The sequence below is a fragment of the Pongo abelii genome, chromosome 17, assembly GCF_028885655.2.
Source record: "Pongo abelii isolate AG06213 chromosome 17, NHGRI_mPonAbe1-v2.0_pri, whole genome shotgun sequence".
Lineage (NCBI taxonomy): Eukaryota > Metazoa > Chordata > Mammalia > Primates > Hominidae > Pongo > Pongo abelii.
Genome location: NC_072002.2, coordinates 10,418,043 through 10,490,131, shown reverse-complemented (window position 1 = coordinate 10,490,131; position 72,089 = coordinate 10,418,043). Strand labels below are relative to the sequence as shown.

Below are 72,089 nucleotides of genomic sequence, written 5' to 3'. Positions count from 1 at the left end.
CCGAGCCCCAGAAATCTCAGGGAAGATATAAGGGAATTTACGTGGAAGAGAAATTGTACAGACGTGCTCGGCATGATGACAGCCTCAATTGGACCTCACGTGATCATCATGAGTCCCAAGAACGTAAAGGGGAGGACCCTGATAGACACCACAACTGTGGGAAAAACTTGAGTATGAAATCAACAGTTGAACAACATCATGCGGCCCATGTTTTACCACAGCCTTTCACATGTAATAACTGTGGGGTGGCCTTTGCAGATGATACAGATCCTCGTGTCCATCACAGCACTCACCTAGGAGAAACATCTTATAAATGTGACCAGCATGGAAAGAACTTAAGTCAGAGCCAATATCTTATCGTTCATTGTAAAACCCACTCAGGAGAGACTCCCTATGAATTCTACGAATGGCCTACAGGCTGCTAACAGAGCTCAGACCTTCCCAGATGTCAGAAATTCCCCTCAGGAGACAATCCCTACAAATGTAAAGAATGTGGCAAGGGCTTCAGGTGCAACTGTTCCCTTCACAACCATCATCGAGTCCACACAGGGGAGACGCCCTACAAATGCGACGTATGTGGGAAAGCGTTTGGATTTATGTCACTTCTTTGTATTCATCAGGGAGTACACACAGGGAAAAAGCCCTACAAATGGTGAAGAGTGTGGGAAGGGCTTTGAACAGAGCTCCAACCTTCTTATCCATCAGAGAGTCCACACTGGAGAGAAGCCTTACAAATCCAGTGAGTGTGGCAAGTGCTTGAGTTCAAGCTCCGTTCTTCAACTCCAATGGAGGTTTCACACAGGGGAGAAACCTTATAGGTGTGGTGAGTATGGAAAGGGCTTCAGCCAAAGTACACAGCTTCACATTCACCAGAGAGTCCACACAGGGGAGAAACCATAGAAATGCAATGTGTGTGGAAAGGATTTTGCTTATAGCTCTGTTCTTCACACTGATCAGAGAGTTCACACTGGAGAAAAACCATATAAATGTGAAGTGTGTGGAAAGTGCTTTAGTTACAGTTCATATTTTCACTTCCATCAAAGTGACCACACCAGAGAGAAACCATATAAATGTGATGAGTGTGGTAAAGGCTTCAGCTGGAATTCAGATCTTCATGTTCATCTCAGAGTCCACACAGGACAGAGGCCCTATAAGTGTAAGGCATCTGGTAAGGGCTTCAGTCGTAATTCGCACCTCCTTGCCCAACAGAGAGTGCATATAGATGAGACACAGTACACATATTGTGAGCATGGCAAAGACCTTCTGACTCATCAAAGACTACATGAGCAGAGAGAAACATTATAAACATAGTAAGTCAGGGTTAAATTAGGAAAACAGAAGCCACACTGTATTCCAGATAATAGAAGCTTACTCAGCCTGTGGGAGGGCTGGGGGAGCAAAAGACAGGGACACTGCCATCGATAATGTCAGCCCACAGCACTGGAGTGTGCCAGGCAAGGCTTGTGGATTTCAAGAACTTCTGTATGCTACAATGGCAAAGTACGTTACTCCTGACAAATGGGTGGTTTGTGGTAGTGTTTGTAGTTAGAGGTCAAATTTCCATTAAAGGGTGTGTCCAGAAAGAAAATTCTAATTGGGATGATTATGGTAAGGTCTTCAGTTTAGCCAAAGTCCTTAGATTTTTTGTAGTCCCCAACAGAACAATACTCTCTGTATGAAGAACCTTCCAAAGTGTGCTCAGAAATGAAACCGGTGCTCTTACTATGAAAGAACATTAGTACTCAGGTTTTCCATGAGATTCTCTGCACAGGCGAGAAGCTCTACAGAAGTGGCATTTGAAGGGTGTGGCAAAGGCAGTGCTGTGTTTATCACACTGGTTCTATTTCCTTGCAAATAATAAGACTCTATTTCTCAGTAACTCTTGCAGTTAAGAGTGTGCCCATGTTTGAGTTCTAGCCAATGGAGTGTGAGCAAAAGTGATACAAACCACTTTCAGGTCTAGCCATTATAAACAAACTCAGGCTTCTCTATCCCTGCCAAGGTGACCTTGGAGGCTGCTTATTCCAGACTGGGTCAATAGAAGGTCGCTAACTGATCTGTGTCGGATTTCTTTTTAGAGTAAGAAATAAAAATTCATTGTGTCTCACCACTGAGATTTTTGGTGGTTTATTTGTTACTGCAGCATTGCCTAGGCCATCCTGACTAGCATGGAGGGATTTCATAGCAATATGTTTCATTGTCATACAGAATGTCAAACATATTGTTATAGCAATATGTTTCATTGTCCACATACAGAAGCAACATCGTAATTCAGAGTTCAAAGCTTTTAAGTCTTTAAGGCTTGATGTGGCAGTGCGACCATCTAAAATGGTATGGATGGGACTTCTCCAGTGATAACCTTCATTCTTTGGTGTGTACACCAAAGAGAATTGTTCAAGATGATATAACTGTGGTAAAACTTTACTGAAAAGTACAACCCGCAGATGTAAGAAATCTCATACAATAAAGAAACCCTGTAGTGTGGGAGCTGAATAAATTTGTCAGCTCACACCTTAAATGCGATTAAAAATTAACTAGAATAGGTGTTCTGTGGTTAGTCTTAATAAAATTAATTGAATAAAACTAACATTTACTAAAGTGAGCAATAACATGTAAAAAACCAACAGTGTTCATTGCAGACTGATGCAGTCTTCTTCTCAGCAGATTTGTATAATAATGGGTTTTTAAAGGATGCTCTTTCTGTCAACTTCCTCCGAAAATAGTCATTTAATGGGAGATAATAGATTAATTCGAGAGGAGATCTCTTTGCTTTTTTTTTTGGAAACTGGGTATTGCTCTGTCACCCAGGTGGCTGGAGTGCAGTGGCCTGATCATGGCTCGCTGCTATAGCCTTGAAATCCTGGGCTCCAGTGATCCTCGTGCCTCAGCCTCCTGAGTAGCTGGGACTACAGGCATATACCACAATCTTCAGCTAATGTTTTCTTTAAAAAATTTACTTGTAGAGATGGGGTCTTGCTTTGTTTCCCAGGTTAGTCTCATTCTGGTTTCAAGTGATCCTCCTACCTCAGCTTCCCAAAGTGCAGGGATTACAAGTGTGGGCCACTGCACTCAGCCCACAATGTCTTTTATTTTTTCTTCAAAAACAATGTCTTTTTTTGTTTTAATTGATTTATAGGTTTCTTCATTTGGATCATGGTTTATTCCTAGTTTTTCCTTCATTACATTTTTCTGCCAGTTATAGTTTGTAAATAGAATAGCCATTCAAGTGCAAATAAAACCATCCCTGAAGCATCATTTTCTTACTGATAAGGTGGATAAGAGTGAAGTATTTTAAAAATTCTGTGTCAGTAGAAATGAGGAAATGAGTGTTCTTACATAAGTTGGTGGGGAAAAAAAAACAGGTACAAAGATTCTGGAGAGGATCTTGTCTATATGTATCAGATGTACAATTAGCATTGTCTTTGAGCCAATGATCCTGCTTCTCAGAATGTATTTTTAGGATGTAATTACATAAGTGGAAAAATATGGTTTCAGAAAGAAATATATTCTAAGAATTTTGCAATGAGAAGACTGTAAACAACCTGAAGCTTCATGTATAAGAGATTAAGTAAATTAAGGCATCCCATATAATGGAATAACATGGCTCCATCAACAATGATCTAGATCTATAAATATGTCCACATATTATTGTCCATGTCCACCACATACTCCAGTCTTCCTACTTGCAAACAGTAGGTTAGAGAAAAAATCTGGGATACACATTTTCCCAGGAAGCTTTTGGGGTTTACAAGGGGTGCAACATTCCCTCATGACAGAATCAGCCCTCAGTCTTGGTGGAGGTGTCCCAGGCAATCCTCCAGTTTGGCCAGGAGCAGCCCTTGAATATCACATTAAGGTTTTTAAATAAATGATGCTAACAGGATTTTCTCCCTACTTCATAACATTGTTTGCTTTTCCTCTTGTAACAAAGTAGCATGGAAAAAGCAGAAATTAGTCTAGCTCCCAATCAGTGGGAGCCAAACTCATTTACAAATGTAGATGCAGAGATCCTAAATAAATATGAGCATGTCAAATCCAATGATTTGATAAAAGCATAACAGACTCTGCTCATGTATAATTTATCCTAAATATGCTTATCAGCTTCTGCCTCATAACACACACAAGAACTGAGTAGCTCTAAATACGAATTTATTTAGCTCATGATGTGTGAGCTGGCAAGTTCAGTTGGCCTTAGCTGGGCAGTTCTGGTGTGGGACATGCTAGATTATCTTAACTGGGCTTTGTACATGCATCTGCATTCAGCTGATGGCTCATCTGGGCCTGGCTGTTTTATGATGGTCATAGATGAGACAATGAAGTTCTCTCTGTCATCAAGGTTTCTCATCCTCCAGAAGACCAATCTAGTGTTGGTCCTATAGTGCCAGGGTTTCAAGAGGAAAAGCTGTTATCTCTTAAGGCCTTGTCAGAGAACAGGCTCAATGATAATTCCACCACATTCTAATGATTAAAGCAAGTCACAACACTGGCCCAGATTCATGCGGTGGGATTAAGACAAGATAAAAAATGTTGAGACGTTATCGTTGGAAGGAAAAAGAAGGTACTATTTTTATGTTAGAGAATAATGCTATTTACTTATAAAATTCAAATCTGCCTGTAAAATTTGACCAATTGAAGTCTGTTTTAAAATTATCAGGTCAAAAAATTGGTTTCACACAAAATTGGCACATGAAAATTCATAGCATTACTATATAAGAGTCTTTTATAAAATGTAGCCAAAATGTTTCATTCACAATAACAATTGTGTACAAAGACCAGAATTGTACAAAGGTAACTCTGGGAGTTCCCTTTGGGATGCCTAGATGAGGAGCTCTCTGGAGCCTCAGACTCCCACATTCTTCAGTGGGAAGGGCTTTACATGAGCTCAACTTCCCAGCGGCTTTCTCTTTCTGATGGGAGGTGTTAGAACCTGGCATTCTCATGCAACTTCTGTGAAGCTCTGACAACTAAAGCCAGATTGTCTGCTTTAGTCAATCTGTCAGATCAATTAGTCATTTGATCTGACAACTAAAGCCAGATTGTCTGCTTTAGTTAAGTATTCCAGATTACCTGCATAGTCGATTTGTTTCCTCACCAACATGGATGCCTTCACAATTGCTCTTTAAGAAGGATAAAAAGATAGGGGTGAGGTGTGGTCTATCTCCTGCTTCACCCAGGCCCTGGTGCTTCTTCAAGTGGTGTGAGAAATTGTGGTCCTGTGCGTTCTCTTCCAGACCCATAGCTTATATGTTTTCGCTATAAAACTTAGTCCTAATCCCAGCACTTTGGGAGGCCGAGGCGGGTGAATCATGAGATCAGGAGTTTGAGACCAGCCTGGCCAACATAGTGAAACCCCGTGTCTACTAAAAATACCAAAAATTAGCTGGGTATTGTGACAGGCACCTGTAATCACAGCTACTCAGGAGGCTGAGGCTTAAGCCCAGGAGGTAGAGGTTGCAATGAACCGAGATCGCAACACTGCACTCCAGCCCAGGTGGCTGTGAGAGACTCTGTCTCCAAAAAAAAAAAAAGAAGTCCCTTATGTGTGATGATAAAATTTGATGAAGAGCAACATTGGTGGACTTACACTACCAGAGATCAACATTTATTATAAATGTTCTATAATTAATACAGTGTAGTATTAGCTCAGGAGAGAAAAAATAGATCAATGGAAAAGAATAAGGAGTACAAAAACAGATCCACATGTATACAGTGAGTCAGTTTATCAGCCTTGAAATATGTTGGAGAAATAATAGTCATTTTAATAACTGATGCTGGGTTCACTGGCTACTTAACACTAGTTCTTCATACAATTGCAGGCAATAAATACAAATAGCATGCAGCTGGCAGACTGGGATCAGTGGCTATGCCTCCACTAGACTGCCCATAGAAGCACATAGTAACAGCTACCAAAGGTGTCTGATCTGTCTTGTCTTTTTTTTAACTCATTTTGTTCAGGTATAATTTACATAAAGTGCAGACTTTAACTACATTTGTTTTAACAAATGTACATATCCTTGTAAATAATGCCCATTTAACATGTTAAATATTTTCTTTGCCCCGAAATTTCCCTTTTGCCCCTTTCCCTTCATTTCTTTCCAAAAAAGGATATAATCACTGTTTTGCTTTCTATCACCATATGTTGGTTTTGCCTATTCTTGAACTTTATATAAATGAAATCATACTGTAATATACTGTTGTATTTGGCTTTTTTTTTCATTCAACATGGTTTTCTAAATTAGTAATTTATAATAAAGATTGTTGCATATTTTATTATTGTTTATAAATTGTGTTCTAAAAGCATTCTATGTTAGTAAAATTTATAGTAAACTTCTATAATGTACATACTTTTCTTTCTGGAGAGCCATTTATTAAACATTTATTAGCATACCACTCACAGAGGAGATGTAACACCAGAATTGGCGTTTTTCCTCTGAAGTCAACAGGCTTTGAATTAGAATGTAACATTAGTTATTATTCCTCACTCCCCACTCATTCTCTGTATCTACTTCCCCTATTTTTTTCTTTTATTTTTCTGCAGACACTATGGTTACTTAAGTGTCTACTTCTCTTTTTCTGCATGTCTTTCAGTGGAGACACTGGTCACCTTTGTTCCCCACTGTCTTTTCAAAGGTGCATGTTAGGGAACAAAAATATAGTGTCTCCCTCTAGAGCAGTAGATTTGTTTATGGCCCACTCTAGTGAAGGCAGTGTCTCCCTCTAGGGTGAAGGGCAGTGGTTTTTTTCCCACGGGCTATCATAAAAGATTCAGGTTTCCTAAGCTTAGGGTTCTATTCCACAGCCCGCTAGGCCTGTGGCACCTGGCCTTCCATGTCACTCTATGGGATTAGAATGCCAAAAACCATTACAAAGAATGACACTCTGGCTACTGCTGTGGTTGTGACTAATAAAGTCCTTTGTCTCAGAGCCAGGAGTCTCTTGTCTTGTGCCAGCATCTGTGAGACTCTCAGGCTAACTAGTGAGCTCATAAATTGGTTACTTTCAGATCCTTGGTTTTTGATGCAAATAAATGTCTCTTAATCTTAGATGCAAACTAGAGCTACCTGGAATGCTTTCAGCTATTTACAATTTTTTACTGGTGAAATATACATAACATGAAATTTACCATCTCAACCATTTGTAAGTGTATAGCTTAGTAGTGTTAAGTACATTTACATTGCTGCAAAACCAATCTCCAAAACTCATTTTATCTTGCAAAACTAAAACTCTATCCCATTCAAGAGCAACCCTCAATTTTCCCCTGCTCCCAGCCACTGGCAACCACTATACTTTGTGTCTTTATGCATTTGACTTCTCTGGGTCACATAAATGGAATCATACAGTACTTGACTTTTTTAATTTTTTTCTTGAGACGGAGTCTCCCTATGTCGCCCCGGCTGGAGTGCTGTGGTTCAATTTTGGCTCAGTGGAGACTCCTCCTCCAGGGTTCACGCAAGCCATCTTCCTGCCTCAGCCTCCTGAGTATCTGTGACTACAGGCACATTCCGCCATGCCCAGCTAATTTTTTGTATTTTTAGTAGAGACGGGGTTTCTCCATGTTAGCCAGGATGGTCTTGATCTCCTGACCTTGTGATCCGCCCACCTCGGCCCCGCAAAATGCTGGGATTGCAGTCGTGAGCCACCACGTCCTGTCCAGTATTTGCCTTTTTGTGACTGGCTTATTTAACTTACCATAATGTCCTTAAAGGTTTATTTGTGTTGTAGAATGTGTCAGAATTTTCTTCCTTTGTACACGGGTTTCTTCCACTTTTTGGCTACTGTGAATAATGCTGTTATGAACATAGGAGTACAAATATCTCTTCAAGACCTTGCTTTCAATTCTTTTGGACACATACCAGAAGTGGAATTGCTGGAACATATGGTAATTGTATTTTCAATTTTTTCAGGATCTGCCGTTCTGTTTTCTACAGAAGCTGCCAGCATTTAACATGTTTTTAAGTTCATTTATATTATTATGCTTGTCAGTCTTCTTTTTATGTTCAGAGTAATCAGGAAATTACCACAGTTTGCCCATTCTCATGTTGGTGAACATTTGTTTCCAGGTTTTGGAAATTTTGAATAAAGCTACTAAGAATATTCTTGTATTCGCGTTTTTGCAGACATATGCTTTGATTTCTCTTGGGTAAATACCTAGGAGTTGAATTGCTGTCATAAGCTAAGTGTATGTTATCTTTATGAGGAATTGCCTGTCCATGTCTATTAACATAAAGAATGAGGTAGTTTATTGTTCACTTAAAATCTTTGTGTGGGTGGGCTGTGTGGGGCGGCACATACCTGTAACATACCTGTAGTCCCAGCTACTGGGGAGGCAGAAGGATCACTTGAGGGCAGGAGTTTGATGCTATTGGGTGCTACAATCGTGCCTGTGAATAGCCACTGCACTCTAGTCTAGGCAACTTAGCTAAAAAAAATTTATGTGGTTAAAATTTCAATGTGTTTATGAAATTTTTGTATAATGATTTTTTAAAAGAAAACTTTCCCATACCCACAGGCACTAATTATTTTCAAAACATGAAGAATATGTTTTAAATGGTGTCAGGCCCAAATCTAATTTTAATTTTTTCCAATTGGATAGTCAAGGCTTTCAACATTTATTGATGAGTCCTTTTTTTATTTACTGATCTTAAAGGTCACATTTATACTACACTAGGTATATCCATTCCTAGAGTCTTTTATGTTTATTACTGAAATCTCTGACCATTTTTTTTTTTTGAGATAGAGTCTTGCTCTGTCACCAGGCTGGAATGCAGTAGCACGATCTTGGCTCACTGCAACTTCCACTTCCTTGGTTCAAGTGATTCTCCTGCCTCAGCCTCCTGAGTAGCTGGCATTACATGCGCCAGCCACCAGGCCCAGCTAATTTTTGTATTTTTAGTAGTAGAGAGGAGGTTTCATCATGTTGGTCAAGATGGTCTCCTGACCTCAGGATCCACCCACCTCGGCCTCCCAAAGTGCTGGGATTACAGGCATGAGACACCATACTCGGCCCATTTTTGTTTATTCTCAAACCACTATCTCACATCTTTAAGAATGATACTTTTGGTACAAGGCAAGTAACAGTGAATATGCTAAGTGTATGTTTCACTTTACCATTTCTAAAAACGAGTATACCACTTTATACTTCCATTAGCAGTCAATTCAAGATCACTTGTTCTACATGCTAACAAACATTTGGGATTTTTAGTCATTGGGATTATTTGTAGTGTTATCTCACTGTGGTTTAATTAGCATTTCCCTGATAAGTAATGATGTGGTTATCAGTCATTTTGTCATGTGCTGATTGGTCATTTTATATCTTCTTTGGAAAAGAACTTTTGAAAGTTTTGCTTGTTTTTTATTGGTTTGTTTCCTTATTGTTGAGTTGTAAGATTTCTTAATATAGCCTAGATACCAATCCTTTCTCAGATAAATACATTATGAATATTTTTTCCTAGTCTTGGCTTGCCTCTTCATTTTGTTGATGACTTTAAGAGAGTAAGTTAATTTGATGAAGTTCTGGTTTATCTTTTTAAATTAGATTTTGTTCTCTTTTTTGCCTACCTATGAAATCTTTTTTTGCCCACCTATGGAATCTTTTTTTGCCCATCCCAAGGTTTTGAAAATTTTCTCCTATATTTTCTTGTATAACATTTGTAGTTTTAGCTTTTCATTTAGGTCTGTCACCTCTTTTAAGTTCTTTTTGTGTATGATGTGAGGTAAGTGTTGAGGTTCATAATATTCGAATAGGTGTCCAGTTGTTCTAGTGCTATTTTTTGAAACAACTTTCCCCCATTGAATTATCTTTGTGGTTGCACCGAAAATAAACTGATCATATATACTTAGCTCTATTTTCTGGATTCACTTCTGTTCCACTGATTTATATAAATATTGTTAAGCTATCACTATGTTTTGACTACAGGAGCTTTAGAACAAGTTTTGAAATCTGATACTGTTATGCCTCTAATGATGTTCTTCCTTTTCAAAACAATTTTGACTATTCTAGTTTTTCTTAGTTGACAGTTTTTTGCATTTCAATGTAAATCTTAATATTAGTTTCTGCAAAAAGTCTGCTGTAAATTTGATAGATACTGTGTTGACTTTATAGATCAATTTGGAATTCTGGTTCTGGGTAAGATGGAGTAACCCAGTGGCTGGGAAATTCTGGCCTAATGGTTAAATATGGTGCATTGACTGTTTTTTTATGCCCCCATGAAGTAATAATGGCTTTTACATTTTTTATTGAGACAGGGTCTCACTCCATCGCCCAGGCTGGAGTGCAGTGGCATGATCTTGGCTCAATGCAGTGTCAACCTCCTGGAATCAAAAAATCCTCTTACCTTAACTTCTTGAGTAGCTGGGACTATAAGCATGCACCACCATGTCCAGCTAATTTTTTGTATTTTTGTAGAGATGGGGTTTTACCATGTTTCTCAGGCTGGTCTCAAACTCCTGAGCTCAAGCATTCTGTCCTACTTGGCCTGCCAAAGTCTTGGGATTACAGGTGTGAGCTACCACACTCAGCCTACATTTTTAGTCAAAAAAATCAAAAGAAGAATATTTTATGACATATGATAAGTATGTAAAATTCAATTTTCAGCATTCATAAATTTTGGTTGAAACACAGTCATGCTTATTTGTTTACATATTGTCTATGGCTATTTTCATGTTATATTGGTACAGTTGTGTACTTATGATAGGGACCATATATAATGCTCTCATCACTTCATACTGATACTCAGTGTATCATAAATCACAGTAACACAGTTATTACAAGTTAACAGATTTTTGAGTGCCATATGTATCACTCTACTATGATATTTTATTTATTTTGCATATCCGTTGTGTCAAAACAAGAAGAGAAAATCAAATTTTGAATGTCATGCTTTTAAGGTATAGTAAAGTGTAGATTATTTTGCTATAGAATCAGATGGCTGACTATTGTGTTTGTTATGCAGTGACAGCTGTACAAGAAGAAAAATTATAACATTAATACTGCCAGATTAAAAATGTATCCCAATATTTCCAAATCACAGATAATTATGGCCAAAAATAAAAAATTTAAAATGGAATGTCTTATCAAAGCAGAATTACTATTATAAAATAACAAATGAAAATGAGGCTGTAACCAAAGTAAGTTTTAGAGTGCCTAATCTGTTAGTCAAGCAAGAAAAGTTATTTACTGATAATGAGTTAGTTGAATCATATTTTGCAGCAGCTGAAGAAATGTATCATATAAATCTGTCTAAGACTATAAGCCTTTTGACAAGGATAGTTTCTTAAAAAGTTGAGAACATTGGGAGCAGCACTGATAGTAACTTTAAAAATAAGATCATAAAACATTCCCAATTATTGCTGCCAGTGATAGTGAAAATTTATCAGCCATAAGTGAACACAAAACAAAACAAAAATGAAAGACAAAATTAGAAGAAAATTAAAATGAGAAAAACAGAGGATCAACAAATTTCTATTGCCACTTTGTATTTACCTCTGGGAGCCAAGAAACAATGCAACTGGGCTAAAGACCATCACTGAGGTGTACTTTTCTGGTGACAAACTTTACCTGGATTTGTTACATGAATCTATTTGGCATCTCTGTGGGACCCCCAAAACTGTTAAAAAAATAATTTTCAAAAAATAGAATCATAACTCTTACACAGGAATGAAAAGACCAGCTAGGGAATTATAGATTATTTGAAAATCATGTATGTGTAAAAGTCTTGTATAGAGAACGTATACTCTCAAAACTCAATAGGAAAACAATCCAATTTTTTAAGCTAAAAGATTTAAACAAACATTTCACTGAAAAAGATATGTCTATGACAAAGGGGCACATGCAAAGATAATCAATGTCATTAGTCATTAGGGAAATATAAATCAAGACCACAATGAAATATCACTACACATATATTAGAACAGCTAAAATAAAAAATAGCAACAATGTCAAACTCTGGCAAGGATGTAAAGAGACTGGATGTCTCATAAATTTCTGTTGAGAATGTAAAGTAGTAGAACCACTCCAGAAAACAGTTTGGCAGTTCCTTAAAAAATTAAACATATCCTTAACATACAACCCCTTAACTTCAATCCTGGACATGTACTCCAGAGAAATGAAAACTTACATACACAAACAAATGCACACAAACCTGTACATGAATGTTCATAGTAGCTTTATTCATAATGGCCAAAAACTGGAAACAACCAAAATATTCCCTAACAGGTAAATGTTAAACAAATTGTGGTACATCCATAGTGTGGAATACTACTCAGCAATAAAAAGGAATGGACTATTGATACACACACAACTTACAGGGATCTTAAGATAATTATGCTAAGTGAAAAATGTGAATCTATTTTATGGTTCTAGTTTTATAACATTCTTGAAATGACCAAATTGTAGAGATGGAAAGCAGATTAGTTTTTTCTATATATCAGGAATGGTGGAAGGGAGGGGACTCGGTGTGACTATCAAGGTGTAGAAAGAAGGAAGGCTTTGCAGTGATGGAATAGTTATTTATCTTGATTGTGGTAGTAGCTGTATCAGTCTACAACTGATAACATACAACTACACATATTCATGGCATCAATATAATTCCCTGGTTTTGATGTTGTATTTTAATTAAGGACAGTATAATCATTGGGTGAAACTGGGTGAAGGGTATGTGGGACCTCTTTTTACTATCTTTTCAATTTCATATGAATCTGTGAATATTTTAAAATAAAAAGTTTAAAAAATAATTGGATGCTTAGGACCTCTATAGAGGATTTTATTTATTTCTGCCAGATTTACAAGCAATACGGGGTCAGGGATTGAGTTGACTTGGATTTGGGTTTGAATACCTCCCAGGTTGTGCCTACTTCCCATTCAGCTTTACACCTAGGATGCAGCCCTTTGGTTTTCCATACACAAAGACTAAGTGATATTTTTTTTTTTTTTGAGACGGAGTCTCCCTCTGTAGCCCAGTCTGGAGTGCAGTAGTATAATCTCGGCTCACTGAAAACTCTGCTTCCTTGGTTCAAGTGATTCTCCTGCCTCAGCCTCCTGAGTACCTGGGACTATAGGTGTGCACCAACACAACGGGCTAATTTTTGTATTTTTAGTAGAGACAGGGTTTCACCGTGTTAGCCAGCATGGTCTCAATCTTCTGACCTCGTGATCTGCTAACCTTGGCCTCCCAAAGGGCTGGGATTACAGGCGTGAGCCACTGTGACCCAAGTGATATTTTAAACCATGGTTATCCACCCCATCTTTGGCAGGTCCTAGACTCCAACTATCAGCTTCTCAGGTTTTTAACTTAAGGAATTGGCAAGTTCCACCTCAAACATTTTTTGAGATGAAAGTGGTCTCAAATACCTAGCTTACCTTAATGGATTTTTTGCAGAGACAAGGTCTCACAGCATTGCCCAGGCTGGTCTCAAATTCCTTGGCTCAAACAATCCTCCCACCTCAGCCTCCCAAATTGCTGGAGATTACAGGTATGAGCCATTGTACTCAGTCTAGAATCTGATTTGTTATGATGGTTTCCATAATTTAATCTCTCTTTTTGCATATTTTCTGTTATTTATTTTTGTCTTTCTCTTCAGAGGGAAACTTGTTGAGGATTTGCATTGACGTTAGTTGAAGAGAATATGGTTTTTGTTTCCCATATTTCCAGTCCCTTCTATGAAGTATTGCAAAAACCAATAACCTGTATTTAATCTAGACTTTACATCAAATTTCTACTTTATGGAACATTTAAAAGAGCAGAGGAGAAAATATGGGGATGCCTTTAGACAAATCCAGAATTTAGACACCTAATTTGACATTTTTATTTCCCCAACAGTTCAAGGAAATAAAAAATGGTGGTGGTGGTGCTGTGTGTGGGAGGGTCGGGGTGGGAGCATAGTTTAGGGTAAATGACTTCCTGGTGCGATAACAATCAAATACAATGGATCAAAATATTCGGATAATGACTGGAATAAACCAGCTGTAAAAGTATTTTTCCCCCAAAAAACAGGATTCAAATTGGGATGCATATTAGATAATACTAAGAAATATTAATTTTATTTCATAAGGTAACAATTTTGTGGTTATGTTAAAACATCATTATTTTTAAGTGATACAGATAGTATTGGGAAGGGATAAGGCCAGGGATCTGCTCTAAAATATTTCAGTAACAAAATTCAATAGTCATAGATATTGCCTGTATGGCAAAATGTTGGGAAGTTTTGGATTTAGGGTAGGCGCATTTGGTGTTTCAAGTTATCATTTTCTTTTTTTTTTCTTTTTTGTTTTTGAGATGGAGTCTCCTCTGTCGCCCAGGCTGGAGTGCAGTGGCGCAATCTCAGCTCACTGCAAGCTCCGCCTTTTTGTGTTAATATCGAAAGTTTCATTAAAAAATTTTTTTCCTGCCCAGAAGGAAAGTGGTAAGTACATACTTCCTGTAGTTTGACTAGTTATACATATCTGGAGTCCGTCTCCCATCTCAACCTACCCACCTCTTCCTGAATAACCATAAATTCACATAGATAAAACAGATTTGTAGAAAAGATAAGTTCATGTTAAATATATGAGGTCAAAGGGCAACAGAGGAATAGCCAATTCCAAGCCTGATTTGAACGCAAAAAATTTCAAGACAGGAGCCATTTTCCATATCATATTTTCTGAATTTCCTGCCAGTACAGCTTCCTTCATTTTTCAGATACAACTTGCCATTTCTGTGCTTGATTTCAAGACTGATTTGTCCTTGGAATTCCTTGTGGATTCTTGGCATCTTGAAATAAATTGTCCATGCCAGATAGCATAAGCAGAGGTCTAGATGACTACAGGCACTTATAAAGAGGCAACGGAATTAAACCACGTCTGAGATTCCATACTCATCACTTTTCGGCTAAAGTGTGTTTCTTTCCATACTAAAACCTTCGCTTTTATCCCCAAATAGTTATATTTTCTTTATATTTCCACATACTCGTTTTTTCTTGAGGAAAAAAATTACAAAAATAAAAAGCCCAAGCGCTAATTGCGCTACAGAAGTGACCTTCAGTTTCAACGCACTTAACCAACAGAATGAGCTGTAGGAAGGCAGAAGCACTAGCGTGCTGGGTATTCTGGGAACTGTAGTTGGAAGTATTTTTGCCCAGGCTGGTGGATTCCTCGTCGTCGTTCCACTTAAACATTCTGGGAAGTGTGGATCAGACGTTTCATATAGTCGACAACAATTCCTCTTCGGGAGTACAGGGTGTGGCCCTCTCGTGTGACTCCGGACTCTGGGAAGTGAGTCGCAGGAACTTCCGCTCCAGGGAAAGTTGCGGCCATCATGCTGCATGCGAGACTTGAGCCCCAGCGACGCTTCTGCACCTCCTCATCCTGGGTGAGGAACCAAAGATGGGCAAGGCCCTCTGTCTTGAGGAAGAAAAGTGGCAGCCGGCGGAAGATTACGATTAGAAGTGTTTGCGTTTCCCTTGACTCAGTAGAGCTTTCTAATGTTAGGAGAGGTTCCTGAGTCCCAGGTTGGGGAATGAGGCAGTGTCTTGCATCATTGGGTTTGATAGTTTCTTGGGTCCTGTACTCCCGTAGCCCTCTGTTGGACCCACCAATCAGCATTGCCTTTTCCTTGGGAAGTTTTTGAGGCGTTGGAAATATTCTGTAACTTGATTGTGTTGGTAGTTACCTGTCTGTACATATTTGTTAAAACTCATTGAACTATACACTTAACAATAGTAGACTTTATAATGTATGTACATTGCACGTCAATAAATGTGACTTTTTAAAAGTGTCTGGAACTTTATTTATTTTTTTTAAGTGGCAGGACCTCATTACAGGTAAGTTCAGAACTAAGTTAGGACTTACTATAATCCTACTAGCACCACCCTCATATAAACATTTTCATTTTGGTTTATTTTACACTTATGTAGATATTTGCTTTTTATTAAATAATGTGTAAATTTTAAATTAGTATTTCAGTTAGTAAAATACCATAAGTTAATTTTGCTCTTTCCCACATTCTTCATAAAGTTCATCTTTAATGATTGTGTTGTATTCTATTGAGTGAATGTGCACTTGTTAAACCTGGGCATCTGGGATGTGTTTAAAAATTATTCTCATAATTTTATGTATATATGAAATATTTTACAATTTAAGAGATGTATGCTGACTTCCATGCCTCTGGTCATCTTTTTTGTCTATCCTACTTGGGACACTCATTTCCATGGTCATACTATAGGCCTTAAATTAGCAATAGCTGCAATCCCTCCATAGTCTCCATTTAAGTCATTACACTCTGCCCTACATATTCTCTTCCTAGATCTTCCTATGGTTTACTGTGATATTGACTTCATCAATTTCTAAAATTCATTGATCTTATTGCATTTGCAATATCCCTTATTGATCTCATATCCTCAATACCAACCAAATCTTTTCTCTTCTTTCTAGTATAAACAGAAGACTTACACTTACATCTAATTGTTCAAAATATTGTCCCATGACAACCCTAGACTTAAGGAACATTAAGAAAGTATTTTGAATTTCCTCAATGATTTTATAGAAGAAACATGCAGGGTTAAAGGGATTATGAATGGATGCTCTGTGAGCCAGTCAATAGCCTATGTCCCAAAGGCTACAGATTAAATATATTACCTGGCCCAGCAGCTTTAAAATCATCTTTTGGTCTCCTACTGTACACAGCAAACTTCAGTTCAGGAACCAGTGATGCTATTATGTGAGGAATATTGACTTGCCTCTGTTTTTGTTTTTAAATAACATCAGATTTGGTACCAGTTATCACTTAAGAGTTATTTGTGAGACACTTTCTCAGTGTACGTGACTTGACTGGGAAGCATTCCTTTAGAGGTACAGAGATCAGAGATCAGATAACTTTGATAAGTCGGTATGTGCAATGGTAGTAGTAATTTAAACATGCTGTGAAAGGGGATATTTCAATTCATAGCACCTATTTTGGGGGAAAAGGCTCCCAAATACTATTGGCTCAGTCAATCAGATCACTTGTTTGGGGATAGGGTTGGTAATATGACTCTATGTACTATGCATACTCTTAGATTCAAGGGTCCCCATTCAAGGAATTTATATAACGGTAGTACTCATTTAAAGATCAAGAACAAATGGACATGGGTGTTCACTAAAGCGTACTTTTGTGAACCCAAAAGTATGTGAGACAGGTCTCAATCAATTTAGAACATTTAGTTTGCCAAGGTTAAGTATGCACCTGTGACAAAGCTTTAGGAGGTCCTGACGACATGTGCCCAAAGTGGTCAGGGCACAGCTTGATTTTCTACATTTTAGGAGAAATCAGGCATCAAACAGTATGTTTAAGTTATACATTGCTTAAATCAAGAAAGGCAGAACAATCTCGAATGGGAATGGGAGCTTCTAAATCATAGGTAGATAAGAGACAAACAGTGCATTATTTTGAGGCTCTGATTAGGCTTTTACTGAATACAAAACTCAGACGTGAGAGGTGGGTAGATGAATAGTGACTTAGGTCTTAATGTTGCTTAGTGAATATGAATTATTACAGAAACAATAAGGAAGAGGAAGCAATCAGATATTGTTCAGGTGAACAGAGGAATGACTTTGAGTTCTGAATGTCCTTTGTCCCACACCTATGAAGATAAGCTATCAATTTACATTACCAGGGTGAAATTCAACAGAAATGCTTTTGGATAAAGATGTTCAGGCCCACAGAGAATTTCCTTGTTGACAAATTGTGAAGGAGGTATGTAGCTTTTTCTTCTTTATAGCTATCTTATTAAGTAATAAAATGGGAGGTTTGCCTGACACAGTTCCCAGCTTGACTTTTCCCTCTGGCTTAGTGATTTGGGGGTCCCGAGATTTATTTTTGTTTCACACTTTGCAAGACTACGGAGGCTTAATAGAATGAGATTAGCAATTGAAAGAGAAAAAATTTTGATTCTTAACATCTTCACCCTTTCCCTCAAACTCTTTGAACCTTGTTATTCTTCTAATGGACATTTGTGTGCATGATTGAGGTGTAGTACCTTAGGTGCTGTAGGAAACAGTAATATTCAAGAATGTGCTGTGATCTGCAATAAGGAGGTGATGCTACTGAACCAGGCCAAAATAAACCTACCTATTGAGAAGTATTCTTGCCAAAAACGATGAACCTTAATCTCATCTGCTCTCTAAACCTAAATTGTAGTTTACCAGAGCCACAAAAGATATTCAAGAAAATGTTAGCTGGCAGCATAATGAAACATTTTTAAAAATCCAGAATGTGGGACATCTTACTTGACAACTGACCTGATGTCTTCTATAGGCCAAAAGCATGAATTTAAAGTGGATCAAAGTGAGGATACTCTTCCAGATTGAAAGAGACTCAAGAGAGAAAACAATCACATGTAAAGAATGGGTATTTTTGAGATGACTGGAAATTTTGAAGTTTCCTTTTGTAGGGTATAAAATAATATTAAGGAATTATTAACTTTCTTCAGTGTGATAGTTGTTTTTTTTATATTAGAAAATGGAATACTTTGAAGTATGCATGGGAGAGTTTAGGGGGAAAATAATGTAGTCTCATGATTTTGTTTTAAAATTACAATAACAAAAAGGGCAGAAAGACAATATTGATAGATAAAGGAAGTGTGGCACATGTTGAAAATTGCTGAATCTAGGTGATGAGGTGATGGAATACTTCATTCTTTACTTCTATCAATGTTTGAAATTTTTCGTAATATAAAGGTACGAAAACGTTTAGTTCTTGTCCAGAAGAAAAGTGGTAAAAAGAACCTTCATGTATTTTTATTTGTTGGATTTTCTGGATTTGCGTTCAACTGTCAATTGACTCACCTGAATGAAATACAGTTATTATTGTATTTATGATAATAAGAATAGGGTGGAAGTGGGTGATGTGATATTTGAACTTGAACAAAAAGAAATTTCAAATTTTTATATATTTATCTCTTTTCATATTATAATAATTCCTCCACATGAACACACCTCCTTTCATTCGCCTCACGAGCCACGTTTTACAATGAACAATTAAAGTAAAGGAACACCAAAAGCTGTTGCTGCTTCTGCTTTAAACTTTAATAAACTTTGCATGACATTCTTGTGGGTTCTTGTATCATGGAATGAATAGCTAATATCGGATAACACCGCCAAGAGTTCTAGATGCATCCAACACACATGGATTAAAGTAGAAAATCCAGTCAAAGCAGGTTTGAGATCTTGTGTTCCTTACATTCGTGCCCAGTTTCTAACTTCTGCACTTTTAGCTCACACATATCTTCCCCTTTATAATTTATGCCTCCTTTTCATTTCAAACTGTGTTCTCTACTAAAGGGAATTGGGTGGGGGACAGGGTGGGAGGGGCGTTCAAATACATTTGTTTTATCACATGTGAAAAAAAAAATGAGAATAAGGAAAAAAAACGCTGAGCTTGACCAGTGAGATAGAATGATTCGGACTGAACCTAGTTATCCAAAATAAAAAGGGAAACGCTGGTGAGAAGCGCTACCTGAAGAGGATTCTGGAAACTGGTCCAAAGGATTCACGGCGTCAAAAACACTTCTGTTTCAGGAAAGCTAGCTTTAATGATTGGGCTTCTGGGGGAAATATTAAGTATAAATTATAATCCTGTTTTTGGAGACATTTTGGTTCAAAAAGTACAGAGGTGACTTTGCATTCTGCTCTAGAACTGTGTAACATACCTTCCAAATTCAAAGGGTAGTAGCCAGCCTTCCACCAGAGAAAGGCAACGACATTGCCAATTCTTTGCGAGGATTCTGGGAGCAGTAACATTGGAGCTCTTTGTAGGCGGCCGGGCTTCCGCTACAGGAGGGCGTGGCTGTGACGATTATCTCATTGGAAATTTTGAGGTTATAACCCAGGAATTGTGGGTGACTACAGTCACTTCTGCTCCATGAAAGTGATGTCATCATTTCTTTCAGGAAGTTGAGTGAGGCCTGAGACAGCAATGTTTTGTTTAGCCTGGCGGTGGCCTTCCTTGTCTTCAAGAAGAGCATCTGCGGTTAGCAGTGGAAGATGGGGTTGGGCCCCAGGTGAGTGAGCCTTTGTCGAGTTGGCAGCATTTTGTCTTGGCAGGTTGAGGATCTCTTGTATTTGGTGCACTCTCTTCCTACTCCAGGACTGACCAGGAAGTTCTGCCATCTTCTAGGGATGTGAAATTGGGAAGTAATTCAAACTGTATGTGCCTAGCATTCCTTTTATATAACGTGAGCAGAATAGAAGTATCAAACTGATGCAGTTCAGTGGAGAATTAAATGAGATAGTCACAAGTAAAAGGTGGTAAGTGTGGTTCATTTTATTATTATTTTTTTAATTTCCCGAGAAGCCCCAGTTACCTGAAAGCTTCTGTGAGCCTGGGAAGGGATCAGATAGAGGTGACCACAGGACCTGGAAAGTGAGGGTAGAAATCCTAGGAAAAAGATGTCAAGCAATGAATTGCCCCTTATTCTACATTAAACTCTGCCCAAATTTCAGACTAACTGACACCCAGAATATATAAAGACTTGTACAATACAATATTAAAGAGCCCAACATCTCAATTATAATGGGCAAAATTTGAACAGTTACTTTACAAAGGAAGACATACAAATTGTTAATATAGCCCGTGAAGAAGTGTCACATTATTGGTCATCAGGAAAAAGCAAATGAAACTGCAGAGAGATACAACTACACAACCACCAGAATGGCAGATATTAAAAATACTGATAACAGGCCAGGCGCGGTGGCTCACAGTTGTAATCCCAGTATTTTGGGAGGCCGAGGTAGTCGGATCATCCAAGGTCAGGAGTTCGAGACCAATCTGGCCAACATGGAGAAACCCCATCTCTACTAAAAATACAAAAATTAGCCAGGCATGGTGTCAGGTGCCTGTAATCCCAGCTACTCAGGAGGCTGAGGTAGGAGGATCGTTTGAACCCAGCAGGCAGAGGTTGCAGTGAGTCAAGATCAAGCCACTGCCATCCAGCCTGCATGACAAGAGTGAAACTCCTTCTCAAAAAAGAAATACTAATAACAGCAAATGCTTATTAGGATTCAAAACAATCAGAAATTGCATATATTTTGGGAGACAGTGTAAAATCAATCTTTTGGGAGATGATCTGGTGTTTTCTTAAGCAGTTAAACACATCAAGCAATTCTAATCATAGATATTTATTCCAGAGAAAAGAAAGCATATGCCCACAAAAAGACTTTTATAAGTATGCTGCAGGATCTTTATTCATAAAAATATTTAGACAATTAAAATGTAAGCAAGTTTCCAAAGACATATATTCATGCAATAGAACATCACTCAGTAATAAAAAATATCAAATGACTGATATGTGCGTCAACATGGATGGATCAGAAAAACACTATATTCAAAGAATTGTAATGCAGAAGAGTTCTTACCATATGGTTCCATGTATTTCATATTCTAAAATTAGTAAAATTTATGGTGAAAAAGTGGAACAGTGGTTGCCACTGGGGGAAGGGGTTAGAGATTGACTGGTAATTGTCATGAGGGTATCTGTCGGGTAATGCTAATGTTCTGATGGATAAGTAATAAGTAAGATAGCTAGATGGATAACTAAGACATAAATGTTGCTAATTTTAGCATCTAAGCTGAGAATATATGGGTGACTACTGTATAATTCTTCCAACTGTTCTTTATGTCATAAAATTTCAGAGCTAGGTACAGTGGCTCCTGCCTATAATGCCAGCACTTTGGGAGGCCAAGGTGGGAGGATCACTTGAGGCCAGGAGTTTGAGACCAGCATAGGCAACATAGTGGGACCCCATCTTAGCAAAAAAAAAAAAAAAAAAAAATAGCCAGGTGTGGTTGGGCACACCTATAGTCCCAGCTACTTTGGAGGCTGAGGTGGGAAGATGGCTTGAGCCCTGTTGGTCAAGCCTGCAGTGAACTGTGGTCATGCCATTGCACTCTAGCCTAGGTGACAATGTAAGACCCTTTTTCAAAAAAATATTTTTTAGTAAAATATTGAGAAAAACATTGTTTTGAGTGACAAATTTTAACAGTTTTATAACACAAGATATACTTATGCATCCGAAATTCCACACATTTTGCCAAAAAGACATACCAACAACAGGCACACATTAAACAGATTGAGCTGGCTACTGATGCTACAGGAGAGAAAATGAGAGTGGGTAGTGGGGGACATAATGGAACAAATAAATAATGTTTATTTTTTTCTTTTTAATATGTATGCCTTTAAACATTCCCCTATTCAAATAAATATTTTTATGTTCATATTTTATTCAGTATTGCTATGTAAATAAACTAGGAACATGGTCTGTGGAAGCTTTATCTGTGTTGTTGCCAAAGGCCTGTAATATGTCTTGAAGAATATTTTCCAGAAAGAATTTAGAAGTGATTCGCAACTGAATCTTGTATGCCAAGAATAGTGCACATGAACAAAACATTCTCTGACCATAGAAATATCAAACTTTTCATCTCAAAATCCCATAGATTATTTTTATATTTTATTACTACTTTTAATGTTGCAGACAATAATTAAAATGAAAAGCTTATTTTTTCATTCCTTTGAAATTGACTCAATTCTTTAGTCTTCGGCCTTACCATTAAAAAAATTTCTCAATGTCTACAGGTGCATCTCTAGGAGTCTCTTCCTCCTTTTTCTCTTACTCTTCCTCCTCCTACTTCTCCTCCTACACACCCTGGCCTTCCTCCCACTTCTCCTCCATCTTCTTCTCCTCCTTCTAATATGCGATTTTGCCCATTTGGATAAATTGTTTATTCTCTCTTAATGATTTATTTATTACAATCTGCTTCCTTCTCTAATCCTCATTTTTTCTCATTAGCTTATAAGATACACCTGATCAATATGTTCATATTCATTATAGAGTTCCTTATTATTTTTAGCCCTTCCCTCTAAGTTCTGAATAAAGTTCTGTGTCATATATTGTTTCCTTTGAAATATATCATTAATTTTTTAAAATAGACTTTATTTTAAGAGCTGTTTTAGGGTTACAGAAAAAATTGCAGAGAAAGTATTAATATTTCCCATATACTCTCCTTTCCCTGCCCAGTTTCTCCTATTGTTTGCATCTTGCATGTGTGTGGCATATTTGTTACAACTAATGAATCAATATCGATACATTATTATTAACTAAAGTCTGTGGTTGACATTAGGGCTTATTCTTTGTGTTGTACGTTCCATGGGTTTTGACAAAGCATAATGTCCTATATCCACCATACCATATCATACAGAATAGTGTCACTGCTTAAAAATACTCTGTGCTCTACCAATTAATCTCCCTGAACCTCTCACAATGACTGATCACTTTACTGACCTTTAGTTTCGCCTTTTCCAGATTATCATATAGTTGAATTACAGTATGTAGCTTTGACAGACTGGCTTCTTTCCATTAACAATATGAATTTAAGGTTATTCTATGTGTTTTCATAACTTCATATCTCATTTCTTTTTATGGCTGAATAATACTCTATTGTATTGGTGTACCACAGTTTGTTGGTCATATATCATTGATTTTTACGGAATGAAATATCACTTACATTCAGAAAAGTGTCCAAATCATAAATATACATTTGAAAGTATGAACATAAAATGAACAGCTGTATAATCGCCGCCACCCACAACCAAAAATGGAGCATGGTGGAATTGCAAACACCCCACTCTCACAGCATCATTATACTTTCTTCCCCATTAAAAGAAACCACTACCCTAAGTTTTAAGGTTCCCTTGCTTTTCTTTATATTTTTACTATTTAAGTGTCCGAAATCATCCTACTGATGAATTTTGCATGTCTAATGAACTTCGTACAAGTAGAATCACACTGCTTCTACTGGGTTTGTCTAGTAATTTTGCTCAGCATATTTATGGGAGTCATCATGGTATTGCATGTACAGCTAAAGTTTGTTCAATGTCCTTGCTCTTACCTTGTGTAAATAACAAAAAATATTTATCCATACTATCATCGATAAACATCTTGAGTATTCTCAGCATGTCGTTGTGATGAATGATCCTGCTATGAACATTCTTATATGTGTATTTTTGTACACATTTCTTATGGGTTTATACACTGAGTAGATTTAAGTGTCATAAGAAATGCTTTTCAAATTGGGCTCTACAGTCCACCAGCCTTAGGTTGTTGCATATAGTAGGAGGTATAGGTCAATTTCAGTTTTATTTCACAATACTCAATTTAACAGCAACATGTATTGAATATTTGCCCTTTTCCCATGGTGCTGCAGTGCCACATTTGTTGCAGATCTGAAGTCAACATGAGCATGCATATAAAATTCAAAAGATCTACACATAAAATATTAAAATTAATTAGATTACTTGGCAAGATTGCAGGATAAAGGAGCAAATGTGGTATTTAGTAGAAATGGTTTGAGTGGACATCATTATTTTGTTCCCCATCGTAGAGGAAATATTTTCAATATTTCACTATTCCTTTTGATATTTGTTGCCATTTTTGTAGATCTTTACTATTGCTTAGTTGCCCAAATTTTCTTATGACAAATGGGTGATTAAGTAAACTTTCTTTTTCTGTTTCTGATACCTAGGTCATGATGTGTTACCCTTTTATATATCATTGGCAACATTTTGTTTAGGATTTTTTAAAGTATATTTATAACGAGATAGACCTGTCATTTTCTTTTTCTTTCTTTTTTCTTTTCTTTTTTTTTCTTGAGATGGAGTCTCACTCTGTCACCCAGGCTGGAGTGCAGTGGCATGAACTCAGCTCACTGCAATCTCCACCTCCCAGGTTCAAGTGATTCTCCTGCCTCAGCCTCCCAAGTAGCTGGGAATACAGGCGCGTGCCTCCACACCTGGCTTTTTTTTTTTTTTTTTTGTATTTTTAGTAGAAACGGGGTTTCACTGTGTTAGCCAGAATGGTCTGGATCTCCTGATCTCATGATCTGCTCGCCTTAGCCACCCAAAGTGCTGGGATTACAGGCATGAGCCACCGTGCCCAGCCAGACCTGTCATTTTCTATTCTAATGAAGCCTCTCACAAATTTTGTCAGTGTTATTATAGTGGCCTCATACAGTTATTTGGAAAGTGCTTCCTATTTTGTTATTCTCAGGAATAATTTTGAGGCTAATATGGTTTCTTTTTTAAATATTTGGTAGAATTCACTTATGACACCAGATTTCAATGCCATACTTTTTATCTATGGATTACTTAAAAGTGGTTGGTTAATTTCCAAACAAGTTTATAATTTAGGGTCCACTGAGAAGATAGAAACCTTTTTAATTATTTGAAAAGAAAAATTAGCATATTGTAGAGTTGGTAGCTAGATTTCTGAAAGAGCAGAAAAAGAACTCTAGGCCAGATGCAGTGGCTCACGCCTGTAATCCCAGCAGTTTGGGAGGTTGAGGTGGGTGGATCACGAGGTCAGGAGTTCAAGACCAGCCTGGCCAACATGGTGAAACTTCATCTCTACTGATAATACAAAAATTAGTTGGGCATGGTGGTGCATGTCTGTAATCCCAGCTACTCGGGAGGCTGAGGCAGGAGAATTGCTTGAAGCCGAGATGCAGAGGTTGCAGTGAGCCGAGATGGCACCACTGCACTTCAGCCCGGGGAACTGAGTGACACCCTGTCAAAAAAAAAAAAAAATCTCTAATATATGATGGAAATAACAACTACAGGAAGTAGCAACTGCAGCAAGCAGCAACCACCTGAGGTCTGAGGAAACAAAGTAAAGAGACAGGAATTACTAAAACTTAGAAGCTTGGAGGAAGGTCATGCTCACCTGAAACTCAGACCTCTAAGGAGAGGCCAGTGTTCAGCTGGTTCTGCTGTCTCTGAGCTCAGAAACAGGGCCCTGCAGTTTTAGGACTTAGACATCTAAGGATCAGTCTTTGGGAAGTTGTTTAATAATGTTTATAAAGTTCCATGATGAAATAGGTATTTAAGTGTTAGAAAAACTCAAAATTAGGCAGTTGCTACAAGAAAAAGTACTGCTGGCTGGCAGGCACAGGATATAGTATAACTCCCTGCCCCCACCACCCCTATATTCTTCAGCTAATAGTTGCCGAACACAGAACCAGACTGGGAGTGTTGAGGTCGGGAAAGATTGGCTGCAGATTCCCCCATTCCAGCCCCATAAAGCAGAGTGAAGAATGGTGGGTTTGGAGATGAGACAATATTTATTAAATGCACACATGAATCATTTAGTTGTATTTTATTGATTTCTAGCCAAATTTCACTGTATTCGAAAACGTAGTATTTCAGTATTTTGAAATCCCACATCATTTTACTCATTTGTACAAATCTTATGTGAGCTTGAAAAGATGTGCATTTTAGTTTTTGCTATAATATTTTGTTCCCCCAGCTTCATATAGGTGTCAAAAGCGCTACAGAGCTTCTAGGCTTTTCAGATCCTAGACTAGACCATCATCCCCAGGAGAAAAGTAGCCCCAAATGCATGACTCTCTCAACCGTTTCTGAATTTTGGCCCACCATTTCTCCATTATCTTGTCGTTTGATGCCTTTTGACATGTAAAAAGTTTGCTCACCTTTCCTCTGCTAGATATTTGTTCCAAATCACTCATTTTATTATTACTGGAAGTGGAAGTATACAAAGTATTATTCTGTCACTTTTATTTTCAAATTTTCCTTTCATTTTATCAAAAAAATCACCTATTATCAGATTGATCCTCTTTAATATGTAAACCGTATGGATTTTCAAAAACATTTCCTTGGAAAGGAGTTAAATAAAGAATCAAATAGTCTCATATCTTAATAGTGTCTTAAGCCACTGAGCATTTTCACAGATTGGTCGTTATGTCTTTTTATTTTCCTCTTCCTTTTCTGGATTGAGTCAACCCATTCACCGTCCTCCCTGAATCATTCTCCATAAGACAACATACAATATTTGCTATATTAAGAGTAGGGTGAAAATAGGTGATAGATTTTTCTCAAAGAAGAAAATAATTTCAAGGTTTCAGAAGGGACTTATCCCTTCCCATAATAATAAAATTTTTTCTGTATCAGTACAGTCCTACTATTTGCCTTATGACTTGCATTTCATCATCAGTAGTTAAAGCAGAGAAAACGTGGGAACCACTGGCTGTTTCTGCTTATGGCCTCATCAATGGTTGCATCTTTTTTTTGTGGCTTATTGGCATCCACGTTCTTGTGGATGTTGCAACAAACACATTATGGTAGGTAGCAGCAGCACTATCCGTTTCAGACGTGTCCACACCAAAATGGAATAAAAAAGTAATCCAGTCAAAGAAAGGTTGAGATCCTGTATTCCTCAAATTCGGTGTCCAGTACAAATCAGCCCAATTTCCTTTAAGTGCCTGCATTTTTAGAACACACATCACTTCCGTTCTGTAATTCTTTTTTTTTTCTTCCTGTATTGCAAGCTTCTCTGTTCTCTCCTTTATGGGATATTTTCTTGGTAGGTAGGTAGTAAGGTAGGTAAAGTCCGCTTTGGTTGAGTTTATTTGGGTTTGTGTAGCGTTTGAAGAAAAATAAATTCAAACTCTAGGGGAAAGGCAGTAGAGCTGGACTAGCAGTATAAAATTAGAGGGCTAATCAAAAGAGAATAGTGACTATACAAATACTGACTATCCAAACGAGAAAGAGATGATTTAAGGGGAAGTGCTGCCCTGCAAGAAATTCCGGGAATTGTCCAGAAGATCCACCGGGTCAGAGACACAAGCGCCAGGAAAGGCGCCTTTCATGCACGGTCCTCTGGGGAAAACAGAGAAATATATATAGGAGCTCTCTGTCTTTGGAAGCATTTCGATTCCAGGAAGGGGGAGTTAAGGAATTCCTTTGGGACCGGCACACGTGAAATATGATCCAGGCTCTCAGCTTGGCACCAGGAACTTGCGTCCTAGGTAGGCAGAGAAGTGGAGCATTTTCCTAGGAATTCTGGGAAGTGTAGTTTGGGAGCCCCGTGTAGTCAGGTAACTTCCGCTCTAGGAGGCTGAGGCCGTCTCCCTTATCCCGTCGGGAATTCTGGGAAGCGTAGTCCAGGAGGTCTGTGTAGGCAGAGCCACTTCCGCCCAAGATACCCTAGGGCACGTCCTTCTTTCCTCCCAGAAAGGTGACCCTTCCCGCTCTGCGTCCTGCTCCTTCCGTCCATACTGATGTTCGTTTTGCTGGGGACCAGTAGCAACTGGACAGTAGCTCTAGGGGAGGAGAATCCACTTGCGGAGAAGGATGGGATTTGTTTTCTTTGAATGAGCCTTCTCCATTGTGGGGCAGCTGGCGCATCCCCACTTAGAGCCAGGGGTCCAGGATCCTACATCGCAGGGACTGGGGATCTCTTGGGTTCTGTACTCCCCCAACCCTTTCCCCTGACAATCAGCCAGCTCTGCCATTTCCTAGCAGTATAATAAAAGGCAAGTATCTTAATCTCTCTGCTTATGTTTCTTTTTCTTTAAAATGGTGCTAGTATCTATCTAATGGAGTTCTTTTGAGAGTTAAATAAAAAGACTTGGAACAGAGCCTGACAGGTGGTAGAAGATGGGCCTCTTGTTACTAGCACTTTTTAATTTTCTGAGAAGGACTCAGTTCCCTGAAAGCTTCTGTGAACCCAGGATGGAGTCAGAGCTCCAGGTGCAGAGTATCCCTGACCCTTTTCTGATCACTGAGAGATTTTTCTTTAGGAGAGGATTACTCCGGGCTGTCTGGGCAATCCACTGTAATTCATGCAGGAGTTCTGATTTCTTCCATCGTCCTTTCCTTCTTTATCCTTGACTTCTTGAAAAAGGCTGCAGGGAGAAGGAGGGAATGACCCTTTGGCACTTGGCAGTGGAGTTTCATCTGTGTAGTACTTATCATCCTTTCTTCCCAGGGGAGACGATATTTCCTTCATTCATTAGCAAATTCTGCTCGAAGATGCCCTGATATATGTTCAATAAATGCAGAAACGGATGAGGGAGTACTTGGGCATGAGTAATAAAGATAGTATTTAAACATTGAGTGCTGATCATTCTAAGAGTTTGATATGAATTAACATATTTAATCCTCACAAGAGCCCTTTGAGGCTGGGTTGGGTGCCACCATTCCCGTCTTAAAGATAAGCAAAGAGACACAAGACATAGGTGGTTTATCTTTAGGTCACCCAGGTGGTAAGAGCCTGAGCTGGGATTTGAATTCAGATAGTTTCCATCCATTGCCTTAGTTCTTGATGTGTTTAGTGTCAGCTTCAGAAGACATGTTTGGATTTTTCTAGAGGACCGTAAAAGAGAGGTTAATGAGCTTTGAATTTTTGATTTTTTTTAGTTATCTGTAATTTAATTTTATTTGAAATATTTACAGTTCATATTCTGATTATATAAATGATTGCATATTGTAAAAGATTAAGAAAGTATAGAAAGTGTAAAATAAAAAATTTAATTATGCTAACAAGAAGACATAACAATAACAATATTAATTCAATGTTTTCCTCTTGCAGTAGACTTCTTTTTGGATTTGTACCCATGTTTAACCAAATAGGCTTCATAGCTTTTATTTTTCCCTTAAGTTTTTACTATGGAAATGTATAAGCATAGCCAAATGTAATATGACTAAAATAATTCTGTGGAAGCATCACCCAGCTTCAATCTTCGTTAATATTTTCCAGTCTTGGATCAACTCCCTGCCCCTTTTTTTTGTTTCAGTATTTTAAACCAAATGTCTAACATTGACTTAGAATAATATTGTTTGATTGATTGTCATAATTGTCAAACATTGATTATCATAAATTTCTTATGTCCAAGACCATGAAAGGGAAATGCCAGCAGCTACTCTAAGGTTTTCATTCATTGCAGCTTACAGAATGGTCCTTCCTTGAGGACGTTACGGGACACAAGAGAGTTGTACCTTGGAGAAGGATGGTGATGAATTTTGTGTTCCAGCATAGAGTTTGCCTTGCCTAGTCTTATAGCTCTTTGTTTCTTATTTCTCTTTATCTAAATCCATACACTGAAAGTTCTTCTATTTCTGGGACCATGTCATATTTTTCTCTATGTGTCCAGCACATGGTACAAAGTTGTTAAGTGTTTATGGTTAGAGTAGCTACTCAACAGACAGATGGCATCAAGGATTTGCAGTGTAGAATTGGAATTAGGTATCAAAATAGAATAGAAATAACCCCTGGATATATTCCTTAATCTCACTTAATATTGGTAGGTTATATAATCCACCAACTATTTCAAATTATTGAAGAGTTGAAGCGCAATGATTGGTTATGTTTTGATAATCTAAAAAAAATTCCTAAGAAACAAATTGTTAGAAATGGTAACAACATTGATAGACCATGCCTTATAACTGAGATTGTGTTTCCAGGATTTTAAAACAGGTTTTAAAAAAATGTTTCTACAGTAAAATTGACTATTTTGTTATTTTTGGGGTACAATTTTATTACAACACAGGCATAGTTTGTGTAACAACTACCGTAGTCAGAAAAAGAACATTTCCATCACCCCAAAAACTCTGCTCATGTCTTCCCTCATAATTACCCCTCACCATACCTGTAACCACTGGCAACTACCATAAGCACTAAAACTCTATAGCTTTGTCATTTTGAGAATGTCATATAAATGGACTGATTCTATATGTAACATTTGAGACCGGATTCTTTTACTCAGCAAATTTCTCTTGACGTTCATCCAAGTTGTTATTCTTATCAATACTTCATTTCTGTTTACTTCTGGTTAACAGAAGTATCCACTTTATGGATATATCACAGTTCATCTATTCACTGATTGACAGACATTTTCCCCCACTTTTTGGCATTTATGAATAGAGCTGATATAAACATTCATGTATAGTTTTTTGTGCTTATTTCTGTAGGATACGAAGCCAGGAGTAGGGTTACTGGGTCATATGGGAAATGCATGTTTAACTTTATAAGAAACTGCCTAACTGTACCATTTTGCATTCTCACTAATGATATAGAAAGTTCCAGTTTATTTACATCTTCATCAGCACTTAGTATTTTCCTCATTTTTTTTTAGCCATTCTAAGCATTGTAAGTTTAATTTACATTTCCCTGATAGCTAATGGTGTTCAGCAGATATTACTTTTTTGTTGTTGTTTCTTTGCCATCCTTATATCTTCTTTGCGGAAGTGTCTGTATGCATGCTTTGCCCAGTTTTACATTGTGTTATATTTTTCCTACTGTTGATTTTTGAGAGCTATTTATATATTCTGGATGTAAGTCCTTTGTTGGATGTGTGATTTGCAAATATTTCTTCTCAGCCTGCAGCTTCTCTTTTCATTCTGTTAATAGTGTCTTTTGCAGAACAAAATTTCTAATTTTAATGACATCTGATTTATCAATGTTATCTTTTTTGGATAGTGTTTTTGATGTCATATCTAAGAAGTCTGCCTAGCCCCAAGTCATGAAGATTTTCTCTTGTTCTAGCAGTTTTATGGTTTTACACTTAAATCTGTGATCCATTGTGAGTTAACATTTTAATAATATGTGATGGTTACGTTGGGGTTTATTTCTTTACATATGAATGACCAACCATCCCAACACCACTTATTTGGGTTTATTTTTGTACCATGTTCTGCTAAATTGATCTATGTGTGTATCTCTTCACCAGTACCAAGATAGCATATTTACTGTAGCTTGATAGTAAATCTTAAGACAGGATAGTTTGATTTCTCCAAATTTATTCTTTTTTTTCCAAAATTGTTTTTAGCTATTCTGGTTCCTTTGCCTTTCCATATGCATTTTAGAATTGGCTTATTTATATCTACCAAAAATTCAGCTGGTATTTTCATTGACATTATGTGAAATCAGTATATCTGTCTTTATCACATTGAGTTTTCCAGTTCATTAGTATAACAAGTCCCTTCATATAAGTGTTCTTTAGTTTCTTGCATTAGTGTTTCATGATTTTCTGCATACAGACCTATACATGTTTTGTTTAGACATATGCCCAAGTATAATCAGCCAACTGATCTTCGTCAAAGTAAACAAAAACATAAAGTGGGGAAAGGACACCCTTTTCAACACATGATATTGGGATAATTGGCGAGCCACATGTAGGGGAATAAAATTGCATTCTCATCTCTCACCTTATACAAAAATCTACTCAAGATGGATTAAGAACTTAAACCTAATTCCCGAACTATAAAAATTCTAGAAGATAACACTGCATAAACCCTACTAGACATTGGCATAGGCAAGGATTTCATGACCAAGAACCCAAATGCAAGTGCAATAAAAACAAAGATAATTAGCTGGGACTTAATTAAACTAAAGAGCTTTTGCATGGCAAAGGGAACAGTCAGCAGAGTAAATAGACAACCTACAGAGTGGGACCCCTGACCCTGACCCCTGACCCTGACCCCTAACCCCTGACACTAACCCTAACCCCTAACCCTGACCCTAACCCCTAACCCTTAACCCTAACCCCTAACCCTAACCCCTAACCACAACCCTCACCTTCACCCTAACCCAACCCTAACTCCTAATCCCTAACCCCTAAACTCTCTTAACCCCTAACTCTAAACATTAACTCCTAACCCCTAACTCTGACCCCAACCCCTATCTCCAACCCCTAACCCTAAACTTGACCCCTAACCCCTAACCCTAACACCAACCTTAACCCTAGGTTCATTACTATGTTTGTATTGACTATGTCAATGTCGATTATTATAATTGCTGTCTTAGGACTGCACGGCAGCGAGGGGATTGCGGGTCTTATATTAATATTTTTGTATTGAGGCAGTGCATTAGCATTACAGGTGCTTGTTACATGAGAAATGGGGGTGTCACATTTTGGGTGTCATGTCTGAATTAGGAATGCTGCATTTGTCTTCCGAGGCTGTGGTGTGGATCTCGCACTGAGGTCGCCTCGCCTTGGCTGGGGAGAACCTCTGTGGGCAGGATTCAGAGGGGCTTTTGGTTTCCCGTTTTCCACACTGAACCCTTCTAACTGGTCTCTGAACCTGATTATTCAGGGCTGCAAACAAGAAGAATTTTATTCACCGTCGATGCGGCCCCGAGTTGTCCCAAAGCGAGGCAGTGCCCCCAAGGTCTGTGCTGAGCAGAACGCAGCTCCGCCCTCGCGGTGACCCTGGCCCACCCGCCGGGATCTGTGCTGAGGAGAACACCGCTCCGCCTTCGCTGTATCTCTGAAGTCTTTGCAGAGGAGATCTCAGCTCCGCCCTCGCGATGCTCTCCAGGTCTGTGCTGAGGAGAAAGCAGCTTCGCCCTCGCGAAGACCCAGCGCCAGCGCAGGCGCAGGGAGGTGCCCAGCAGCGGGGAAGGTGGCACCACCAGGGAGGTCCTCAGGCCTGGCGCACATGCATTCCAGAGGCCACCCAGACCATGCCCTGCCGCCTGGGCACCCAAGCTGCAGTCGCCCTCTCTGTGCAGGCAGCAGCTGCTTGGCAACCCCCGAGCCGGCTCGCGCTCCCAGCATCGCAGAACCAGGGCCAGGTGTCCCAGTTGCTGCGGCCAAACCAGGCATTCTACCCAGCGGCAGCGGCTGCACAGGAGCGAGAACTGAGAACCCGCCGCTCAACTCCACACGAGGTGACTGCCGAGTGCCCATGCCAGCGGCCCCGATCTCTCTCAGGTGGAGGAGTGGGCGAGAGGCACGACCTTGGGGCCCTCAGGCTGGGTGCGCTGGCGATCAAAGTTAGATTTTGATTAAATCTAATTTACGTGTATTTTATTTTGTTATTTGTGCTTTTCTGTCATATTTCAAAATACACTTAAAACTCAAAGGTCATAAAGGCTTACCTTGTGTTTTCTTCTAAGAGTTATGTATTTTTAGTCCTTACATTTAAGTCTTTTATTAATTTAAAATTAATTTTTGTATATACTGCAAGGTAGGGGTCTAACTTCTCTCTTGTGCACTGACATCCAGCTGTTGAAGAGACTGTTCTTTCCTCCCTTGACTAGACTTGGCCACCTTGTTGAACAGTCATTGACCATATATGTGAGGACTAATTTGTAGAATCTCAAATCTGTTCTATTCTATTGGTCTAAAAGTCTATTGGTCTTATGCCAGTACCACACTCTCTTGACTACTGTAGACTTGTAGTAGGCTGTGAAACTGAAAAACGTGAGTTTTCCAATATTCTTTTTCAAGACTGTTTTGTCTGTCAGATCCTTTGAATTTTTGTATGATTTTAGAATGAGTTTCTTTGTTTCTGCAAAAATGCCTTTGGAATTTTGATGGTATTACATTTAATCTGTAGATTACTTTGGATGATATTGTAATTTTAACAATATTGTCTTACAACCAGTGAACATAGAATGTCTTTCGAGTTATTTCCATTCTCTTTAGTTTTTTTCAGCAAAGTTTTGTGTATACCATCATGGTTAGATTTCTGCCTGAATAACTTATTCTTTGACGCTATTATAAATGGAATTTTTAAAATGTTTTCATAGTTCTTTACAACTCTGTAGAAATATAACTCATTTTCCTATGTTTGTTTTGCATCCTGCCTCTTTTATTAGTTATAATCGGTTTTGTGTTTTGTTTGGAGCTTTATACACATAAGATCATGTGTAGATATAATTTTACTCCTATTTTTTATTTCTAATTTAGATGCTTTTTATTTCTTTGTCTTGCCTAATTACTCTGGCTAGACCTGCCAGTGCTACGTTGAATGCAGGTGGCAAATGCACCATCCTCATCTTGTTCTAGATGTTAGGAAAACAGCTTTCAGTGTTTCATCATTGATCATGATATTAACTGTTGGTTTTTTATACATCCCATTGTCATGTTGCAGAAGTTCCCTTCTATGCCTAATTTATTGAGTATTTTTATTATAGAAAGGTGTTGTATTTCATCAATGTTTTTTTCTGCATCAATTGAAATAATAATGTGCTTATTCATTTTACTGTTACAGTATATTACTCTGATTGATTTTTTATATGTTGAGCCACCGTTGCATTTTGGGGATAAATCTCATAGGGTGATAGTTTACAATCCTTTGATTATATAGTATTGCTGCTAGTATTTTGCTGGTATTGCTAGTATTTTGCTGAGATTTTTGCTTATATATTCATAATGGATATTGTGCTGTAGTTCTCTCTTTTGTTCTCTCTTTGGCTTTGGTATAAGGATAATGCTATTATCAAAAAATGAATTAACAATTATTCCTTCTTCATATATTTTGTCAGAAGAGTTTGAGAAGAAATGGTATTAATTCTTCTTTTAATGTTAGGTTGACTCAGCAGTTAATGCAGCTATTTGGTCATAAATATTTCTTTGTTAATCGCTTTCAATTACTAATTCAATCTCCTAGGTTATAGGTCTATTCAGATTTTCTCTTACTTCTTGGCCACTTTGGTAGTTTATGTCTTTCTAGCGATTCATCCATTTCATCCGGGGCACCTAATTTGTTGTTAGACAGTTGTTCACAGTATACTCCTGTAATCCTTTTGTATTTCTGTAAAGTTGGTAGTAATGGCTCAGCTTTCATTTATAGTTTTAATAATTAGTCTTCCATATTTTGCTCAGTCAATATAGTGAAAGGCTTGATCTTTCAAAGAATCTTTTTGGGGTCAAACAAATGTATCCCTTTTGTGTATTGATTTATGTATTCCCCTATAATTTCTCCCTCTCTAAAATGGAAAATCAACTGTAATTCAACTGCTGTGCATGCAGTTTCTCAGGACTCCTTAAACCTGTGATTCACTGGGCCACAGTCATTCATACGAGCTCAAAATAAACCTCTTTAAGAACCCTCAAAGAGTTTGGTTTTTCTTCTAAAATTTCGTAACGTAAATTATATGTAAATCATGGTAGTTGGCATTTTTCCACGCATCAGTAAGTTGTCTCACAGTGATCAAATGCAACTTGCAGAAAATAATTGGATACTATCTTCAAAATAAAAACAATCTCACTTCAGATGTTCTTTATCCAACATAAATTTAATACCTAAGAGATAATGTATAACATAAAGATTCATTAATTATATCATCTTCTTCACCATTATCCATGATGATCACATACTTTGGAACTTATTCTATGGAGAATAGCCTAAAGTGAAGTCATAATAATGATCACATTGATATGCATTATCTGTCTTCTTCTTTTTATTTTTATTTTTTGAGATGGAATGTTGCTCTTGTTGCCCAGGCTGGAGTGCAATGGTGTGATCTCAGCTCACTGCAACCTCTGCCTCTGGTGTTCAAGTGATTCTCCTGCCTCAGCCTCTCAAGTAGCTGGGATTGCAGGTGCACACCACCATACCTGGCTAATTTTTTTATTTTTAGTAGAGACGTGGTTTTGCATGTTGGCCAGGCTGGTCTCGAATGCATTATGTGTCTTCTAAGAGTGGTCAGGGGATTCACTCTAGTTTAATTGTCACTTCTTACAGTGAGTGCTGAGGTTTGTATTCAGATTTCACATTTTGAATGTACTTATTAGGACCTGATTACACTCTTTTACACTCTGGCAAAACTATACGAATTCTATAAATTTTAATTCTATATCACTTCTCCAGGTACATATCATATTTTCCAAGACCCACGATTATTTTCATGGTGGATCTACCAGATTCAGCAAATAGTCATATAGAATATACTTAAGTTCAAGATTATGAAAAAAGTAATACTTTTCTATTATGATATCTGCATACTTGCATGCAATATGTATATGCAATACTATAAATGTAAATACACTAAATTTTATCTATTATTTATCTGAAGTTCAAATTTAACTGTGTCATTGGTTATCTCTCAACTCCAATCCATGGGAAACTTGGTGTTCTTCTGTCCAAAATTAGCTCCAACTACCTCCAGAGACCCGTTGGAGAAAGACACCAGTTTTTGAGCCAACTACTACAATTCTTAAAATGTGGATACCATTGTGTCTTAAAGTCAATTTTTTTCTTACTATTCTTGTGTCCAAAATGACAGTAACACACAAACAATATGACTGTGCCGATACGTGTTGGTGGCACCTATTAATTATTTGTTTCTGGCACTGAAGATAAATATGTGTATTTATGAGATTAATCTTTTAGCTCGAGAATAACAACCACTTAATAAAATATACAATTTTCCTTTTCTAAACTCCAATTTAGATTAAATTGTTTTTTCAAGGTGATGGATTAGAGACTTTAAGCATGCTTCAGCCACATGGACATAGCACAATAGTGCATAAATGTCAACTCTCTGAGCTTTAATTTAAGGAGAAGAATAGGAATCCACCAGAATCATGAAGGAGACACCAGATCCCGGGAAGGAAAATGGAGGCAAACTGCCCCCATGATGGCAACCAGCTAATAAAAGTGAGTGAAGTACCAGTAAGTAAAATCTATTTTAATATATTCTAAATATATATGCAATATATATATATATATATATATTCTAAATATAAATGCAGCCAACATTGGAGCACACAGATTGGAACACACCCCAATGACTGTTAGACAGATCATTGATGCAGAAAACTAATAAAGAAATTCTGCATTTAAATTCAATTCTTGACCATTAGGAATTACAATACTCTTCACTCATCAACCACAGAACATACACTGGAGTATCATCTGCGTGTAGATGTGTATACTGCTCAAAGCAATTTACAGATTCAATGCTTTTCCAATCAAACTACTAATGTTATTTTTCACAAAATAGAAAACATCTAAAATTTACATGGAACCTAAAAGGAGTCTGAATAGCCAAGCCAAAGCAATACTAAGGCTAGAGACATAGGCTAGAGATATCAAATTACATGACTTCAAAATATCCTAGAAGACTATAGTAATCAAAACAACATGGTACTTGTAGAGAAACAGACACATAGAACAACGGAACAGACTAGAGTACTAGAAACTAAGTCCACATGCCTGCAACCATCACAACGTTAACAAAGTTGACAAAAGCAAGCAATGGGAAAAAGACTTTTTATTTAATAAATAATGCGGGATAACTGGCTAGTCATATGCAGAAGAATAAAACTAGACCCCCATATTTCACCAAATACAAAAATTAACTTAAGATGGATTAAAGAGTTAAATGTAAAATCTCAAGCTATAAAACGCCTAGAAAAAAACCTAGGAACTACTTTTCTTGATAATGGCCTTGGCAAATAATTTATGGCTAAGTCCTCAAAAGCAATTGCAACTAAAACAAAAATTGACAAGTGGGATTTAATTAAACGGAAAAACTTTTACACAACAAGAGAAACTATCAAGGTAGTAAAGAGATAACCCACAGAATGAAAGAAAATATTTACAAACTATGCATCTAACAGAGGTCTATTATTCAGAACCTATAAGAAACTTAAACAAATCAACAAGCAAGCAGCAAGTAACTCCATTAGAAAGTGAGCAACAGGACATGAATAGACACTGCTGAAAAGAAGACATACACACAAGCACCCAACAAACATATGTAAAAGTGCCATCATCATTATTTATTAAAGAAATGCAAATCAAAACGGAAATGAAATACCATTTCACACCAGTCAGAATGGCTTTTTTTGAAAAGTCAAAAGAAAAACATATATCAGCGAAGATTTAGAGAATAGAGAACATGTATACAATTTCTGAAGGAATGTATAATTAGTTCAGCCACTGTGGAAAGCAGGTTGGGGATTTCTTAAAGAACGGAGAGTTGAACTACCATTCAACCCAGTAACCCCATTACTGGGTATATACCCGAAAGAAAATAAATATCCTACCAAAAAGACACATGTAGTCATAGTTTTTATCACAGCAGTATTCACAATCACAAAGACATAGACTTAACCCAGGCGTCCAGCAGTGGTGGTATGGATAAAGACTCATGAAATACTATACAGCCATAAAAAACTCCAAATTATGCCATTTGAAGCAACATGGATGCATTGTTTCCAGCAAACTAATGCAAAAGCAAAAAACAAAATACCGCATGTTCTCTCTCATAAGTGGGAGCTAAATGCTAGGTACACATAGTCATAATACAGAGGGGCGGGAGGGGCCGGGACTGGTGGCTCACACTTGTAATCCCAACAATTTGGGAGGCCAAGGTGAGCGGATCACCTGAGGTCAGGAGTTTGAGACCGGCCTGGCCAACGTGGTGAAACCCCGCCTCTAATGAAAACACAAAAATTAACTGGGCATGTTGGCTGGCGCCTGTAATCCCAGCTACTCGCGGGTCTGAGGCGGAGAGTCACTTGAACCCTGGGGGCGGAGGTTGTAGTGAGCCGAGATCGCGTCACATCACTCCAGCCTGGGCGACGGAGCAAAACTCTGTCTCAAAAACAAACAAACAAACAAACAAAAAACAAAGAGGGAAGAGGGAGGGAATACAGATCGATTAAAACTACCGATTGGTTAGTGTCCTCTCTACCTTGGTAATGAATTCATTCATTTAATTCATAATTCATTCATTCAATTCATAATTCAGTTCCCCCTGAGAAAAAAATATTCACTTGTCATTAAAATCTCTCTGCGTCTTATTGATTTCAGATAGAAGTTAAATTTCACCTTAATAATAGAAACAAAAGAACTACTTAAACTGACAAAAACTAATAAAGGTTTGCTCAAATTTACTGACAGAGTCATGGGTACTTCATATAATGTAACATTCTACCAGTTTTAAGTAAAATAAATAAGGAAACAATCTTAATTCCATCGCCCACCGGGAGGGACGTGCCCCCGCTCCCAGGTGAGTGGGACCCTGCGCTCTGGGCGCGTTGCGCCGCGGCCTCTGGCACCTCTTGTTGGCAGCTTCGCCATTGCAGGCACAAGGCAGGCATTGGGGGGCGGGCAGCTGGCCAGGCCCAGGCGATTCCTTTGCCAGGGGCTGGGCAGGTGCGGAGAGGGGCGGAGCTGTGCTGCCCTAGGTGAGGGAGCCTCCCGCTCTGGACGGTTCGCCGCCCCTGCCCCAGGAGGGCGCTGCAGGAGCTGGGTGGGGAAGGGGAGGGACGAAGGGACGCAGGCCAGGCCAGGTGGCCTCTTAGACCTGGGTGATGCAGGAGGGGCTGTGGGAGACCAGAGAGGATCCGGAGCAGAAACCGGGAACTGATACCTCTGGCTGAATATCTGTCCTCTTGCAGAAGATTGAAAGTCAGTTATTTCATTAAAGTTTAATTTTATTATAAAAATAACAACTATTAAAAATTCCCTGTAGCCACTGGAATGATGAATTTTGGTGCAGTTTCAGCATAACAATCTTTGGAGTTTTAGATATTCTAATTATTCAAATTGTGGCCATGTTTCAAAATATATGCCGTATATTTTTATGGCACCCGTCCCTGTGTCCCGCATCCTCCTCTGTGTCCCTGCTGGCTCAGGAAACGAGCTTCTTCCTCCTTCCGCAGACTCGGATCAGGCTGTCCTCCCTCCGGTGCCTGAGGTGATCATGGGGACAGCCTGACCTCGAATAGCCTGAGAACGCCCGGCCTGTGCCCTGTGCTCAGCGTGGTGTCCTGGCTCGTGCCCCTCAGCCCCGCACAAAGCAGTGCGACAGGTGTGGAAGAAGCCAAAACCAGGCAGCGGTGAGCGGATGGATGCTCCAGGGATGTGGGGCTGCTGTCAGTCAAGAACCCATTGCCAAATTCCATGGCATAATTTTGGATATTTTTCCCTTATATTATTGTGGAAGGCTTTCAGACTTACACAGTTTGAGATTTTTAAAAAAATATAGTATAAACTACAATTCTGACATATATTTTACATGTTGATAGCAAGTCTTCATATCGTTTTTTGTTAAAGGGGGCTATTCCGTCTCCATAAGTTGGCCTTTGCACCCTTGTTGAAGATCATTTTGACCATATATACAAGGCTTTTGTGGAGAGGGGTATCTCTATTTTTTACTATGTCTACATGTCTTGATTTAATACATTTCTTTTTAGATTTTCTCCTTTTTACTTTTTGAGACAGGTTCTCTGTCATCGAGGCTGAGGTGCACTGGTGCGACCATGGCTCACTGCAGCCTTGCTCTCCCAGGCTTAAACAATCCTCTCACCTCAGCAACTGGAATAGCTGAGACTACAGGTTCATGTCACATTGCCAGATTAATTTTAATTTTAATTTTTTTTTTGTAGTGATGGGTGTTCTCACTATGATGCCCAGTGTGGTTTGAACTCCTGGGTTCAAGCAATCCTCCTACCTCAGCCTCACAAAGTGCTGAGGTTACACATATAAGCCATCGAACCTGGCCTCAAAATACCACATTTGAAAAGAGTTCAACAGCACTGCAATTAGTTTTTGATTTAAAAATTGTGAGAGCTCCACACTTGACATTCTTTTGCAAGATTAATTGGCTATTTTCAGTCTTGAGATTTCATAGGTTTTAGAATTTTGTATTTCTCCAAGTAAATATTGTTATGATTTATATAGCTATTGTATATAAACTGTTGTTGATTTCATTAGTACAGACTTAAGAATATTGTTATCTAATTTATGAATATGGGATATCTTTTCAATTGTCTAATCTATAAATATAGAATATCTTCCCCATTCTTTGTGACTTTCCTTCAACAACATCTTGCAACTTCTAGTATACTAGTATTACATTTCTTTTTTTGTTTATTCCAAAGTATATTCTTCTTAATGCTATTTTCAATGGAATTTTAAGAACTTGGATTGTACATTGTAGTGAAGAGAAACACACTTAATATTGTATTCTGCAATTTTGCTAAATGCAACTATCAGTTCTAACAGGTATTGTTTTCAGCATATAGGATTTTTTGTATATAACATCATATCATAAGTAATAGGTAATTTTACTTCTTCCTTTAGAATGTGGATCTTTTCTTTTTTTCATTGCCTAGTTGTTTTGCCAGGACATTCACTGTTATTTTTGAATAGATGTGGCAACAGTGAATATCTTGCCTTATTATTAATCTTAGAGGATAAACTTTTGACACTTCAGAATTCAGTATAATATTAGTGGTGATTGTTTTTGTTTTTTGTTTTTGTTGTTGTTTTTTGTTTTTTTGAGCTAGAATCTTGCTCTGTCACCCAGGCTGGAGAGCAGTGGCATGATCTGGGCTCACTGCAACCTCCACCTCCTGAGTTCAAGCTATTCTCATCCCTCAGCCTCCCTGATAGCTGGGACTACAGGCACACACCACAAAGTCCAGCTAATATTAATATTTTTTGTAGAGACAGGGATTCACCATGTTGGTCAGGCTGGTCTGGAACTCCTGACCTAAAATCATCCACCCACCTCAGCCACCCAAACTGCTGGGACTATAGGCATAAGTTGTTGAACCCAGTTGGTGATGAGTTATTTACATATCTTTTGTTATGTTACTTTCCTTTTATTTCTAGTTTATTGAGTTTTTTTATCTTGAAAAGATGATTAATATTGTCAATTGACTTTTCTGCATTATCTGAGATGACTGTGTGATTTATATCTTTTCCTCTGTTATTATGATATATTAAATTGATTGATTTAAACTCTCATTCCAATATGGTCAAATAGGAAGAACTTTGGTCTGCTGCTCCCAGTGTGATCAATTCAAGATTTCTGTATTTCCAACTGAGGTACCTGATTCATCTCACTGGGACTGGTTGGACAGTGAGTTCATACCATGGAGTGTGAACTGAAGCAGGGCAGGGCATCAACTCACCCAGGAAGTGCAAGGGATTTGGGGATTTTCCTCTCCTAGCCAAGGGAAGGCAAGATAGACTGTACCTGGAAAAACAGGACACTCTCACCCAAATACTGCACTTTTCATACAGTCTTAACACCTGCCAGACCAGGAGATTCTCTCCTGTGCCTGGTTCATTGGGTCTCACACCCATAGAGCCTTGCTCACTGCTAGCACAGCAGTCTAAGATTAACCTTCATGCTGCAGCTGAGCAAGTGGAGGTGAATCTGCAATTTTTGAGGCTTGAGTAGGTAAACAAAGTGGCCAGGAAGCTTGAACAGGATAGAGCCACTCACAGCTCAGCAACGCCTACTGCATTAATAAACTCGACTTCTGTGGGCAGGGCATAGCTGAATAAAAGGCAGCAGAAACTTCTGCAGACTTAAACGTCCCATCTGACAGCTGTGAAGAGAGCAGTGGTTCTCCTGGCATGGTGCTTGAGCTCTGAGAATGGACATACTGCCTCCTCAAGTGGGTCCCTGAACCCAATGTAGCCTAACTGGGAGACACCTCCTAGTAAGGGCCAACAGACACCTCATACAGGCGGGAGACTCTCTTCAATGAAGCATCCAAGGAAGGATCAAGCAGCAATATTTGCTGTTCTGCAGCCTCCTCTGTTGATACCCAAGCAAACAGGGTGTGGAGTGGACCTCCAGCCAACTCCAACAGACCTGCAGCTGAGGGTCCTGACTGTTAGAAGGAAAACTAACAAACAGAAAGGAATAGCATCAGCATAAACAAAAAGGACATCCACACCAAAACTTCATCTGTAGGTTACCAACATCAAAGACCAAAGATAGATAAAACCACAAAGATTAGAAGAAACCCGAGCAGAAAAGCTGAAAATCCTGAAAACCAGACCACCTCTTTTCCTCCAAAGGATTGCAGCTCCTCACCAGCAACGGAACAAAGCTGGAGGGAGAATGACTTTGACGAGTTGACAGAAGGAGGCGTCAGAAGGCTGGTAATAACAAACTTCTCTGAGATGAAGGAGTATGTTCGAACACATCATAAGGAAGCCAAAAACCTTGAAAAAAGGTCAGACAATGGCTAACTAGAATAAACAGTGTAGAAAATACCTTAAATGACTTTATGGAGCCGATAACCATGGCACAAGAACTTTGTGACATATGCACAAGCTGATTCAATAGCTGATTCAATCCAGTAGAAGAAAGGATATCAGTGATTGAAGATCAGATTAATAAAATAAAGTGAGAAGACAAGTTTAGAGTAAAAAGAGTGAAAAGAAATGAACAAAGCCTCCAGGAAAAATGGGACTATGTGGAAACACCAAATCTACGTTTGTTTGGTGTACCTAAACGTGACAGAGATAATGGAACCAAGTTGGAAAACACTGCTTAGGATATTATTCAGGAGAATTTTCCCAACGTAGCAAGGCAGGCCAACATTCAAATTCAGGAAATACAGAGAACACCACAAAGACACTTCTGGATAAGAGCAACCCCAAGATACTAATTGTCAGATTCACCAGGGCTGAAATGAAGGAAAAAATGTTAAGGGCAGCCAGAGAGAAAGGTCGGGTTACCCATAAGGGGAAACCCATCAGACTAACAGCAGACCTCTCAGCAGAAACCCTAGAAGCCAGAAGAGATTGGGGTCAATATTCAACATTCTTAAATAAAAGAATTTTCAGCCCAGAATTTCACATCCAGCTAAACTAAGCTTCATAAGTGAAGGAGAAATAAAATCCTTTAGAGACAAGCAAATGCTGAGAGATTTTGACACCCCCTGTCCTGCCTTAAAAGAGCTCCTGAGGGAAGCACTCAGCATGTAAAGGAACTACTGGTACCAGTCACTGCAAAAAATATGCCAAATTGTTAAGACCATCAATACGATGAAGAAGCTGCATCAATTAACGGGAAAAACAGTGAGATAACATAACAATGACAGGATTAAATTCACACATAACAATATTGACCTTAAATGTAAATGGGATAAATGCCTCAATAAAATGTCATAGACTGTGAAATTGGATAAAACATCAAGACCCATCAGTGTGCTGTATTCAGGAGACCAATCTCACATGCAGAGACACACATAGGCTCAAAATAAAGGTATGGAGGAAGATCGACCAAGCAAATGGAAAGGAATACAAATTAACAATTAAAGAAAAGCAGGGGTTGCAATCCTAGTCTCTGATAAAACAGAATTTAAACCAACAAAGATCAAAAGACACAAAGAAGGCCACTAAATAATGGTAAAAGGATCAATTCAGCAAGAAGAGCTAACTACCCTAAATATATATGCACCCAATACAGGAGCACCCAGATTCATAAAGTAAGTCCTTAGATACCTACAAACAGACTTAGACTCCCACACAATAATAATGGGAGAATTTAACACTCCATTGTCAATATTAGACAGATCAACAAGACAGAAGGTTAACAAGGATATCCAGGATTTGAACTCAGCTCTGCACCAAGTGGACCTAATAGAAATCTACAGAACTCTCCACCCCATATCAACAAAATAAACATTCTTCTCTGCACCACATCGCACTTATTCTAAAATTGATCACATAATTGGAAATAAGCACTCCTCATCAAATGTAAAAGAACAGATATCACAACAAACTGTCTCTCATATCACAGTGTAATCAAATTAGAACTTAGCATTAAGAAACTCACTCAAAACGGCACAAATACATGGAAACAGAACAACCTGCTCCTGAATGGCTACTGGATAAATAACAAAATGAAGGCAAAAATAAAGATGTTCTTTGAAACCAGTGAGAACAAAGACAAAAAACACCAGATCTCTGGGACACATCTAAAGCAGTGTGTAGAGGGAAATTTATAGCACTAAATGCCCACAAGAGAAAGGAGGAAAGATCTAAAATCGACAGCCACACATCACAATTAAAAGAACTAGAGAAACAAGAGCAAACAAACTCAAAAGTGAGCAAAAGGCAAGAAAGATCAAGCAGAACTAAAGGAGATAGAGACACAAAAAACCCTTTAAAATTATGAATTTAGGAGCCGATTTTTTGAGAAGATCCACAAAATTGATAGACCACTAGCAAGACTAATAAAGAAGAAAAAAGACAAGAATCAAATAGACACAATAAAAAATGATAAATGTTATATCATCACGGATCTCACAGAAATACAAACTACCATCAGAGAATACTATAAACTCCTCTACACAAATAAACTAGAAAATCTAGAAGAAATGGATAAATTCCTGGACACATACTCCCTCCCAAGATTAAATCAGGAAGAATTTGAATCACCGAATAGACCAATAACGGGCTCTGAAATTGAGGCAATAATTAATAGCATACCAACAAAAAAATATCCAGGACCAGATGGATTCACAGCTGAATCCTACCAGAGGTACAAAAAGGAGCTGGTACCATACCATTTCTTCTGAAACTATTCCAATCAATAGAAAAAGAGGAAATCCTCCCTAATTCATTTTATAGGACCAGTATCATCCTGATACCAAACCCTTGCAGACACAAAACAAAAAAAGAGAACTGTAGACCAATATCGTTGATGAAAATCAATGTGCAAATCCTCAATAAAATACTGGCAAATGGAATCCAGCAGCACATCAAAAAGCTTATCCACCACTATCAAGTAGTCTTCATCCCTGGAATGCAAGGCTTGTGCAACATACACTAATTAATAAATGTAATCCATCAAATAAACAGAATCTATGACAAAAACCACATGAGTATCTCCATAGATATAGAAAAGGCCCTTGACAAAATTCAAGTCTTTCCTGCTGAAAACTCTCAATAAACTACATATTGATGAAATGTATCTCAAAATAATAAGAGCTATTTATGACAAACCCACAGCCACTATCATACTAAATCCGTAAAACTGGAAACATTCCCTTTCAAAACTGACTCCAGACAAGAATGCCCTCTCTCACCTCTCTTATTCAAAATAGTGTTGGAAATTCTGGCCAGAGCAATCAGGCAAGAGAAAGAAACAAATGTATTCAATTAGGAAGTCAAATTATTTCTGTTTGCAGATGACATGATTGTATCTTTAGAAAACCTCATCGTCTCAGCCCAAAATCTCCTTAAGCCGATAAGCAACCTTACTAGTCTCAGGATAAGAAATCGATATGTGAAAACCACAAGCATTTCTATACACCAATAACAGACAAACAGAGATCCAAATCATGAGTGAGCTCCCATTGACAATTGCTACAAAGAGAATAAAATACCTTGGAATACATCTTACAAGGGATGTGAAGGACTTCTTCAAGGAAAACTACAAATCACTGCTCAATGAAATAAAAGAGGACACAAACAAACGGAAGGACATTCCATGCTCGTGGATAGAAATAATCAATATTGTGAAAATGGTCATACTGCCCTAGGTAAATTACAGATTCAATGCCATCCCTATCAAGCTACCAATGACTTTATTCACAGAATTAGAAAATACTACTTTAAAGTTCATATGGAACCAGAAAAGAGCCCACTTTGCCAAGACAATCTAAGCAGAAAGAACAAAGCTGGAGTCATCACACTACCTGACTTCAATCTATACTAAAAGGCTACAGTAACCAAATAGCATGGTACTGATATCAAAACAGATCCATAGACCAATGGAACAGAACAGAGGCCTCAGAAATAACACCACACATCTACAACCATCTGATCTTTGACAAACCTGACAAAAACAAGCAATGGAGAAAGGATTCCCTATTTAATAAATGGTGCTGGGAAAACTGGCTAGCCCTAGATAGAAAGCTGAAACTGGATCCCTTATTTACACCTTATACACAAATTAATTCAACAGGGAATAAAGACTTAAATGGTAGTCCTAAGACCGTAAAAACCTTAGAACAATTTCTAAACTACACCATTCAGGACATAAGCATGGGCAAAGATTTCATGACTAAAACAACAAAAGCAATGGCAACAAAAGCCAGAATAGACAAATCAGATCTAATTAAAGTAAAGCGCTTCTGCACAGCAAAGAAACTACCAACAGTGTGAACAGACAATCTACAGAATGGGAGAAAATTGTTGGCAATCTATCCATCTGACAAAGGGCTAATATCCAGAATCTACAAAAAACTTAAACAAATTAACAAGAAAAAAACACCATCAAAAAGCGGGCAAAGGATATGGACAGACACTTCTCAAAAGAAGACATCTATGCAGCCAACAGACACATGAGAAAATGCTCATCATCACTGGTCATCAGAGAAATGCAAATCAAAACCACAATGAGATAAAATCTCATGCGAGTTAGAATGGCGATTATTTGAAAGTCAGGAAACAACAGATGCTGGAGAGGATGTAGAAAAATAGGCAGGCTTTTACACTGTTGGTGGGATTGTAAATTAGTTCCTCCATTGTGGAAGACAGTGTGGCCATTCCTCCAGGATCTAGAACTAGAAATACCATCTGACCCAGTGATTCTATTACTGGGTATATACTCAAAGGATTATAAATCATGCCACTATAAAGACACATGCACACGTATGCTTATTGCAACACTATTCCCAATAGCAAAGACTTGGAACCAACCCAAATGTCTATCAATGATAGAACTGATTAAGAAAATGCAGCACGCATAAACCATGGAATAGTACGCAGCCATAAAAACGGATGAGTTTTTGTCCTTTGCGGGGACTTGGATGAAGCTGGAAACCATCATTTTCAGCAAACTATCAAAAGGACAGATAACCAAACACCATATGTTCTCAATCATAGGTGGGAATTTACCAATGAGAACACTTGGACACAAGGCAGGTAACATCACACAACGGGGCCTGTCAGGGGCTGGAGGGTTAGAGGAGAGATAGCAGTAGGAGAAATATCTAATGTAAATGATGAGTTGATGGGTGAAGCAAAACAACATGGCATCTGTAAACCTATGTAAAAAACCTGCACGTTGTTCACATGTACCCTAGAACTTAAAGTATAATAAAAAAAAATAGATTGATTTACATGTGTTGAACAATACTTACATTGGAGAGATAACTCCTTCTTCGTCGTGGTGTATAATCCTTGCAATATGTTATTGAATTTGGTGTTCTAATGTTCTGAGGAGAATTTTTACATCAATAGTCAACAGGAAAATTGATTTGTACTTGTATTTTTTTTCCTTAGTGTCTTTGTGGGGTTCAGTGTTGTGTTAATGCTGGGCTCATAAAATAAGTTGGAAATTGTTTTCTCTTTTTCATTTTTCTGAAGTAGTTTAAGAAGGGTTGGTGTTAACCCTGCTTTAACATTTTGGAAAAAAGAAATTTAATGAAGTGATCTGGGCCTGGGCTTTTTGAGGGGAGGTTGTTGTTACTACTTATATGCCTATTCAGATTTTTTATGGTTTATTTTTAGTATAATCTATATTTCTAGACATTTGTCTGTTTCTCTTAGCTTATCACATTTTTTGGCATATACTTGGAATTAAACTTTTATAATCTCTTCTTTTCCTACTTTTATGGCATCAGTAGTAATAGCTCCTCTTTTATTTCTGAATTTAATTATTTGAGATATCTTCTTTTTTCTTTTAATCTAACTGTCAGTTTTCTTAATCTTTTCAATAAAACCAAAGTTTAATTGATGTTTCTATGGCTTTTAATTGTTATTTATTTATAACTGCTGAAATTTTTATTCTTTACTTATGTTTGGTTACATTTACTAGTTGATTTAGATACATTTTTTTTAAATGTACACATTTACTACTACAATTGAATACAAGCTATAGATGTATTCAATAATTTTGTTATGCTTTCTCTCCAGTTATGTTGAAATTTTCACTGTGATTTCTTCTTTAACCCATAATGCTGTTTAGGAGCATGTTACTTGATTTTAATGTATTTGCAAATTTTTAAATTTTTCTTCTGGTATTCACTTCTAGTTCCATTCCATTTTAATTGTAAATGATACTTCGTATGATTTTAATTTTCTTGAATTGATTTCTTTGTGGTCTGATTTGTGATATAGTCTCAAGAATGTTCCATGTGCGCACCAGAAGCATCTGCATTCTGTTGTTGAGAAGATCGTTTCTAAAAGTCTGTTGGATTTGGTTGAATCACTCCTTGCTCAATCCTCTGTCTTCATTTGGTCGACCAGGTTGTCCTCTCCATTATTAAAGTCTCCTATCATTTTGGTGGTGGTCTCTATTCCTCCCTTCATTTTTATTTATAATTTTGTTTTTTACACAGACGAAGTGTTGCTATCTTGCCCAGGTTAGTCTCAACTCCTGGGCTCAAACCATCCTCCTGCTTCAGCCCCCACCAAGATGCAGGGATTACAAGAAGGTGTGAGCCACTGTACTCAGCCTATTTCTCCTTTTAATTCTTTCATTATTTGTGTTATGTGTTTGGAATAGTTGCTGATACATGTGCATATTTTGATTATGATATCTTCTTGGAGATTTATCTTTATTGTATAATGTCCTTGTTTGTCTTTATGACAGTTTTTTGCTTAAAGTCTAATCATCTAATGTAAATGTGACCAACTTTGTTCTATTTTGGTTGCTATTTAGGATGATTTGGTTACCATATAGAATATAATTTTCCATTCCTGCACTTTCAATCCATGTTTATCATTAAATAAACAGCATTTATTTGATTTTATATTTTTAGTTTTATAAACAATTTATAAAAAGAATTTATTTGATTTTATATTTTTATTTTTTCAGTGACCTTGTGTCTGTTATTGGAGAATTTAACATTGTTATATATAAGTTATTATTTGAAGTTAAGGAGTTACTACTGCCATTTTGTGAATTATATTGTGTTTCTTTTGTAGTTATTTTTTTATTTATTTTATTTATCACTGTCTTCCTTTTGTCTAATTAATTTTTGTACTAATATGTTTTTATTTCTTTTTCTTTTGTCTACATTCTACATGTATTTTCTTTGTGATTACTATGCAGATTTCATGAAATATCTCAAAGTTATAAAAATCTAGTTTAATCTGATGTTATCTCCAGTAGCATATAAAAACTCCAGTCTTTTACGTGACTGTCTTTCCCAACACACACATTGTTCTTGATGTCACAAATTAGGCCTTTTTTAATGATGTATTCTTTAACATACACATAAAATATTTTTGTACATTTTGTGTCAAATTCTATAAAGGAATTAAAATTACTTACCAACATCACAATAATACAGGATGCTATATTTCTCTATATATTTGCTTTGCAACTGAGCTTTATAGTATTGTATGGCTTTTTTGGTACTCTAATTTTTTAATCTCAAAGGACTTTCCAGCACTTCTTGAAGAACAAACCTAGTGGTCATAACCTCCTTCAGCTTCACTTTATCTGAAAAAATCTTAATTTCACCTTCATGTTTCAATGAGAGTTTTGCCATATATAATGTCCTTGGTTGGTAATTTTTCTCTTTTTTTTTGAAATTGAGTATATCATCCCACACTCTGAACTGCAAAATATCTTTAAAGACATCTGTTGATAGTATTAGTGGGCCTAAATTTATGTGTTTAATCTTTTTTCTCTTGAAATTTTTGAAGTTTTTTCTATGAGATATTTAACACTTTTATATTGTGTCTCACTTTGGTTTTCTTTAAATTTATGCTGGTCAAAGTCCACTAAAGTTCTTGAGTGTGTTTGTCGATTTCTTTTTTCATATTTGAGCAGTTTTTGTCCGTTAATTTTGTTTATTTATTTATTTGTTTTGAGATGAATTCTCACTCTGTTGCCTAGACTAGAGTGCAGTGGTGTGATCTCAGCTCATTGCAACCTCTGCCACCCGGGCTAGAGTGATTCTCTTGCCTCAGCCTCCCAAGGAGCTGGGACCAAATGTGAGTGCCACCAGGCTTGGCTAAATTTTGTATTTTTTTTTTTTTAGTAGAAACGGGATTTCACTATATTGCTAGGTGGATCTTGAACTCTTGACCTCAAGTAATCCACCTGCCTTGGCCTCCCAAACTGCTGGGATTACAGGTATGAGACACCGTGCATGACCTGCCTTTCGTATTTTTAATAACACACTTGGGACCTGTTATTTATTTCTTCTTGCCTATTTCTCCCTTTTGAAACAGCAATGTCTGTCCTTTGTCTTTCCCACCGTTGTATTTCAAAAACACACAACATGTTAGATTTCATAGATCCACAGCTAAAGAAAAACTTGCATTAGAATGAATTATACCTTGACTTTCACCCATATGAGGTTTGGACAAGACTTTGAAGTTAGATTTTAAAGTTGATTCTGCAGAGAGTTTAGAATTACAGAATCTAGTAGATGGAATGATTGTATTTTGTGTGGAATTAAAAATAAATTGGGAACATAAGGCATGGTTTTCATGTTTTTGTTTCCCTTAAAACTTTATGTTGAAAATTAATCCCCAAAGCAGCAGTATTGGGAGATGTGGTTTTTCAGGATGTGTTTATGTCAGGAGTGCTCTATCCTCATAAATAGACTACTGCTCTTATTAAAACGTTTGATGAAGAAAGTTTGGTCAATTACACATTATAACTTCTCTCCACCTCACATTAATTCCTAGAGTGAAAAAAACTGACCAATGGATTGTCTACTTATCTCCAGTCATTCACCTTTTTATAAAACTTAACCTAACACTGTAACAAGTGTGCAGATACAAAAGTTCATAAGTCATTGTCCATGATCTTGTGTAATTTAAGAGAAGATATAACAATAAACTAAAACTTCCAGGACACATGGCACTTATAACTGTTCAGGAAATGTGAAGATAATAAAGGTACTAAAAGAGGGGCTTCAGTGGCATCATTGCATGTTTGATGTTTATGGGAAATGAAGGAAAGAGCAGGCTGGGGGGATGATTCACATAGGGTTGCTAGGGATGACTCAGGACTCTTTGATTGAGGTAACAATGATGGTCGGCACTGAGGAGAGTGGTGGTCTTTGTTGACATAATCACAGAGATTTTCTAAGAAGAGATTTTGTTTGTTGTCCTGTTTGTTTTTCCAGATATGCATTTACTTTTCTGATAAAGGACACATCTTCAAATAGTAGTGCTATAAAAGTGCTTTTTATTCCATAGAATTGGAATCTCTGTCATGTTCCTTCCTGTCTTCTGGATTTTTGCCTGTTTTTTGGGTTGCAGGCCCAGGTACTGTGACCAGAGCAACAGTAATTAGGCCTTTATCTACATAGTGATGCTCCTACCATGACAAACTTGTTCTCTACCGACATAGATTGGGAAGATGTTCTCTACAGTGGCCTCAAATAGAAGCCTGCTGTCTATCTTAACATGATAATGAGCAGCTTCTTCCCATGCACCACCTGCTCTTTGAATATACTACAAGCCATTGCCATTAATCCCAGAACCTACTGGTTGGTGAATTTCAAACTCACTCATTTTAGTTATACATTATGTGTTTTCTTCCTCTCATGGATTCTCAACTTCTGTATTAGTAGTGACTGGCTTTACCCCACTAAAGCTAAATCAAATGCAACCTGGGCAAGAATTATTTTTCTTATTTACTCATCTATTACCAAATTCACTCTTTTAATTAATATAATGCTTGGGATAACATTTTCTTTTATTCGTCCATAAATGTGCTTCATATGGATATATCACACATGGTGTATAATTTGACACAGTGTTAATATAGTTTTGATCCATTTAGATGTTTGCATGTTTATTTTATCTCAATGTTTGTTCTCAGGAAGAGTATTTTTCTCCATAAACTAAATTTTCAGGAAATTTTAAATGCATTTTACTGAGGTAAATATACTCAGTTCACATTGCTTTTGTGTATTAAGGCACATTTTTCCTCAATCCTGAAAATAACTTTTGAAATATATGTAATTTTAAATTTACATGTCTTTCCCTCAGAACTTTGAAGACCATAATCTACTGGATTCTTGATCTTATTCACATATGGAGAAATAGGTTTGTTTTCATTGCTTCATAATTAATTTGAATTTTATCTTAGATGGCTTTATGTGATTTTCTCTATTTTGGTATTATGCTTTTAACTATTGTTTTTCTTTTAATAGGTAGGCCTTTAAGCTATTATAATTAATTATTTTAATAATTATATTTTTTATTCCTTATTTGACATTCACTCCATTTTATTTATTTAAACTGGGACTTAAACTATATGATTTACTCTAGATTTTTATGTATTTTAATTTTTCATATTATTTATTTGTTTATCCCTATTGGGACTCCTAAATATTCACTTCATCCTACCTTCTAATTCATAATTCCTTTTTTCATTTATGTAATTTTTCTATTTATTCTATCCTTTACGTTGAAAATTTTTTTACATTTAAAATTTTTACCTAATTGTTTTCATAATATACTTTATTTTTTTCTTACTTTTAAACTTTTCCTCTGCTATATTTAATCATTATAACTACTTATATTATTTCTACACTATATATACAATTTTGAGATTTATTAAGAGCTAATGGTACAGCCGTGTTTTGATTAGTATTTTGTTACTGAATAACTTTGATCTTGATGACTTTTACTTTGTATATCTTAAAAAGAATAGTAGATTTCATTTTGTTATAAATGACCGACCTCAAATGATAAGGTCGTTGAAGATTCTGTGTCGAGGTATTTTATTCCACTGAAAAGATATCCGTAATGTGAACAATGCTCCCATTGCAGACACCTGAAATGATTAAGTCAATGTCTTTATCTAAATTGTCCTGATTAAAACACAGGGTGTACATATGAACCATAAACTAATATGAGGATTGGTGTTAATTCCCAAATCAACCAAAGAGGAGAAATACCACCTCCACTAACTACTCTAACCTATTTTTTCTAAACTTTTGAAAATGTAAGGATTCTTGTTTTAGATAGCATAGTCAGATCCAAATACTCCTGCATCTATGCTGCTGTGATATTATACTCACCAATCAGACATGTTCAATTCTAACAACCTGTGCTTTCCTTATTAGCAATTCCGAAAGGTAGCATCAACTTCTAGTCTAATTTTGATTCTACAGCTGTACTTCTTTATTCTTTCCTGAAAAATTATTTGTGGAGTTAGATGCTTTTGAAGTTTCTCAGCATATATGGTTATTTCAGGTTGAAAAGATAAGATTATCTAAATTTTTGCCAGAAATTCTGATACCCACATTATATCTTTGAAATAATTGGTTGTCACACTCCTGCTGACATGTACATTTAGGAAAAGTATATAAATGTCAGTGCTTTGCAGTGTCTGAGGGGTTGAAATAAATAATACCGGACATCTTGAACACTGAGTCTCACATGTAGATTTTCATTCCCATTCCCAGCACTTAGATTCAGGGGCACCTTCCTGAGGGGCTTTTGGTGGAGGCTTTCTTCAGAAACTTTTGTTCAGATCCCTGTTTCTGGAGAAGAAATGGAACTTTGATAATAATTTTTATACATTCTTTTGAATACTCCACGCTTTTTACTCTTGCTCATGAATTCTCCTCTATGCTCTCCTGCCCCTTTTCTTACAAAATTGCAGGCCTGTTTTTAATGAGGGGCCACCTCGGCAGTGAGACAGTGCCCCATGTTTGTGCTGATCCATCTGACCCTTTCCTGGTGCTTCTCCATGAGGAAAAAATGGAACAATGAGGAGTCGGTGCTTCATCTGATTTTGTTTGTTGCTTACCACACTCACAGAAAGGAAGACAAAAAGGCTTAACAATTACTTTGATGTGGGCCTCTTGATTTAATTTCCAACTCTGATATCAAGCAGTTTAGCTCTTCCCAGCTCAGCTCAGCTCTTGAAATTTCAAGAAAGAAATTCTGTTTTTATTGGTCTAACTTTTGTGTCATTTATATAGAAAAAATGGTAATAAAATTGCATCATATATTTAAAAATTGAATGCCTTCTGTTTTGCCATTTTACTGAGGAGAAAATTTGTGTAGCCTATTGGAATCTTTAACGGTGAAACTCCAAGTACTAATATTTGGAAAAATTAAGGAATCAAAATCCAACTATTTCTCATAGCATTTCTTTTTTTGTAAAATTTCTATTTTATTGTTTGTAATTTAAAAACTTCTGTAGAGTATAAAATAGTTTAAAATTTTCAAAGTTAATACAAAATTAATTTTAGAATTTCTGTTTGCATAACCGATTGTTGTAAGTAGCTAATATTAATAAATTTTAATCATCAACTATTATCTAAGCTGCACATTAAAAACTGTGTTAATATTTGCTGCTGCCTAAAATATAATACAAATTTATGTAATCTAAGTTACTAAAAATTACATAATTTTGCATAGTAACATACACACATATAAATAATGAACATACACAAGTCATTTTTTTCTATTTCTTACTTACATTTTCTGTTTCATATTTGTATCAGAACAAAGTGTTTATGTCCTACTATCATAAATGGGTGTTTGCCTATTTTGCATTTTATTATGTTAAATAATCAGACATATGCTTAGATTCCCCTAGGTTAAATTTTTTATATAATTGTTATTCACATAAATAATCCAGAAATTATTTAAAGTTTTTAAAAAATTTCCAGTGCCCTCACTGTACATAATATAATTCTATTTGTCAAAGTGTTAGTGCCGTTTGCATGATATAAAACAACATTTTAGTGGTATCGACTAAATACATTACTGTAGGCATAGCTTACTTTTTCATTATTATGTAATTTTGGTTGTGCTATGCTGTTTTTCTAAAAGTGCTTGCAAATCAGTTCCAGGCCACAAAGCTTTGTCTTCAACCAAATAAGAATGTCTCAGAGACCCACAGAAATAACTGCCCCAAGTACTCTTATAAACAGGCTTTGATAGAATGACCTGTATAACTTTGAGACACTATCACTGGACTGTTATTTCTCTAATTCTAGCAGAGAAGCATATGTGCTTACAAGATAGAGTAAAACAAATATTAGTAAAATAGGAATAAATGAACTGATGATGGATGATAATAGGTTTTGTTTGGAATGTGAACATAAAACATTACTGCATTATTTCCTTGATATCTAAACATGAGTTAATGAGAGCTGTTGTTACATGTTATACACCCTTTAGAAGGCTTGTGTTTTTTGTTCTTTTCTATATTCATAGTTTTCTGTATTTGTGATTTACAATCTCAGCACTTTTCATAATTATAGCTATATTTGTAGTTGCATACAATTGAGTTGCATAGTTGTAGTCAGTAGTCAGGGGATGGGCAAGGAGATGCAAACATTTCCAGAGTGTTATTACCTTCTGTTTCAGTGGAAGTTCTTGAGGTTTCATTGCCACCTGGCACTCATCTTTCATGAGCTCCTTTGTGTTTCTGAGGCCTTTGTCATACACCTAGGGTGTGGGTTTGCCTGTAAGCCAGCATCTAAGTGTAGAAAACAGGGTTTTCCATGACCCAGTCATTGAATAGACTCTTCATCTACTTCTGCTGTTGAGAAAACATTGTTTCTTCTTCAGGAATTTCCACCTTCTTTATCAAGGACATCGTATCATTCTTCAGGGTCACAGAATGCTCTACAGCCTACTTCCTTGTATCCACAATGGAGGAGATCAGTTGCACCTGAATTCAAGGAAGATTCGAGAGGGGTTACAGTTGCAGAATTCCAAGCACCCTCACTCTGACTGTGATGATGTTAGAAAGACACATGGGGAACTGCCACAAGGGAGGCACTTTGCAGGGAGGCCTCAACCCCAGGTCACACCCCTGCAGGAGGGCTCTTCTCCTTGTAACACTCACTTAACCACTTACAGAAAGGCAACAATTAGAAAATTTAAATGAGGACCAAAATACTAACTCTAACCAGTTTATTATCTCAAAGAATTGGAAAAACAAATTTTTCCAATAATAGGGGATTAGAGGAGTAAACAAGGTATGCGTCTTCATTGGAGCTACTTATATGTATTAAAAATGAGATGTAGAAATAATTTTTTTATGACATGGAGAAGTGCTTATGAGAAGATATACCATTAAACATATTAATTAAAGGCATACATTAAAAGGTATAACCAAACTTATACACTAGAGCTTAAAATTTAAAATGTGCAGAAAAATGACTGAGAGGAAATATGCCGAATTATAAGAATTGAGGTGTTTCTTATAGGAATCAGGATCCTGTGAGAAATTGAATTGCCTTATTGATTCTCTTGTACTTTTATAGTTTCCAAAAGTTCTACAGAGAGTGTAATGTAGGACCTTAGTCAGGAATAAGCATCTCTTTCAATAAGCAGGAGTGAAGTTCAAAGGAAGGGTGTGGTATGGGTCTGTGTGTTTCTTTTAATATCTAATTTTTTCCACGTAGTGCTTCAGAAAGGAGAAGGCAATTTAAACAACTTAACCCCATCATCAAGAGGGTGTTACTTAAGTACATTATGGGAGGTCATAGATAAACAACCAGGCAGCCACTAAGCATCAGAAAGTCCGTGATGTCTATTGGCCTGTGAGATGGTCTGCATTTCCTTGAAGGAAAAAAAGCAGGTTTTAAAACACTAGAACCAAGTCAAATCCTAAGTTTAAATAGAAATATTAGAAAGGCTTATGCATAAGAAAAAGATTCAGAGTATTCAATGGTTAATTCTAGCTATTACTGAGTAATTTAAATTTACCTATAATTTTTTAAATTTTAAGGCCAGGTGTGGTGACTCATGCCTGTAATCCCAGCACTTTGGGAGGCCGAGGTGGGTGAATCACTTGAGACCAGGAGTTTGACAGCAGTATGGGCGCCATGGCAAAACCCCATATCCACCAAAACCACAAAAATTACCCAATTGGTGGTGTCTACTTGTAGTCCCAGATATTTCGGAGGCTGATGCATGAGAATCGCTTGACCCTAGGAGGTAGAGGTTGCAATAACCCAAGATCTCACCACTGCACTCCAGCCTGGGTGACAGAGCAAGACCTTGTTTCAAAAAAAAAAAAAATTATCTTAATTAGGAATCAAATAAGTTAATTAAATGTCAACTTACACTCAATTTACTTTTTAAACATTTCAAGAATTGATATTCTAATTTTGTGTCAGTACCTTATAAGAATCAATAAAATTATTTTTAAAATCCAAGCAATTTTAAAGCTTTTATTTCATTGGACTCCCTGGCAAGAAAGCCTTGGGAGGTTAGAAAATTTGGAGAATGTAGAGGGAAGTTTGGGAAAAGTAGAGGAATGTATGGAGGGCAGAAGGAGTGAACATCAGGGAAACCCTCCCCTAGCTCAGTCTTCAGATGAGCTGGTGGACTTCCCCAATCAGCCTGGGTCACCTTTGCCAATGACCACATCTTGTCTTCTGATTGAATGCTCCTTTCAAGAAGCTGGTGTCTAGAAATCTTTTCTCAATTGTAGTGTCTTTTGTTATTCAGAGGTTGAAAAGCAAGCCTCCACCTAAAGTGCCAGTCCTGGGGCCTTGGTGAGACCCTCTGCTGAGGAGAACCTCCACTTGACATGGGGGTTCTAATTTTATACAAAATGAGGACACCAGGGAGCAGGCAAGGAGCAGTAAACCAAATCTTAAGCAAGAACCAAACTCTTGGGGGAGTTTGTTTCTTTCTGCCACATAGTGCACAAGTTTTAGAGAGATTATAGGGGTGAAGAATAATAAAATATTTTATTTTTCAATATCTTGCATGGTTGTCCAGGTTGGAGTGCAGTAGCATGATCATAGCTCACTGCAGCCTAGAATCCCTGGGCTCAAGTGATCCTCTGCCTCAAACTCCCACATAGCTGGGACTACAGTTGGGAACCATCACACCTGGCCAAACTTTTTTAATGTTTAAATGTTTTTGTATAAATAGAGCCTCACTATGTTGACGAGGCTGGTATCAAATTCCTGGCCTCAAGCAATTCTATCTTCTCAGCCTATCAATATAACAGGAATACAGGTATGAACCACTCTCCCTGGTCAGGCCCTTTTTAATGTTTTATTCTCCCAAATTCTTCTCAGAAAAGTCAACATGCACCAAGTATCAGCTGAGATTTGACCTTCAACCCTGAGCTGAAATCAGTTGCAAAGCTCTCCATTCCAAACAAGGGACAAATGGAGAAAGAAATGGTGAGAGGGAGCAGCTTGATTCTGGCCATGCTAATTGGGCACCTATTATGTGCTGAGAAGACCCATAGAGCTCTTTCCAAGCTCCAGCAGCAGCGGACAACCATGGTGTAGAAGGCATAGCACAGAGGAGGGAGGCTTAGCAAGCGAAGCACCCCTCCATGGAGTATTGACATTCAGCCAATTATTTCCATCAATGCTGCTTTCTTTCTGCCCAAGGGAATAATTTTGGGTTGTCAGGAGCATCACAGTAAATGTTCTGAAAACTAGTAGAAGGTATGAGAGGTTGCACTAAACCCTTATGAGCAAGAAAATGTATTCAAACTTCTTTGATTTGGTTAAAACAAACCTTTACTAAAAGGCAGCACAGAGTAAAGATTGCCTGTGGGAATTTAAAAACATCTCAGAAAACCACTCCTTTCTCAGTTTAAGAAGAAAGGCTAAAGGCTTGTGTGGGATAATAAGAAAAAAGCATATTTATGTAATACTTCTTTGAGTTTCTATTGCTCTTAACCACCTTTGCTACATAATTATTCCAAAATATTTCTCTTATTTACACACCGTACTGTTCAAAAGTACCTCACTGATACTGTAACCTCCAACTAATCCACCCCATTGTCCCTGACCACCACAGAGGCCTATTATACTCTGCTTTTTACTGTCACTCTCCCCAGCCCAGTAAACTCATTTCTGCATAAACCTTCCTGCATAAACCTTCTGGGTATCTGCCGTTTTTTATCTGCACCCTCTGCTGAGTTTATTTTGTCTTCACCCATCCCAAACCCATCCATACTTCCAGTGCATTACCAGGGGTAATTATCTCATCCACCCATCCTGATTTTTAAACTTACCTTCCTGCCCCTACCCTCTCTCCACTCTGAACAAGCTTTTACTAGGTTCTTGTTAAGTTTTGGAGTTCAGAAAATCTGATAGTGTGAGTTTGCCGAAGTAAAGATAATGCCTTAATAATTTTCACTTTAATTGCCCTTTGCACAGTGTTTTGCACATAATTTAACACAATAAATCCTCCCTGGGTAAATGCATAAATCTTTGCAATGCCGTAATTCACTCCCTTAGAGTTTGGCTCTTTTTCCATACAACCATCCAGAGTCCTGTCTAACCAGAGTGAAAATGCTTGTGGTGGTTACCTATCATGGCTGAGAATTCCCCATATGTATGGGGCACCTGGCTCCTTCTCAGGGACTGCCTCTTTCTGGCAGACATCCCTGCTGAGAATGAAAATAAATGCTGTCTATGCCAACTCCCTAGGACAAGTATCGGTTTCATATAGACTAGTTTTCAAAATGAGGAAACAGCATGCACACAAGTACTTTATTCTCACTCTTTGGTCCTAAGGTTTATTAACAAGGTGAAATTATACAGAAGAATAAATTAGTTTAGATGAAAAAATCAAAAAAATAGGTAACTGAGGAAGAAATTGAAAATGCAATAAAAATAGAAGATGTTCAGGAATTCAATGTTACTGGTGCATAGAAATGCTACTAATTTTTGTGCGTTGGTTTTGTGTCCTAAAACTTTACTTGCTTATCCCTTCCTGGAGGCTCTCCGGTTTTCTCCAGAAGGAGTTTTGGAGAGGCTTTAGCATTCGCTATGTAGAAACTCATATTGCAAATAAAGGGAGAGAATTCAACTTTTTTTTTCTATTTGGATGCTTTTTTTTTTCTATTATCTGATTGCTCTGGCTAGGACTATTAAATCTAATTAAATTGTGTTTCAGAGATTTTTGTACATTTTCAAATGCCTGTAATTAGTTTTATATCGTCCCCGTATAAAGGAATATGTAGCTGTTTTATCTATTTATTTTATTATTGATGCACATTTGATTTGTTTTCAGTTTGAAAAGTGGCAAATAATGCTGCTTGAGCACATCAAAAAGCTTATCCAACATGATCAAGTGGGCTTCATCCCTGGGATGCAAGGCTGCTTCAACATACACAAATCAATAAAGGTAATCCAGCATATAAACAGAACCAAAGACAAAAACCACATGATTATCTCAATAGATGAAGGAAAGGCCTTTGACAAAATTCAACAACATTCGTGCTAAAAATTCTCAATAAATTAGGTATTGATGGGACGTATCTCAAAATAATAAGAGCTATCTATGACCAACCCACAACCAATATCATACAGAATGTGCAAAAACTGGAAGCATTCCCTTTGAAAACTGGCACAAGACAAGGATGCTCTCTCTCACAACTCCTATTCAACATAGTGTTAGAAGTTCTGGCCAGGGAAATCAGGCAGGAGAAGGAAATAAAGGGTATTCAATTAGGGAAAGAGGAAGTCAAATTGTCCCTGTTTGCAGATGACGTGATTGTATATCTAGAAAACCCTATTGTCTCAGCCAAAAATCTCCTTAAGCTGATAAGCAACTTCAGCAAAGTCTCAGGATACAAAATCAATGTACAAAAATCACAAGCATTCTTATACACCAATAACAGGCAAACAGAGAGCCGAATCATGAATGAATTCCCATTCACAATTTCTTCAAAGAGAATAAAATACCTAGGAATCCAACTTACAAGGGATGTGAAGGACCGATTCAAGGAGAACTACAAACCACTGCTCAATGAAATAAAAGAGGATACAAACAAATGGAAGAGCATTCCATTCTCATTAGTAGGAAAAATCAATATCATGAAAATGGCCATATTGCCCAAGGTAATTGATAGATTCAATGCCATCCCCATCAAGCTAACAATGATTTTCTTCACAGAATTGGAAAAAACTACTTTAAAGTTCATATGGAACCAAAAAAGAGCCTGCATTGCCAAGTTAATCCTACGCCAAAAGAACAAAGCTGGAGGCATCACGCTACCTGACTTCAAACTATACTACAAGGCTACAGTAACCAAAACAACATGGCAATGATACTAAAACAGAGATATAGACCAATGGGACAGAACAGAGCCCTCAGAAATAATGCTGCATATCTACAACTATCTGATCTTTGACAAACCTGAGAAAAACAAGCAATGGGGAAAGGATTCCCTATTTAATAAATGATGCTGGGAAAACTGGCTAGCCATATGTAGAAAGCTGAAAATGGATCCCTTCCTTACACCTTATACAAAAATTAATTCAAGATGGATTAAAGACTTAAACGTTAGATCTAAAACCACAAAAACCCTAGAAGAAAACCTAGGCATTACCCTTCAGGGCATAGGCGTCGGCAAGTACTTCATATCTAAAAGACCAAAAGCAATGGCAACAAAAGTGAAAAGTGACAAATGAGATCTAATTAAACTAAAGAGCTTCTGCACAGCAAAAGAAACTACCAGCAGAGTGAATAGGAAACCTACAGAATGGGGGGAAAATTTTCCAATCTACTCATCTGACAAAAGGCTAATATCCAGAATCTACAATGAACTCAAACAAATTGACAAGAAAAACCCAAACAACCCCATCAAAAAGTGGGCAAAGGACATGAACAGACACTTCTCAAAAGAAAACATTTATTCAGCCAAAAGACATATGAAAAAATGCTCATCATCACTGGCCATCAGAGAAATGCAAATCAAAACGACAATGAGATACCATCTCACACAAGTTAGGATGGTGATCAGTAAAAAGTCAGGAAACAACAAGTGCTGGAGAGGATGTGGAGAAATAGGAACACTTTTACACTGTTGGTGGGACCGTAAACGAGTTCAACCATTGTGGAAGTCAGTGTGGCGATTCCTCAGGGATCTAGAACTAGAAATACCATTTGACCCAGCCATCCCATTACTGGATATATACCCAAAGGATTACAAAACATGCTGCTATAAAGACACATGCACACGTATGTTTATTGCGGCACTATTTACAATAGCAAAGACTTGGAACCAACGCAAATGTCCAACAATGATAAACTGGATTAAGAAAATGTGGTACATATACACCATGGAGTACTATGCAGCCATAAAAAATGATGAGTTCATGTCCTTTGTAGGGACATGGAGAAAGCTGGAAACCATCATTCTCAGCAAACTATCACAAAGACAAAAAACCAAACACCACATGTTCTCACTCATAGGTGGGAATTGAACAATGAGAACACATGGACGCAGGAAGGGGAACATCATGCACCGGTGCCTGTTGTGGGGTGGCAGGATTAGGGAGGGATAACATTAGGAGATATACCTAATGCTAAGTGATGACTTAATGGTTGCAGCACACCAACATGGTACGAGCATACATATGTAACAAACCTGCACTTTGTGCACATGTACCCTATAACTTTAAGTATAATAAAAAAAGAAACAAGTAAACCAACTAATAAAAACCCTGTACTGCCATTCTTTTAAACTTTTTGTTGTTTATCTTCATTCCCTATTTTACAGTCTATGTCTTGGAAATATGTTGTAGTTATTTTTATTGGTTTACTGTTTACTCTTTCTATCTGAGATTTTTGCACCCCATAATTACCACGTTATAATATTCAGTGTTTTTCCATATGCTATTGCTAGAGAGTTCTGTACATTCAGATGATTTCTTATTGCTCACTAACTTTTCTCTTTTAAGTTAAGATAGCCCTTTAGCATTTCTTGTAGGACAGGTCTGGTGTTAATGAAATCCCTCAGTTTTTGTTTGTCAGAAAAAGTTCTTATTTTTCCATCAAATTTAAAGGACGATTTGCCAGATACATTATTCTAAAGTAAAAGTCTTTTTTTCCTTAAGCTTTTTTAATATGTCATGCCAGTCTCCCAGCCTGTAATTTTTCCCCTGAAAAGTCTGCTGTCAGATGTATTGGAGTTCCACTGAATGTTATTTGTTTGTCTTCTCTCGATGCTTTTAGAATCATTTCTTTATCCTTAACTTTTAGGAGTTCAGTTAAGTGCCTTGAGGTGGTATTCTTTTGGTTAAATCTGCTTTATGTTCTGTAACTTTCTGTTACTCGAATGTTGATATCAAATATTGAGGAATTGTTTAATATTATTTATTTAAATAAATGTTCAACTCATCTCTTTTTCAACATCCTCTTTGAGGCCAATAACTCTTAGATTTGCTATTTTGAGGCAATTTTTCAAATTCTATAGGCATGCTTTATTTTTTATTCTTTTTTGTCTCCTCTGACTTTGTATTTTTAAATAGTCTGGCTTCAAGTTCACTAAATCTATCTTCTCCTTGGTCATTTCTTTTAAGTAATTCTGATCCATTCTTCAGTATGACAATAGCATTTTAACTTCAGAATTTCTGATTTTTTCTTTTCATTTCAATCTCATTGTTAAATTTATCTGATAGAATTTTGAATTCTTTCTCTGTGTTATATTGTACATTTCTTTGAATTACCTCAACCAGCTATTTTGGATTTCCTGTATTAAATGTCACATATCTCTTTTCTTTTCCAGGATTTGTCCCTGGTGCTTTATTTAGCTTGTTTGGTGAGGTCATGTTTCCTGGATGGCCTTGATACTTGTAGATGTTCATCTGTATCTGGGCATTGACGAATTCAGTCTTTATTGTAGTTTTCACAATCTGGGCTTGTTTGTGCCCATTATCTTTGGGAACACTTTCCAGGTATTGAAAGAGACTTAGGTCCCAAACCCAATAGCACAGTAGTTTATGCAAACACGTAGAGGTACTGCCTTGGTGGCCTTGGGTTAACATCAAGAAAAATTCTCTTGATTTATCAAGTAGAGGCTCTTGTTCCCTTCCCTTACTTTCTCTCAAATCAGCAGTCTCTCTTTCTGTGCTGAGACATGTGGAACTGGGGTTGGCATAACATAAGCACTCCTGTGGCCACCACCACTGAGACTATGCTTGTTCACACCTGAAGTAGGCACAGAACTTGGTCTCACCCAAGGCCCACTGCAACCACTACTTTGCTACCATATAAGTTTATTCAAAGCCCTAGGACTCTGATTAACAGGTGGCAATGCCAGCCAGGTTTGTGCCTCTGCCTATAGGGTGGCAAGTTCCCCTAGCCATGGGTGGGTCCACAGATGCTACCTGGGAGCCAGAGATTAAAGCATAGAATCTTCAAAATTTAGCTGCTCTTCTATTTTACTTTAGCTAACCTGGCACTTAGGGAATAAAACAAAGTATTTTCTACTCTTCCTTCCCCTGTCTGCAGCAGGCAGAAGAGCCTCTTCTATGACTGCCAACAGTACTGGCCCATGGGGGGTTTCCACCAAATCATCATCACTTTCTCAGTTAAAGCCCAACTACTCTTTATTTAGCTTGTGATAAATTCTGCTATGCCTGGGACTCGACCTTTGGCCCAGGGCAAGTGCAGAAATGCTGACCAAGAAGGACCTAGGCCTGGACTCAGGGACTCTAAGAATCTGCTTTGTGCTCTACCCCACTGTGTTTGAGCTGGTATATCAGGTGCAACGCAGAGTTCCCCTTACTATTCCCCCTGCTTTTTTCAAACAGAAGTCTTTCACCATAGCTACCGCAGCTAAAAATGTACTGTGTCACCCCTGAAGTTAGCACTTCTCAGAGCCCAGTGCCTATGGTGTATTACCTGGTTGTCACTGTTTTTTATTCTGGGTACAGGGGTTCTTTAGTCAGCAGGTGATGAATTCTGCCAGGTCTTTACTGACATGGCAGCATTGAGTTTAACGTAAAGTCCTCCAGTCACTGTGCTCTCCCTCTCCCAAATTCACAGGTTTCTCTGTGTTGTGTGGCTACTGCTAGGTGGGAGTGGGGGAGTGGTGTTGTGAGCACTCCCTTAGCTTCTCTGGCTGCTGTCTCAGTAGACCCCATTCTCCCCACCCTCCACATTCCACTGGCTCTGAGCCCAGCTCCGAGTATGCCTTGCCTAATAATTGAAGTCCTTGTGGCCTAGATTGCCCCTTAAGTTCTCTTAGAGTCCAATAGCTCATCAACTCATGATGGCAAGACTTGTAAAAGCTCAAGCTCCCAACACTAGCATGGGAGGTTTTCCTCTTTCTCAGGCCAATACAAACGCACCCCCCATTGGCAGATGTCAGCTGATTACAGTCTGGTTCTGCTTTTCACTGTGACAGTGTAGTACTGAGTTTATTGCAAAGCCTCACAAACTATGCTCTCCCTCTCCCAAACTTACTATCTCTGCACCATGTAGCCACTACTGGTGGTTGAAAAAGAGGTGGCATCCATGCTTCTAGGCCGTCTTTTTTTTTTTTTGTCTCCTCTAATGTCTCTTTCAGTAATATGAAGTTAATACCAGGTATTGTGATTGCTCACACAATTTTTGGTCCCTTTGACAGTTCTTCTTGAATGTAGTGAGTTGTGGAAATTTGGTGTTTTGTGTGGGGGATGAGAGTGTAGGCTTCTATTCTGCCCTCTTACTCTGTCTCTGCCTTAAAATTTTTAGATTCAGGGAGTATATTTGCAGGTTTGTTACATGGGTGTATTGTGTGATGCTGAGCTATGTGGGATATAATTGATCCCATCACCTAGGTAGTAAACATAGAACCCATAGTTTCTCACCCCCTGCCCTCCCACTTCCCTCCTTCATCTAATAGTTCTCAGTGTCTATTGTTGTCATCTTTATATTCATGAGTATGCCATGTTTAGATCCTACTTATTGGCAAGAACATGTGGGCATTTGGTTTTCTGTTCCTGTATTAAATTCCTTAGGATAATGGCCTCCAGACGTATGCATGTTGCTGCACAGGACATGATTGTATTCTTTTTAATGTGTGCATAGTATTTTATGGTGTATATGTGGCACATATTTCCATCCAATTTATTGATTCACACATAAGTTCATTCCATGCCTTCCCTATTGTGAATAGCAATATGACAAATATACAAGTGTGTGTGGGGTTTCTTTTTGTAGAATTTTTAATTTTCTTTTGGATATATACTCAGCAATGGAATTGCTGGTTGAATGGTACTTCTGTTTAAAATTCTTTGAAAAATCTCCAAACTGCTTTTCACAGTGGCTGAACTAATTTACATTCTCACAAACAGTGTATAAGCATTTCATTTTTTCTGAAGTCTAACCAGAATTTATTTTTTAATTTTAATAGTAGCCATTCTGACTAATATGAGATGATATCTCACATTGATTTACATTTCTCTGATAATTAGTGATGTTGAACATTAGTGATGTTTGGTGGGAAAACAACCCCATTAAAACATTGACAAGGGACACAAGCAGACACTTCTCAAAAGAAGACGAGCCGGGTACAGTAGCTCACGCCTGTAATCCCAGCACTTTGGGAGGCCATGGTGGGTAGATCACAATGTCAGGAGATTGAGACCATCCTGGCTAACACGGTGAAACCCCTTCTCTACAAAAAATACAAAAAAATTAGCCAGGTGTGGTGGCGGGCCTCCATAGTCCCAGCTACTCAGGACGCTGAGGCAAGAGAATGGAGTGAACCCTGGAGGCAGAGCTTGCAGTGAGCCAAGATCGCACGACTGCACTCCAGCTTGGCCGACAGAGTGAGACTCTGTCTCAAAAAAAAAAAAAAAAAAGATATAGAAGTGGGATTCTAATTCTATCACAATAAGCTGCCTTTCCTTTGCAAATACAAAATCAAACCATTCGAAAAATCACTGTAATTGTTGGGATTGACAGTATATTTCCCCTTCTCTATCTTCTTTCCTCTTTTGTGATTTTTTTTCTGATCACTATGAATCCACTCAGCAGAGTAACCTCCATTCTTAATCTGTGTGATTTGTGATGATGAGCTAGTCATCTCTCTTAAAATCACTAACCAAAAAGTTTTAAATTTCCGAGTTAGTAATACATTTTTAGCATGCCACAGGATATTCTTAGAACAAGGACTTCTGGTCCAGGCATTATGGATTATGATGATTAGTTCTCTGGATTTCTATAAGCTTTGAAATTAACAGGTAAAAATCTAAAATAAATTTGGACTTCATACTATTTATACATTTATTGGGTTTGTTAATTATTCCATAGGAAAACAGATGAAAGACTTTTGTAGAATTCAATTCTGTTTCACCATATTGAGGGTTACAATAAGGGAATTATATAGATGTAATTGACAGGCTGAATTAACCTCAGTCATCACATGTGATTTTTCTAGAGTTTTTTTAATGGTGCTGACATTCTCTTCAACATGTCCATGCCTAGCTTGGCTTTCTGGGGGAAGGATGAGTAGCTAGTACCACCCATCTAAAACATAATGTTCATTAGCTGGAATAATGGTGTGATATGATAGTCTTCAATATGTCCATGCCTAGCTTGGGTTTCTGGGGGAGAGAAGAGTAGCTAGTACCACCTATCTGAAACATAATGTTCATTCGCTGGAATAATGGTGTGATATGATAGTCTTCAAGATGATGCCCTCAATTTCTTTCCTCCCTGCATGAACATGCTGCTCTCTACATTGACAGGTAGAGTCGAATCTCCCATTTCTTGAATCTGTGCTCGTCACAATGACTTGCTTTACCAATAGGATAGAGCAGAAGTCGTATTCTAGGACCTCCAAGGCTAGGTCCTAAGAAGCTTTGTAGTATTTTCCTGTGTGTCTTGGGACCAACTACCATGTTGTGAGGACTCCAGGTAACATGGAGAGGTCAGATAGGCATCACACTCAGCAGCTAATATGCACTGCCAGCCATGTGAGTGACCCCTCTAGGTTCTTTAGCCTAGTTGAGCTTTCAGGTGACCTCAGCAGCAGCCAACCAACCTCAAGTGCAAGAAAGACTCTGAAAGAGAACTTTTGTATTGCCTGTCAATCCACAAAACCATGAGAAATAACGTTAGTTAAAATTACTAAACAAACAATAACAATAAACAATATTAAAAAATAAATAATTCCTTCTGTTTTGGAATGGCTTACTACTCAGCAAGAGATAGCTAGAACAAGTACTAAGTATTGCACAATACTGAATAAGTGTAAGTTTAGTTGTATAATATACTTCCATATTTTAAAGCCATTGACATTTCTGGAAAGAGTGAGAAAGTGAGGATTGATTAAATGATTCCCAAGAGAAATTGTCTGTTGTATCTCAACATCGTGATTTACCAATGGGAGCTGTATTTTGTTTTTGGAAAATATACATTTTAATGTTCATTTAAAAAAATATACTAACAATTGTTTAGAAAGGATTATGCTATTTTGAAAAAAATTTGAGCGAAACAGAAAAGTGTAAACTTAAAACTCTAATTATCTTTATATGCTATTTAACCCATAAATACAAAGTCTGATGACAAATATGTTTATGTAATACTGATATTTGGATAAATAAGTTAAACTAACAGTTTTCTTTTTAAATGATAGGCCTTATAATTGGTATGATGTTGAGATGGCTGCAGTGGATGGGCTCAACACCATAATAACATTTTATCTTTAATAATTTTTTATAACATTAAGTGACAACCAGAGAGTCTAAAACTGCGTTACACAACAGTAATAAAATCAGAGTGACACTTACTTTGCAGCAGCAGGATTGGAATTCTTGCTATTAGGGTTGGTGGCAGCAAACTCAATTATGGGGGTCTTCTGCTTCGTGCTTAGATGGTGTGTTGGAACATTTCCTGTTTAGAACTTTCTAACACTTCCTGACTAGAGCTGTTTAAAATAGAAACAAACCCATCTGATTTTGAATTTATCCTATTTATTGTTATAATTTGTTCATATGTTTCTACTTTTTAGACTGTGGCTTTCTTGTAGACAGAAATTGCATCTTATAACTCTTTTTCTTCAGCAGTGATGTGCCTGGAACCTAGTTGAATTCTCAGGTTCGTTGAATAAGTAAAGTAAAATTATACTAGAAGTAAACTATTAAATTTATCAATTTTACTCAGAAAATATATAGCTAAGTATGACCTATGAATCAATTCACTCGCTGATTCAACAAACATTTTTAAATTGACTACAGTATGCTGTGAGCTAGGAATATGGCAGTAAACAAATCTCACCTTGTCTCAAACTTCAGTGGATCCAGGAGTCTCTAAAAGTTTAATTCTTCCTCAATCAGCAATTCGTTTTCACTGAAGACTTGACAAGAAGGTTTGAGAAGGCAAGAGTGTGTGAACTCAGCAGATGTTTGTGATGCACCTATTGTGTGCCAGACCCTGCAGTGCCACAGGGTCTCCCTGTGTCTCCTAGGAAAGGTGAAAACTAAGGATACTATTTTAAACAACAAATAATGCCAAGTATGCCACATGATGGAGAAGGAAAGCACTGGGTCCCAAGAGTATAACAAGCACTGAGCCTAGCATGGGGTCCACGCATCTCTGGCATGGTGCCCTCCTAGGTCGTGGTTGTCCCTCCTTGTTTCTCCTGCGGTCTTCTTCAGTTACATCTGCTTCTCTGCATTTCTTCATTTTACAGTGTTTGGGATGCAATCATCTCTGAACAGGAATAGGCAACTGTGCGCCTGTTATACCGTGCTTGATACTCTGCATTGATGTACACTGGGCCCAGGTTTCCCCTGTGGACTGCTTGGGCCGTTCTTGTCATCTGGCTTTGAAGTCTTTGTTCACAGAGGTGCACTTGCCAGATGGGGAAGCCAGAGATCTGGGGTCCTCTGATGAGGCCACTTTCACCCTGTTTATTTTCCCTGACATACCTAACAGATGAAGCTCACGTGGGCGATGCACCTCAGGCAGCAGTATAGACTGTTGTAACCAAGCGAGTTATAGAGGAACGCCACACTTTGAGACAAATTAAGGAGTCCTTTATTAGCTGGCGACCGAGAGGCAGCTAACGCTCAAAATTCTCTGGGTCCCGAGGAAGGGGCTGGCTTTATTTTTGTACCATGGTCTAAATAGGGGTGAAGGGAGTTTAGCTGAAGGAAATTTTACAGAAGCAGAGCTGGCAAAAAGTTAAAAAAAAGTTAATTGGCTACAAAAGCAGTTACAAAAAGAATAAACAGTTCCAGGTGCAGGGGCTTAAACTATCTCTAAGAAAGAAATGCAGGGGTTTTGGGTGCCATTCACCAAAGGCGTCCCCAGGAGCTGCTGGTGTAGCTTGCCTCAATATCTTATCAGTAAGTGCATTCCTGGACGTGCTTTGAGTCAGTTTACACTAGTTATGTCCTTAAGGGAGGGAGGTAAATGTGGCTGCACGTGAAGAACCTAAAATGGAATCTGTCCTTCTCTGTCTCCCCTAGGAGAGAGTCACTCAGGTTAAAACAAGGTAGGGTATCACAGGACCATGTACAATTCTTCCAGCTCCAGCTTCAACTCTCTTTCTTATTGCTCTCTTAGGACAGTATATTTAGATGGGAGTAAATGAAAGTAATGTTATTAGAGGATAAGATTAAAATCGATCCCATTTATAAAAAAGGAAGTAGATTGTGAACTGTAATACTTTTTTTTAGTGAAGAATCACCTTAAAACTTGGAACCTGGATACAAGATAATTCCTTAATTCTGCAAAAGTTTAGTGGCAAATTATATGCCAGGACTGTGCTAGTTACTAGGGATAAATAGTTGAATATATAGTATAAGATGCCTTGGAGTGTCAGATAGATTCATATAAATGGCTCATGCAGTATATAGACAGTGTGGTAAAAAGAGACTCCTGAGACGCCCAGAGAACAGACAATAAAGCCTCTTTGAATGGTAGATAAATGTGTTTGGACTTTTCACTCAGGGCTGTTGAAGTTTTTGAAGGTCAGTGGTCTCAGAGTTTCGGTGTTTTCAAGCCTTGCTAAGTACTTTGTTTCTAGCTGACGATTGACCACCATTACTGTTCGTCTATTGGCTCTGTCTGATTCAGCAATCCCACCACTGAGTGTTTATGCAAAGGAAAAGAAATCAATA

General features: G+C 37.6%; 1 long non-coding RNA gene and 1 pseudogene across 2 annotated transcripts; one reads left to right on the top strand and one right to left on the bottom strand.

Annotated features, from left to right (window-relative positions):
* LOC134760319 (zinc finger protein 285-like) overlaps nucleotides 1-1,305 on the top strand; it is a 9,686-nt pseudogene extending 8,381 nt beyond the window's left edge.
* Nucleotides 1,306-56,733: 55,428 nt separating this feature from the next.
* Nucleotides 56,734-70,710, bottom strand: LOC129057916 (uncharacterized). 2 transcript variants are annotated; one of them, XR_010137529.1, is made up of 3 exons: nucleotides 70,240-70,710; nucleotides 69,753-69,889; nucleotides 56,734-56,923 (listed from the first exon to the last, which is right to left on the bottom strand). It is a non-coding gene; the product is annotated as an uncharacterized LOC129057916 (long non-coding RNA). The 2 variants fall into 2 exon arrangements; XR_008522678.2 differs by lacking the exon at nucleotides 56,734-56,923 and adding an exon at nucleotides 68,623-69,034.
* Nucleotides 70,711-72,089: the final 1,379 nt, after the last annotated feature.